Genomic DNA, 72,089 nt, shown 5'->3' with positions numbered 1-72,089 from the left:
CCTTAGTCCTAGCTATTCAATGTTAAATCTATTAAGCACTCAAAGAATCTATCCAAATTTTGTAAAGTCATCATGTCGAAGTTCAAATAATTTTGTTGTCTTTCCTTTTTTCATGCACTTCCAGTTGTTGAATTGATCCTTTTAAAATGAATGTACATGTACTTATTTCAGACTATTTTTATGCCATGTTATTAGTCCATATATTTTATTTTCGATTCCTGCCTTTTACCTGTTTGTTGTAAGAGTCTGATATTTTAAGCTTTTGTTATCTTTTAACTTTTTTATGTATATCTATATTTGTTGTTACACTATTGTATTTCTTCCAGGCCGTATAAGAAATAAAAATCAATGTATCACTGTATCACTAGAATAGACCGAAACGATGTTGAATAGATCTATCTTTTACTTACTAAAAGGCCTAGGGTATTTTCAAAATAAAGGTTATATTTATCAAACTATGTCAGAAAAACACACTGAGATTGATTTTCCTTCATCAATATTTTCTATTTATTTTATCGATTCCAGACAAAACAGATGGCAGTCGGTAGAGCTAATCACCTCTCTTCCCACACCGGTATGATGATTGATAGCGTTGGTACTGTTCAGCAGATTTCACAGCTGATCAAGACTCCACAGAATTCGAGTGCGCGGCAAAATAGACAACAAAATCAGCAAGTAAATAAAAGACAGGTGGTTACGAGGACTCCACCTCCACTTCCACCTCCAAGTAGGCGGCATACCATTAACTTTAGGGAAGCCTTTCAGCAACAAACTCAGCAACAAAACCACCAACAACAGGGGATGGTGAATCTTCCAACTTCACAGATTCCAAATAGACGGCAAACTAGCCCTTTGAAAGCCCTCCGACAAACCAGGCAAGAAAACCAACAACAGCAACAGGGGGTAGTGAATCTTCCAACTTCACAGATTCCAAGTAGACGGCAAAATAGCCCTTTGGAAGCCCTCCAACAAACCGTGCAAGAAAACCAACAACAACAACAGGGGGTAGTGAATCGTCAAACTCCACATGATCGAAGTAGGCGGCGAACCATTAACTTGGGAGGAAGTCTTGTTGCAGCAACAAAACCAACAACAACAGGGGGTATAGTGAATGGTCCAATTTCACAGATACCAAGTAGACGACAAACTAGCCCTTTGGAATCTCTCCGACAAACTATGCCAGAAAACCAACAACAAGAACACAAACAACAACAGCAGGGGGTAGTGAATCGTCGAAGTCAAAATTTTCGAAGTAGGCGGCGAACCATTAACTTAGGGGAAGTCTTGCAGCAACAAACTCAGCAACAAAACCAACAAAAACAACAACAGGGGGGAATGAATCGTCCATCTTCACAGATTGGACGGCAAAATAGCCCTTTAGAAGCCCTCCAACAAACCGTGCAAGAAAACCAACAACAACAACAACAGGGGGTAGTGAATCGTCAAACTCCACATGATCGAAGTAGGCGGCGAACCATTAACTTGGGAGGAAGTCTTGTTGCAGCAACAAAACCAACAACAACAGGGGGTATAGTGAATGGTCCAATTTCACAGATACCAAGTAGACGACAAACTAGCCCTTTGGAATCTCTCCGACAAACCATGCAAGAAAACCAACAGCAACAGCAACAGGGGGTAGTGAATCGTCCAACTTCACAGATTCCAAGTAGGCGGCAAACTAGCACTTTGGAAGCTCTCCGACAAACTATGCCAGAAAACCAACAACAAGAACACAAACAACAACAGCAGGGGGTAGTGAATCGTCGAACTCAAAATGTTCGAAGTAGGCGGCGAACCATTAACTTAGGGGAAGTCTTGCAGCAACAAACTCAGCAACAAAACCAACAAAAACAACAACAGGGGGGAATGAATCGTCCATCTTCACAGATTGGACGGCAAAATAGCCCTTTAGAAGCCCTCCGACAAACTATGCTAGAAAATCAACAACTACAACAACAACAGCAACAGGAGGTAGTCGATCATCCAAGTCCACAAATACAAACTGGACGGCGAATAAGCTTTTGGGAATCCCTCGGACAAACTCAGTAATAAAACCAACAACGTACAGCATCAGGGGATGGCGAATATCATCCAACTCTACGGATTCCAAGTGAGTCACAAACAGGCTCAGGCCTCCAGGAAGTCCTCCAGCCATCTCAGCAAGTAAACTAACAGGAACAGGTAGTCATAGCAGTGAATCCTCCTCCATAGACGCCACGAAGACGGCAAACTGTAGCCTTCAGAAATTCAAGCAAATCAACAGCAACAATTTTTAACAGGTGGTGGTGATCGCGCTCGACTTCACGTGAGTCACATCAGATCCTGCATCAAGCAAATTTAGTAATAATTTAGTAATCGACAACAATAGCGCGAGATGATGATCAAGTCGTCCGACTCCACACTGCGCGATTCCACGTTCTGAACAGGAAAATATTGTTATGCATCAAGACACTCTTGAGAGTTACGATTGATACGATCAACCAAAACTATGGAAAGCCAGCAACGTCAACATAATTATAAAATGCATGATTGTTTTAAATATTTCCTTGAGGTGAATTATATTTACACTTTCATCGTTTTCTTGACAATGTTCCAATTTTTTTTCAATAGGGCTTTTTGCAAATTTCCTTTGGGGAAAAATTATGACACTGATGGATTAGCCCTAGTTGAGGTTGATCTTATTAATTCGTGATCTGATTCGTAAGACGGGCCCCAGGGGGCCGTTTCATAAAGCGGTTCGTAAGTTAAGAGCGACTTTAAGAACGACTGGTGAACCTTTCTTACGTGCTAAACCATCGCCAATGGAGTATACCATTTACCAAAAGAAAGGATCACCAGTCGTTCTCAAAGTCGCTCTTATCTTACGAACAGCTTTATGAAACACCCACCAGGAAGGGGGCTGAGGGGGGGGGGGGCTTTGGATCTGATTTGGATTTATTTACATGGTCAGCCCCCCACACTTTCAAAACCGTTCCGTGGTCCCTGACCACTACAGCCATAAAACAAACAAGCAAAAACATCATTATCTTCGCTGCAAAGGAAAGGGTTGGTGTAGCAAATATAACAACAGCTGGTTTAAAAAGCGCCAAATTAAAAACCGCTGTTCAACGTGTATGTGTGTAAATGAGTTTTTACAGACGTATATTATCAATCAGATATGATTATTTACGTTTGGAATCGACCTTTAAACATCACCCATCCTAAAGACGTGACTAGGACTCGAACCCCGATCATCTGCATCAGTTCCCCTTGTAACTTGGATTAGAGGCGAATTCCAATTAATGCCCAGTTAATATACTAGTTTATTATGACGACGACTTAAACAACGAGTAGATCGGTTTGTGAACGACAGGCACCTAGAAAACCGTTTGACAACTAACAACACCACCTCCACCAACAACAACAATTTGACAAGCCAATTTCAGTCACTACAACATCCTTTTTACAACTTGATGTAATGCACCAATAATATTACTTAAAAGCCGCTTTGCAGGACAACTAAATTTGTAGAGGACTATATAACGACAAGCAGTTACACACTTAGAAAAAACTTTTGCACCGGAATTCATGAAGGTTTTCGCTGTGTACATTTCTAAGACAAAATGGAATTTCCGTTGAAGATCAAGTGTTTGAAACAAATTTACAGGTTTTCAGAAAAGGAAAACCACTCTCCCGGGAAACGAAAAATAAATATATTCACATTGCCTATAGATTGGGCCTGTACATAAACATGATAGATTAGTCCAACTTTTTTGTTCTTAAATGCAGTGGTCATCAGACTGTTATTTTGTGGTTGTTGTTGTTGTTGCTGGGATGGTACTGCTAGAGTTTCAAAAAGATTTTGATACAGTTAATCATGGCATCTTATTAAAAAAAATTACAAATAATGGCCGGGTTTTGACCATGCTACATAAGCATGGTTCAAATCCTAGTTGTCGAATCGACAACAAGTAGTGGCTATCCACGACGTTCGTTCCAATGTTATGCTTATTACGTGTTTTCGACAGGGGATCGTTTTAGGCCCACTTCTATTTTAGAGTTTGATTTGATTTGATTTATTGTTTTCTTCTGCATTCATAACATTCGTATAATACATTTTTCATAACATAATAAACATAATATGCTAGCATTTTTGGCATGAATCATAAATAAAGAGTATTAAAAAGATAATTTCAGACAAAAATGATTAACTATATGATATTCACAATTTGCAGGAGAAGGATTGTCATCATAAGCAGATTGCTTGAAAAAAATGACAATCCCAAACTTATACTAATTGAATTAATTAATACATTTATAAAGCAGAATGGGCATACATTTTCAAATACGAAACATGAATTCATGCAATATTATAGTATGAAGATGAAGATGATAAAGCTGAGGGTGACGGTGATATGATGATGTTGATGATGATGATGATGATGAGGATGATGAAGGCCATGGAGATGATGGTGGTCATGATGAAGATATTGGTAATGACTAAATCGAAGGAGGAATAAATTCACGATAAAAAGGATACGACACAGAAATTTTACTTCAAATATTCTGATAATAACATAGATTTAACGTTTGCCTTAAATGAGTGAAGAGACGAAGATTGTTTTACAGGCTCTGGTAGAGAGTTCCACAAATCTGGACCATGGTGTCTTATGGATCTCTGCGCAATAAGCAATTTAGGGTTGATTAAATGGAAATTTGAAGAGTTACGGGTAGGGTAAGAATGAATAGATGTATTCAGAGTATAAAAATTGTGGAATGAAGGTGGGAGCATGTTATTTACGTACTTAAACATAAGTAGTAAACTTTGAAGAGTATTTATGTCAAATACTGTTAGAGTCTTTAGTTTATGGAATAATTGATTTGTGTGTGATAAATATTGGGAATCAGTACAGATTCGAATTGCTTTTTTCTGTAATAAGTATATTGTATTAATTTTAGTTTTTGCACATGTTGCCCAAACTATGTTGCAATAGGATATATAAGGCAATATTAATGAATTGTAGAGTATGACAAGAGTTGTATGTGGAATTATGTTTTTCATTTTGTAAAGTATACCAACGTTTCTAGAAATACTAGTAGTTATACAACGTACATGTTCATTCCAATTTAAATTTTCATCTATTGTGACACCTAAAAACTTTGTTTCTCTTTTCCTTTTGAGAGGAGTATTGTCTATGTTTATATTGTAAGGAAATTCGTTATCATGTGAGTGTGTATGCTTGAAATATATAAAGTTTGTTTTATCTTTATTGAGTGAAAGCTTATTACACTTAAACCACAAAGATAGTTTTGGTAATTCACGGTTAATTATATCTACTAAAGTTTCTAAGCTATTATGTAAACAAAAAATGTTGGTGTCATCTGCAAATAATACATATGATAATAAAGGTGTTACAGAAGTCAAATCATTGATATATATTAAAAAAGCAAGGGGCCTAGGATTGATCCTTGTGGAACTCCGCATTGTATTAACTGAAAATCAGAAGGAATATTATTGTGAATTACATATTGTTTTCTATTGGACAAATAACTCTTAAATCAAGATAGTGTAATTCCGCGAATTCCAAAATTTTCAAGTTTTTTAAATAATATCTGGTGGTCAAGAGTGTCAAAGGCTTTGCTTAAGTCCATGAATACGCCTATTATATGTTCTTTTTTTGCCATTGCATTTGTAATTTTATCGTATATTTGTATTAACGCCTGATCAGTCGAATGTCCTTTCCTGAATCCATATTGGTTAGAATTTAGAAAATGAAAAGTATCTAGAAACTTATAAAGTCTATTGTAAATAATCTTCTCTAATATTTTGGAAATGCTGGGAAGAATAGAAATAGGCCTGTAATTTGTTATTTCATGCGGATTGTCTTTTTTAAAAACAGGATTTACCTTTGCAATTTTTAGGGAATCAGGACATATTCCGGTGCTAATCGACAGATTAAAAATATGACACAAAGGAGAGGCAATATAGTGTATGATCTGCTTAAGAAGGAAAGTACTAATTCTATCAATTCCCTGTGATTTGCTTGATTTGAGATTTTTTGTTATTTCAATAAATTCCTGAACATTTGTTGGGTTAAAGAATAAAGAAGAGTTAATGGGTGTGGGAAGAAATTTTCCAAAATTTTCATCAGTTCTGTCAAGTTTGTTTGCCAATGAGGGTCCTAAGTTAACAAAAAAGGAATTAAAGGTATCAGCTACATCTTCTGAATGTATCGCAACATCATGAGCTGTGAAATTATCTTTGGGTAATATTTTGGGTTTCTTGCCAATCAAATCATTTATAATCTCCCATGTTGCTTTCATGTTTGATTTGACTATGTAAAGCTTCTCGGAATAAAATAATTTGCGAGAAGCTCGAATTGTATTGGTTAGTCTATTTCTATAAGTTTTGTATTTATTTTTGTTTTGAATAGAAGGGTTCGTTAAAAATGCCTTGTAAAGTTTATTTCGGGTACGTATGGATCTTAAAATTGCTTTAGAAATCCATGGCATTTTTGCCTTCTTTCTTTTTACCAGTGGTATCAGAGGAAAAATTTTCTCGTAAAATGTCTGCAATTTATTGTTAAAATTTGTGTATGCAATGTTTGAATTAGACTCATGGAATACATCCAACCATTCTTCAATAGCAAGATCTCTTTTAAACGATTCAATGTTATTTTGAGATTCTTTTCTATACATTGTCGATTTGAGGATATTTTCTTTTGGAATATCATTATCGCAAAATGAAAAACGGACAAATGATCCGATATATCAGATATTAACAATCCGCTGGTAATATCTCTGTTTAATATATTTGAAAAAATGTTGTCGATAAGTGTTGATGAATGGCTATCAATTCTGGTCGGTTTATCTATATGGGGATAATAGCCAAATGAATGCATTGTGTGTAGGAATAAATCATGTTCATTATTTTGGGATAACAGGTTGATGTTAAAATCACCCATTAAATATATTTGTTTCTCTTCTTTTCTAATAGTATGAAGGCACGTTTCAAGGTCTTCACAAAATAAATTTACTTTATCATGAGGGGGGTCTATAAATCAATCCAATAATTATATTTTTGCTTTTTGGCTTCGTGATTTCTATGAATAAAGTTTCACTCTGTTTTAATGATATTACTTTCCTTACTTTGAATTGTAAATGTTCACTGATGTAAAATGCTACACCTTCTCCTCTTTGATCTTCCCGGTCACGCCTAATGAGATTATAGTTTTCCAAACTGAATATGTTAGGTGAAGTATTGTGAAGCCTGTTCAAACTACGAGCATTAATATGAAGCAAACTGAATTTATGTTCCATGTGTCTAAATCTAGAAGTAAAATCTTCGGTTGAGTAATAGTTATTATCAGATGATATATTGTTTGTATTGAAAATAGAAAAAATGTCCATGTCATTACTCAGGAGGATAATTTGATATTACCAAAAACTTAAGATTATTGGTATGATATGTGATTTGTGTGTAAATTTTCTGTGTCATAACAGCAAGATGGTGGTAGTAATGGTGATGAGATGAAGAGAGGATGAAGTTTAAAAAAACTAATAAAGGATGAATGTGAAATCGAATTTGCTGTTGGTGATGATGATGATGATGATGATGATGATGATGATGATGTTATATCAATAACATATATATCTATATTTGTATAAAAGCTGACTGCTGACTGACTGTTATTGTATGCACATGACAGTGCACTACTGTGTTCAAATTCTAACCCCATTTGTTTTTTGTATGCAAAACTTAGCGAACAGCTGTCTATGTGTCGATAGCTTGTAAGACTGATAATAGATTATCGTTACCGAAAGCATTCTGTATTGTTCAAAAGTAGTTATAAAAACCCATTTTAATTTGAAGTTACATATAATAATGATTAGATAATTTCGAAAAAATAATCTGTAAAGTATTTAGGCAGTGAGCTGGCCTGCTCCGTTTTCGTTTTAATTTTAATTTTTAGTAGAACAAATCGTGTAAAAAAGCGAATGCTCGTCTGAATTACACATTGATACATTACACATTATTATTATTTCTTGGTAGTGAAGCAGTATCGACTGAGTAACTTATGATTAAAATGAATTTAAGTAGCATGTTCTTCATCTGTAGATACTGCGTTTTTCCATGGGGAAACAGAGCATCGCTTCAAATCTACATTTACGTCAATATCTCAAAAAAAAAAAAACAACAACACCATTTGTTGGGGGGGGGGGGGTTCTTATGGGGCCTGAAATAGGCACATAATCTACAATTGATAAAGGATTACTTGAGAAATAAAATATTTTCGAGGGCTTCAAAAGAATAAAATAAAATGCATACTTTCAACTTGTGCAAAATGTAGATACTGCGTTTTGCAGTTCCTGAAAAGTAGCTTTCGCAAAAGAAATTCTGAAGACTGGATGTGTCATGTGAAAAAAAGTGGTTTACTGCCTACTTTTCTGAAAAAAGTGAAAATTGAAAAAATGTCAGATACTGCGTTTTTCCGTAGGGGGCAGTACTTCGGGGCGGGACTTAAATGTGACAACATTTTTATCTATCATGTTTTAAATCTACTTTATACTCCATTTCCTGTCTCTCTCTCTATTTGTTTTTGCTTTTACACAGAATGTTGTTTGTATGCATGTTTGAATTTCTTTCAAATCGAATTAATAAGTACACTAATTTCCACATTTCCCCAGTGCACACTGTTCTTGCCCTTAAATCATTTACTTTTATATACAGGGCCTTCCTTTTGGAATAATTTAGACACCCATATAATTCAGGCGCCCTCATTATATTCTTTTAGATGTAAGCTGAAAATAATTATTTTACAATCGTACGCTAGTGGGTAAGCGCCTTGATCGAGTGACTATAACGTAGAACTCTTTATAATGTATTGATTATTTTCTTTATTTGATTTATCTCGCTTCATTGCGTTAGGAGTTTTTAATCCTTGATTATTTTCTTATGGGAACCTATGTTTACAAGCTATGCTTTTTAATATGTTCCTTATATTTCACGATATTGTATTTCTTTGTAAAATACTAAAATTGTGAATTTTTGTCACCACCTTCTCATATGTTCAAGCTGTATGTTTTTGTGGAATGTGAAACAATAAATCAAATCAAATATTAGAATGCTTCTTGGTGGTGACGACCCTCTATTTTCTATTCTGAATAAATTTGCATTGGCATAGACGTTTTTTTGATTGATTGATTTAATTTATTTCCGTTAAAAACAAATAACAATACATATAAAATGATACATGTGAATTGATAAATAAAAAAAACCCCGAGAGGATGGCCCTATGGCCTCAGCAGCATCAATCACTCTGCTGCTGGTCTACCGAGGGGTCCTTCGTTAGAAGCTCCATCCAACGATATCGGAAAAGAACAGAACTAAACCAGCCCAAAATTCAAAAGTAGAATTCACGGTAGGTTTTTGAGCAGTTTTTTTTAGCAGTATATTTCTCTTCAAAACTTAGTTTAGCGACGGAGGACTGTAGAGCAGAGAGGGTGCTACAGGGCAGGGAGGTTAGAGAAATACCAAACTCTATGATTTTTCAGAAGTAATAAAAGTGAGTATGAAAAGAGGAGAAAAGAAGGAAAAGAGAAGTGAGGAAAAAGAAGAAAGAAAAGCTTACACATAAGGGTCCTTTATTTCCGCGTCATTCATATGGTATTAAAAATCGCATCCTCTTAATTAAACATGCAATTTTATTCAAAATCAACAAAATACAAGCTCTGCTTTTTCTTCTATTAATACATATATATATATATATATATATATATATGTGTGTGTGTGTATCCCGTTTTTTTTATACGCACTGTATATATATATATATATATATATATATATATATATATATGTACAGTGCGTATAAAAAAAACGGTACAGGTTTGAAAAGTCTAAAAAAAATTGTTTCAAATCATTATATCTATATTTTGATGTTAATTCTGAGATCTTATCTTTTATATGCCATTTAAAAAAATAAATTCTGTTCATGCTTGAGCGAACACGGGACGTTTTTGTCGGGGGTTCAAAAAGAGGCTTGCGCCAAAAAGACTTTTGGCTAACCAGCAGACTTCCTCTTAATCTTTTCATTATCTTTGCCATAATGTTCGAATTATGTTGTCAAATTTCAATAACAAATTTATTTATTTACCTGAATTATTTTGTTTTTCATTTTAACTTCTTTTACCTTGGAATTTCCTTCATAAGTAAGAAAAGAAGACGTTTTGTCAACCCAAGTAAGAAGATTTGCATTATCAATTGGGAGAATTTGTAATTATTCAAATCCTTTTAAGTGAAACAAATTATGTTATGATACCTATAAAAGACATGAATCCTATTTTCAAGGTGTTATTGAATCCTTCACCAAGTTTAATTATGTGCTTGACAGGACAAACAGGAAAGGATTCATGTCTTTCAATGGCAATGGTGTATTGAGTCAATTTTGAAGGAGCAAGATATGGCAGATCTGGTAAAATGTGTTAAAAAGTTGTGAAGCGAGCAAGCAAAAGTTTCCACTTTTTTATTAAAATATCAAATTTTGTTATTTTGACATAATAATCAGAAAATGATATCATATTTCATTTGCTATGTTTTCTTTATTTTCCTTTCCACTCTTTTTTTTTTTTTTTTTTTGGGGGGGGGGATCACCCCGAGCCCCCACCCACCAGTATAACACTGTTCAAAGGCACCATAACCTTTGAAGCACGCAATGAAAGGATTTGAAAAAAAAAACACGCTCTCCCATACTTCGGTTTAAAAAAAATTTCTTGCCTAAAGAAGGAATATTCAAAGCTAAAAGAGAACACTGAGCTGTGATCCGAAAACGAAATAAGGTTCGTTGTTCCGAAGGTTTGTTAGTCCGAAAACGAAATAAGGTTCGTTAATCATTTCGTTTTCGAACTAACGAACCTTCGGAATTACGAACCTCATTTCGTTTTCGGATTAACGAACCTTCGGAATTACGAACCTCATTTCGTTTTCGGACTAACGAACATTCGGAATTACGAACCTTCGGAATATCCGAACCTTCGGAATAACGAAGCTTCGGAATTACGAATGTATGCGGATATTTTGGTGCCAAACCATTTAACACTTTCCAAGTGAGAAGAAGTATTTTTAATATATATATATATATATATATACAGCGGCGTAACAGGGGTCGGTGGCCAGGGGGGGGGGGGCATGCAAGAGCCAAAAATTTCACGGTCATATCATGGTATGAACAGGCGTCAGTGGCGTAACTGCGGGGGGGGGGGCACGTGCCCCCCAATCGGCTGACCAAAAAAAAAAAAACGGGGATAAGGAGAAAAAGAGGGAGAAAGGAAGAGAAACGTAGCGGGAAACAAGAAATTATTGTTCATTATAATTATAATAATAATTATGTTATATTGCATAAAAAACGTTTTTCATAACTTTATGAAACATAATTTGCTCAGGGCCTATGTCTTCAATATTCCTGGTGGTCGCATTGTCTGTTAAACGAGATATATAATCCTGCTGTACTAAAACCTCCCGTTTTCAAGTCAATAAACACCAAATATATTTCCTCGCACTTCGAGTTATTATTGTTTTATGTAGTGACATATGCTTCTTTTTGATGACTATAGTGATTGCCCCATTTTAAGTTCTTAATATAAAACATTTCCTGTCCGTGCTTACGTTCGCATTAGTGGATTGGTGATATATGCCTGCTCTTCATGAATTTCTAAAATCAGTCCTTAAAATGTCCCTTTTTCTAAGTTAAATCTGAATAAAAAAAAAATTCAGCTCGCGCTTCGCGCTTGCATCATTCGGTTAGTGAAATACGTACGGTCTTAGAGAATTCCTACAAACAAGCCTTAGAATGCCCCTCTTCATGTCCGAATTTCCTAAATATTCAGCTCGCGCTTCGCGCTCGCAATATTTGATTAGTGAGATGCGTATGATAATCATGATTACGACTACAAAAAGTGCTTCGTGTGTTCAGATGTAATTTTAACAAAATCAGGAGGCGCTTGACACTCGCATTAGATGACTATGGTGAGATATGTATACTCTTAATGGATTCCTTAAAAAAATAGTTCTTAAAATATCCCTGTATGGGGTCAAAATATACAAAAATTTCAGCTCGCGCTTCGCGCTCGCATTTATTGTTTAGCGAGACAGGTACGTATCATGATTACAAAAATTTGCTTATAATGTCCCTTTTTGGGTCTCAATATCAAAAAATTTCAGCTCGTGCTTCGCGCTCGCATTATTTGATCAGTGACATACATATCCGTTTAATGCACTGTACTTAAAGTGTATCTATTAGGTCAGTATATCTAGCAACCGCGCTCACTAAGTGACTCAAAATTTTTGCTGGTGCCCCCCCCCAATGCCGTGACCCACGGTACGCCACTGACAGGCGTAATGGTGTAATGAGGCGACAATTTTGAAAGGGCCAGATATTGCGTACGGGGCAGAATTTATCTTTAAAAAAAAATTGCGAGCGAGCAAATTTTGACATTTTTAATACAAAAATCAAATTTTAACCAGAGAATAATATATTTCACCCTTTTCTCTTTCCATTCCTTTTTTTGTGGTCTGTACGCCACTGTGAACAGGATTCTTTGCCGCAGTAGCGTGAAGAGTAAAAAAAAAAAAAAAAACGAGGCGCGCAGAATGGCGCATGTGCTAAAAAGCTGCTTAATATAAGTCACGAGCGAGCGAAACGAGCGAGAAAAAGAATCACCTTTTCATGAGATCTAATTAACTTTGAGATATGTTTTGTCATTATATTCAGTAAAAAATCATATCCTACACATTTCCTTTCCTTTCCTCCTTGTTTTTTGTTCTTGGTTGTAGAACTTTTGGGGGCCATGGCCCAACCCTACCATACTCATATACGACAGTTCTATGCGGTTGGGGTCCGGGGCGGAGCCCCGGAACTTCTTAATATCAAAGCCATTTAAACCGTGCAAATATCGCGGGTATATACAGAATATAGCTTTTACACAACACATTTATATTTCAACCCAGTTGCGTAATGAATCAAATATTTTGAGGGGGCACAACATAGCAATGTGGGAATATTTGTTAAAAGTTGCCAGCGTGCAAAGCGAGCTGGAAAAAAGATTGCCTATTGAAATTAAATTATAATTATGAGATAATTTTTTTTATTCAGCAAATAACACATTTCACTTTTTCCATTCATTTCATCATACGTTGTCTCCTATAATTTATTATTTTCCTAAAAAATTGAACATTCTCGGCAATGTTTGTGAACCTGAACAATATGCGTATGTAACTAGATAATTACTGCGAGCGGAGCAGAAATTTTCATAATGCGTTCTGGCCTTGTCGAAAAGGGACCTGTTAAGGGCGTTTTGCAGTTAGCCAGTATAAGACGATACATATTTATATATATATAGTGCGAGCGAGAAGCGTGAGCTGAAATTTTTTTGACGTTCCGGCCTAAAAAATTAACGTTCTATGCACTTTTTGTAATCATGAACGGTATAAGTATATAACCAAAAAATTAGAAAAAAAATTGAGATTTCAAACCTAAAAACGTAACTCTCTCTTCATGTTTTGTAAATCATTAAATTTTTTTGGTATAATGCGAGCGCAAAGCATGAGCAGAAAAATTTTGATATTCTGATCTGAAACTGGATATATAGGCTCATATATTGATTTAAATAGAGAACAATTTGCGTATCTGAATAAACATGCGTGCGCGTGTTTCAGATTTTGACCTAGAATCTGGGCATTCTAAATATCTTTTTTCATCATGAAAATCAATGAAGCGAGCGCGAAGCGCGAGCTTAAAATATTTGATATTCCGATCTGAAAAAAGCTCTGTATTTCAAGCACTCTGTAGGAAAATTGTGAGGTGGATATCAATCACAGTTGAAAAAGATCTGATTTTTAATTATTATTACTTTGAGTTTTGACATAGGACAGGGACATTCTAGGAAGATTATGTCACCATATGAAAATGATGACTATCTTCCTATTTCTCTTCCTAAGAGATGAAACTTGTCGATATTCCATTCTGAAAAAGGGTCATTCTGAATAAGATGCACGAGTTAATATATTTTCAACAATCAATGCGAGCGCAAATCGCGAGCCGAAATTTTTGATAAACTGTCATGAAATTGGGATTTTAAGTAGTTTGTTATAGAATTAATATTGGGATATACATATCAAATCACCAATCAAAATGCGAGCGTGCAGGCTGTTACGTTTTGACAATTTGAACTGAATAGGGATATTTGAGAACTTTATGGAATGATACAGGAAAATAATAGGTACCTGCTGACAAATCAAATTTTGCGAGCGCGCAGCGCGAGCAAAAAATGTTAACATTCAGAAAATAAAATAACTTTTTACAGAGCACTTTTTAAAAATAACTTTGTAAATCAAACAAAATAATGAAAGTTCGATTTCCGAGCTGAAATATGTTTTATATATTGACTACAAAATTTGATATTGAAGCTCCTTATTGAGCAAGATATATAAATCACCTAAAAGGCAATGCGAACGCGAAGCGCGAGCGAAAATTTTATAGTGTATAGTGACATGAAATATTTCTAAAATGATTTTCCAAGTCTTCCCCTCATCTTATTTTATTCACTCGCCTTCCTCCTGTTATGTTTCCCCTTTTTTTCTCCTCTCTTTTCCCTTTTTTTTTTCTTTCTTTCCCCCTTTTTCTTTTTTTTTGCTCCGCCAATAGGGGGGGGGGGGGGATCCGCCTATGTAGCTATATATACAGTATATTTAACTTCATATTCAATTAGGGGCAAGGAAATGCAGGCCTATGTACTATTTTGTTAAAAGATTGAATTGCTAAGTGTGTATGTAATCCATTTTGTTTATGTCAACAGAATTAAAATTATTTAAAAAACCATTAAATTTATAAAAAAATACTATAAGAGTATCTAAGCATTGCCTCAATTAACTGGATTAAAGTAAAGAATGTTGAGTAAACTAGGTAGTGCAGTAAATTTAAATGAGCCGAAAGTTTTTCCTTCCTTTAATTCTTTCCTCTTGTTTTGTTAAAAGTTTAAGGGGCGCCGCGTCCAAAGACCTTATAGCTCGGTGTGTGTGTGTGTGTGTGTGTGTGTATTTGAGTTTTGTCAGACGTGTATCAATCAGATATGATTATTTACGTCTGGGACCGACCTTTGACGTCATCATCCTGTCAAATTTGGGATCATCATTGGAACTTTATAATAATCTACTGGATTGCGTTACGGCGAGATGCAGTTTGATACCTGGGGGCCGTTCTGCGTTTCATAAAGATATTCGTAAGTTAAGAGCGACTTTAAGAACGACTGGTGAACCTTTCTTACGCGCTAAATAATCACCAATGAACATTAATGGTGAATATCATTTACCATAAGAAAGGATCACCAGTCGTTCTTAAAGTCACTCTTAACTTACGAACAGCTTTATGAAACACCCACCTGGGCTCGAACCTCGAACCTCTGCATCAATTTGTAACTTTCCCACAGCTTGGATTACAGGCGCACGCCACATGCACAATGCCCATAAGAAGAAGCTAGTCTCATACTCACCGTAGGATTTTAATGTAACGTAGGTAAAAAGGAGAATAGAAAAGATTAATTGGTTTAGTTATCGTTTTCATGTTAGTTTTCAAAATTGAATAGATGATGTTTATGAATCGTTATAAAATCATCAAATTGATCTTGAATAATGAGATAAATCAATGAAAGTGATGATATAAAATCTAAGTAACTAAATTACTAAGTTCGTTTACAGCATGAATAACAGACTATTCTAGCAATATGGCAGCCTCCATGCTAACACGCAGATGTTTCTTTCGCGCAGTTAAATCTGCAAGATTATCATCCCCTACATCGTTTGCGAGCAGCAGATTACAAGATAGTCACCATGAACATTCTCTGATATATAAACGAGCTTTCAGTCAACTTCTGGGGGACAAGACTGTGCGGATCGGATGTGCCTCGGGGTTTTGGGGCGACACTGCAGTTTCAGGTACGGTACGGCAGGCGCAGGCCTTCTTTTCTAATTCTACTCTTGCTCTAACCCAGTCCCAGGGAGCTCCGGCCCGCGAAGCGGCCCGGAGCCCTGGCATGCCTGGGGCCCGTTTTTCAACACATGGACAAGTTAGTCATATCTTTATCCACCAACCACGGAGTTAGTTCCAATCTTACTAAACCTGTTTCTCGAAAGGCTTCCTAACTAGAAAACCTTGATACTATCGGTAAAAAGAGCAGACGAGACGTAGCCTTAACCTTACTTCGGGCCTTAGTACCAAAAATTGGCAAAATAGCATAATTTTCAAAAAGAAAAATTATGACAAAATTGCAAATATTGTGGTGAATTGGGAAATAAATATTTTCAAAATAATACAATAGCACAGGTGAATTATGCATCATACATACTTAGACCATGAAGACTGGAGCTGGAGCATTCAATTGCAGAGAAAATTAAATTATGAATAATTAATTTCATGACTAAAAAAATAACTTGTGGACGTTGAGATGGGTACCCCCCGGGATATCCAATTTTAATGGTTTACGAAAGTAAACCATAACGTTTTTTTTTGTAAAATGATGATAATTATACGGTCTTGTACGATTCCAAACGTCATCAAAATATAGTTTAACGAAATATTTTTAATCATTGATACCGAAACATACGATATTTGACAAATTACTAGACCAAAAGCTTCAGTCTCTGTATTTTGGTTGTTCCGCTGAACTACGTTGGCTCCACTCACCATACATAGACTGAAGGGGATGGGGCCCCGTACCTACAGCCAACGTATAGTGAACTAGCGTTTTATAGATCGCGATTTAAAACTGTTTTTTAAGCAAAATTGAAAGTTTCATGGTTTCCATTATCAGGGAAATATAAATAACTTAAGTAATTGCATACCTTGGGCCGGAGTTATTGAAAAAAATCCTCTGGATGATTGAGAAATCTGTCATCTAAGACATTTTCACCTGACCTGACGGTTTTTCTTGCAAGTTGCCATCTTGAATGACGTCATTATCGTTATTAACTTAATGTCTCGAATCGATATATCGCGATTATAACTAGTACTACTAGTACTAGTATAACTAGTATCGTTTATCTTCGGTATCGTTCGCATATGGAGCAGATCGTATAATATCGAAAGCAATATCGATATCACATTCGTGATTGTTGACGCCCTCTCCGTTCGTTTGTAAATATTTTATAGTTTGGCTGCCATTTTGACCATTTTTATCGTGTTCAACCCAATTAAACATCGGTAAAGTATAATTTTCATGCCTTTTTCATCTATATCGTTTAAAGTATTTAAATATTGGAATATCAAGTTTTAAAAGTTTGTTGTTTATACATCCTTAGATTGTAAATTCGATGTGTAAAATTACATCAAACTTTGGACTGTGAATTGACAAAAGGGAGGGAATGAGAACACATGCGAGCCCACACGTACACCCTACCGTCGGTAAATGGGGATTACAGTAAAATGTCAGAAATTGTTGAATAAATCCCCAGAAACGACGGTTATTCCTGTCTAACAAATTACATGCATGAATTAGAGATAGAATTTATCCAACTGTTAATAGGGGTCTGAAAACAACAAATACGAGTTCAGTTATGGATGGCCTGACGTGGTAGAATCTTTATTGAATAATTATTTTACTATTTCAAAATGAATGGTTTTGTGGCATTTTACCAACAGTTTTTATAGTTTATTTGTATTACAATTATCATTGAATGCATTATCCCACTTGTTTTGTGATGAATTTTTAATCTCTATAATTGATTACGTAAGATTATAATTTTAAAATTTCTAGGGCACTTTTGCATGTCATAGTCTACCCACGTGATGCCACTACGTCATTAAGAAAGAAGTTATGACAGGTTCGGATGTGTCATAAATATTTAGTGAGATTGTTGTACCCGATCTTGGCAAAGAGGGCTTCGTGAAACGGTTGGCGGACAAGTAGCTCACTATCTCCGATTTAGTCAAGAAGTTAGACTTATGACGCTGTTGAGAAACGGGCCCCAGGACTCGTCCGTGTAATACGAGGCAGACAATGAGACATTTACTCTCCAAAATGGGGTAGAATGGGGTCGCAATAGCACTCCAAATAAAAGGAGAAAAAATAAATTATGCACTTACCTCGATTATCATGATTATATGGATGAAATTGAAGGTCTATCAGGACACAGAATCCTGGCCTGACATTGCATAGAGGCACAAACTGGAGTCAAAAAAGGGAAAAGTTTTGTCTCGTTCGTTCTCCTTCTGTCAAAATTGAAATAAAAATGGCCGATCGATACTGAGAACAAACGCGACATAGCAGAGGTCTAACTTTTCCTTTTTTTGAGGGTCCAGTTTGTGCCTCGATGTCAGGATTCTGTTTCCCGATCACTCATTCTATGAACAAGGTTATGATATTATAACCTAGACAGCTGGCAGCCCTCTGTTTCGTGGAGTTTTTTAACATTTTTTTTTTTTTAATTTCTCCTCGTACACAGACGGCTCGCTATCGTGCAGCCACCATTAGGGGTGTAGTAAATTTGCCATGTACATGCAGTACCCTATATGTATTAGTCTGTATTAATCTATGTATTGACATATGTTGATGTATGTTAAGTCTGTGTATGTGCTGTGTGTATGCGAGGAGCGCTCCTGATTGGAGGAGCCTTTATATGCTCCTACGCCTGCTACGTGTGTGCGTTGCACAGCACGTACACAAGCTGGTGCTGAGAGATTGGATCCAGACACCAGAGAGAGAAGACCCCAAGACGCCATCGAGTGTGGACACGCATCCCAGCTGCTCTCCACTCGGCGCCATGGTCTACAAAGTAATTAGAAGTCTAGAAGAAATCTACCGTGTGGCATCGTCTGTGCAAGTGTCAGGTGAGTATAAGTTGTTGTCACTGTCCCGTACCGTCGAAGTAACCCATTTGTGTATTAGTGAGTCGTAACCCATTGTCAGTGTTGTACTTGTCATTAATAACCACTCGCCATCGTAACGTATCGTATCTCGTGCCATCATTAACACACCCTAACACCACAACTTTCATTTTTACAACATTGGCGATTGCGAGTTTTCGGATCGTCCTGTGCGCCTGTCATTTTCATTTTCATCATTTCATGTCCGTTCATACTTCATATTTGCTCATGAAAGTCATTTGTGAGTGATTTTGAAGTGTATAACGAACGGAGAGTGAGTGGGAAGTTTTCCGCTCTCTACCGTTAATTGTAAATTTGCGTGCCGTGATTGCGTGGATTTACATGCATCTCGCACACATCTTGTTTAAGTTTTATCATTTTTCCGTACATGATATCATTTCTTGTTTGATTACAAGTGGATTTTGATATATATTTGCCATATCTAGGAAATTATTTCATGTCCACTACGTTGCATTTTCATTGCAAAGCACGTGGTATTCTCTGTGCACACCAAAGGTGCACACGCCCTTCATTGTTTGTTGCACTTGCATTTCTCATCGCATTCTTCGCGAGTCTCTTCTATTGTTTGGCTCGCGATCAAGAATTTCGTTCCTTGCATATTTTTGCGTCGCTTACCATCTCGTTGCTTTTGTTTGTAAATTCTTTGAAATCTGCTTCTATAGGCTTGGATATTTTTAGTCCGCCATTGTCTTTAAAGATTTCTTCCGAATTCGGAACATTCACACCACTTCCCAAAAAAAAAAGTCGGGTGTGAGTATTTGGTGGATTTATTGGATTGGAAAAGTTAATTTGAACTTGAAATTTTCTCTCGATCCTCAGTTATTATTCCAGATGGTATAAGTTTCCTAGAATTTCATACTCTTGCATATCGGGCAGTGCACCAATATTTTGAGGGCGTAGAGTTGCTGTTCATATATTTCTTTAAAATTTCCAGTATATATTTTCTATCGACATTTGGCAAGCGTTTTTTACAGCCAGTTCTGTACACATTGAGTGGCAGAAAGAGTGTTAGAAGTTATAATACTCCTGGTTGCCGAGTTGAGTAATAGTCTGGATTTACTTCAAATTTTTACCCAGCTCGAAATTACACTTGTGTCGGTGGTACGTTAGAGGTGGGTTTTTCTGAACTTCAGATCTTACCTGTTACTAGAAAATAGGTGGGTTTTCTGAGCTTCGGATCTTACCTGTGACTTGAAATATATACTCTTGATTTTTGTTCTTAATTAATACACATTTTGTGAATTTTCTTCAGTGCATTTCATTCACCACATATGATATTGTGATTGTTTCTTCACTTTCTTGTAATAATAAATTGTCATTGTCTAAATCTAAAAGTTATTTGTTATTCCTTGTGCTCAATTGTTCACCCACTCGGTAGAATTGTGTGAATAGACTTCTATAAATATTTCCAGTGTCAGACCCGTTGGGACTGGAAAAAATAGACGTCTGAATTGTGTGTGAATATAGACTTCTGTATAATAATTCCAGTGTCAGACCCGTTGGGACTGGAAAAAATATAGACGTCTGAAATATTTCTGTGAATAGACTTCTGTCAATACCAGTGTCAGACCCGTTGGGACTGGGAAAGAGAAGTCTGAATACGTTTATCTTCCCTACCAAATAATTAGTAGTTTGGGCTGGTTGGGTGTAGGCTCCATAATTTTTTGAAATTGTGTAGTTTTGCAGAGAAACCGGTAGGCTATTAATTTCTTGATAACTTAGATATATTATTCTCTATGTTCTTCATGTTACATGTTTATATGTCGTCTTGAATTGATTCGAAATTAATTGAATCATCACTATTGGTAAATCTATGTGCTGATTGTGGTTTCCATTGCTTTTGAGATCAAGAAATCAGCAAGTCAAGAAAATAGATAGTAATAAAGATATTGTCTTTATTAACAAATATCATTGGAATATCTTTCAAGATTGTTTTGATCAAATATTGACAATCTACCCTCGATAGTCGATCGCCTCGCTAGCTCGGCGTATAATTGAGTGAGTCATCACTGTCGAGCCGAATCACGTGACTTCTTAATTTTTTCACTTGATCGAGAGATTCTCGTTGTAAACACAACAGTCGATCAGAGTTAGAATTTGCAAAATTCTGATTTTATACGATTATCGTGATTGACCGTTGATTTATTCTAAAGATTAGTTCCAAGCAGGAACTCGTAGAAGTTGATTTTGTAATTTAATCATTCTTAATTATTTAATTTTAGGTCTAACGTCGCGCGGTTTCCTAATCAACCCCAGCGCAACGCACCTCTCTGTCTGGTCCGTAACTCCAGGCAGGGGTAACGTTCACGAGCCGTCTATCGTCTCCGTGAAGGCAAATTCTGAACGAGTTTTCTTTTCGTCAGTTTTTACTGACAATTTGCTGGATTTAGCTGCCAATTGTCTCTTGACTCAATATTTACGTGAATTGAGCTAAGTTCCTTGTTCCCATATTGCCATATTCTCGTTTGTATTTTTTTTTAGCTTTGTCCGGTGACGGTGTCGATCAAGTAGATCTCCACCAGCCAACGGCAATAGCGTGTGCCTATCTCACGTGTAGGTGTTGTGCTGTAGGCAGCACTATCACTACTTTGTCTTTGCATTGTTTGATATCAATTCGACTCTTACTGGGAATTAAAATAATTTATTCGAATTCCTTTAACCTCTTGAATTTGAGCTTATCAGTTGAGTTAGAGCAGTGAATTGGTTTTTTACCTAAAATATATTTCAGATCTTTGTTACACTTCTGATTTTTGTAACGAAAACTAGCTCGAATTTAACCATAAAAATACTTTGGATCACAAGAATCCCATAGTGAGAATTTGATTTCAAATAGTTTAAGGAATTTTTCCCTTGCAGATAATCTTGTTAATCTCTCAGGTGTTTGTAATTTCCTGACCGTGTATACCTGGAGCCAACAAGTGCAATTGTTTTGCTTTGCCTTTTGACTCGGTGTACACTTGTTTGAACGAGGACTTGGAATTTAATTTCACGCCCTTAGTTCTTTGTAGGAATTTTTTCTTGGAGGTTATCCTGGATTGTCTTTCTGTCTGTTTGAAAATCAGGTTTTCTTAGTTGATAATTTTTAACAAGCATTGTTAGATCAGGAATTTTTCTCTTTGGAATAATTCTTGCTTTTAAATTTAAATCCTATATGAGAGATTTAATTTCTATATTTTTAAAAGAAAGATTGTTCTCAAGGGAATTAGGTAAAAAAGTTCTGAATTAAATTTTAATAAGGTTCTTGAAAATACTTATTTTAATTCAATCAACTCTTGATTCTGATTTTAAGTGAAAAGTACAGATACTATTGATCTTTGATATCAGAATAATTGATATCAACATTCTTTGAAATTATTTTTTAATATAGATGCTCTTGTATATTTGGAGCATCATTCTTGCGCTGAAAATTTGCAAATTTATATTCAGGCTCTGGGATTCAATCCTTCAGTGAAATACAAAATTCACTGCTGTCATTTTGCGCAAGTTGATTTCTAAATAGTAGTCATTTTTAGGCTCATTGCCATTCACTTTCATTTTAAGTTGGTAACTTATCCCCATTCTAAAAAAAAAAAAAAAATCGGATGTGGGATAAATGTGTTTGTAAATTGAATTATTGCATTCATCAGGAATAAACGATTATAATTGAATGCTACTCCTGTAATCGTTAGGCTTCAATAAGTTGAATCCTTGTTAGGTTCTTTTTAATAGTCGTAGAGTAAGTAAAACTTATTGACACTTCTGCGATTACTCAGAGTAGTAGCAGTTTGATATTCTATTCTACAAGTGTAGTTTCTGAAACTTGAAGCTGCACTGTAATTTGTAAATATACTTTCACCGAATACATCCATTGCTACAGGAGTGGAGTGTGTACATTTATTATTAATATTCAGACGCTTGTTCTTAGCAGTACAAGTATTGCAGTACTTCACTCTTTCCTTGGCAGTAAGTGTGTTCAGTGACACAAGTATAAACAAACCTAGTTAAGTTCTTTCACTGATCTGCAAGCTTTATTCTGCTAAGTTTAATACACTGTAGATCATTGAATAAATGAAAGTATCATTTAAAATATGTTTAAGAATATGCCTTTGAATCACCAAGGTGATCATCAATAATACTTTCCTGAATTTATCTGGAATTCATAATGATGCAAAGTGAAATCGCCAGAGCAAGACAAGGATTAGTTGAAGACATTATAGACAGTCGTAATACTAGTAGGGGATACTTATATGAGTATTCACTGGCAAATAATCTGTACAAGCTTGGTTATCCAAGAAATTTTGTAGATGAATTTGTTTATGAGAGGTTTGATTGTTCAAGGATACATTATTTATCTGATCTCGATTTAACAGATCTTGTATATAAATGTGCTGATAAATGCCAATATAAATATGCTGAACCCAATACTGGTAGAAAGCCTCAGGCTGATAATTTGAGTACTGATGCATCTTATCATTCTAGGACTGATCATCATGAAGATTGTTCAAGGAATTTTGGTCATATTTCATATGGTTCTTCCAAGGTTGATCAGGATAGATATCATTCACAATATACTGATCACTCTAGATATGCTCCTGGTACTCCCTATACTAGTGAGGATTCCAAACATTTACATTCATCTTATACTCAATGTGAACCCAGATCAAACAGCAGGGTTCAGAGTACAAATAAACATGATTCTTATCCACAATCTTCCTGTCATACTTCTAATGATCATTCCAAAGATGATGCTTATATAGCAATGATGATGCACTGTATGGCTGTTCAAATGAAATTATTGTCAGAAGAACTGAAATCATCTCGGCATTCATCTACTCTAGATTCAAGGCTTCCGTCCTTAGATCGAGGTTGCGATGCCCTGAGATCTTATTCTCGTGGGTGTACTGGTCCGCGAGTGTCCTCGTTGCCCAAGTCCGTGACCTTCGATGGTAGAGGATGTTGGCATATTTTTATACGTAATTTCCAGCTATATTCGGAAGATCGCGGTTGGGATCAAGCCCAACAGCTCAATGAACTTTGCTTTTGTCTTGAGGGAAGTGCAATCAAATATTTTGCATCAGTTATTGTTTCTTCCAAACTAAACGTTCCCTATACAGATATTGTCAAGAAGCTTGAGCAAAGATTTGCTTCCAAAGAATTTCCTGTCGCACAATTGCAATTTGATTTTGCGCAGCAGGCAACAACCGAAACAAAGGGGGAATGGGCCGATCGTGTCCTATCCTACGCTTCACGCGTCTTTGACGGATTGCCTGAGGAGATTGTTGAGAGGCAAATAGTGCAAAAGTTTTGTCAGGGTTCATTAGATCAAGAAGCGGGAAAATACGCTATCCAATCACGTCCTCGGAATCTCGATGATGCCATTTACTTAGTTCGTTGGTTTCAGCATCGGCTAAAATATGCAAGACAAAGGTCTTACGATACTGTCGAGGAGGATCTCAGAAATAACCGTATGGGCATTTCCGGGCATGCCTCTAATGCTCAGCAGTCCTGTCAGGACAGTCTGGAGGACCGAGTGCCCAATCTGGAGAAGAAGGTTGATAATATTCAATCTGCTCCAGGGGCACAGATGAAGTCCTTCCAGTCCTCAGTCCAGGGATCGGTAACTGCTGTCCCAGAGCTGAATAGGCATACACATTCTCCTTCGACAGAAGACACTGAATCCCAGTTGTCTTGTTGTGATGTTTGTTTTGCATGTAACAAATCTGGACACCTTAAGAGGAACTGTCCAGAACGTGTAGCAGTAAAAGATGTAGGTATCTTAAGTGTAGATGATGTAACTGTAAATACCACATGTGGAGACGATGTAACTGTCAATACTACATGTGTAAGTGATGTTACAGCTAATACCATAGGTGTAGATAATGTAAGTTTTGTAACTGTGTCAGAGGACAGTCGAGCCTCTACTGAGGATGCCAAGCATGGGCAGAGTTATCTTGTGCAATTGCTTTGGGGAAGTACCCCTCCTAAGCTGTCCATCCTTGAATTCCTCAGTTCTCTTCTCTGGTGGAACCAGAGATATGTCTGTAGTTTAAGTAATGACCCATTTCTTATACCTTGTCCGTGGCTCCTTCCTCCCTGGCCACCACCCCAATAATGGAGTAGTATCTCCTTGATCAGTTGCTGAAAGTCCTGCAATTGAAATTTCTGTTATACATTGTATTTCTTTTAATAGTCACTGAAGGTGAAGGCACACTTCTTATTTTTCAATAGTTTTTACCTCTTCAGGTGACATATGAAGTAATTGGTGCAAACACTGGTTATGCAATAGATAATTATTTTATCATATTTGTATATATTTTATACTTCATAAAGATATAGATATTTCAACCATAGATCCTTTACCTTGTTTGCAAAGGCTTTATAAACAACCCTGGAAATATTGTCATACAGGATGTTGAAATATTAGTAGTTTTTCTCAAGAGAAAATACTATGTATGTATGTCAAGTCCAGGTTGTTATATTTATTTGCACCAGATCTGGTTGAAGTATCATTACTTTACATGCTTTTAAGAGCTCAAACATATATTACCAATCATATATCATATTTGTAAAGGTCACATTGTACAGGCCTATATATTGGTAACAGAGCTCCAGCCAAATAGGCTTTATTCCATTGTCATTATTTTAATAGTACAATATACAACTTAATATAAAGAACAGACTAAGAGTCAACTTTAAGAATTTATATTGTAAACTAGTGCACTTTGAAGGATTAACACACCTTCTTTCAGTCTTTTAGACTTGCACTAAATAAGAATATATCCTTTGTTTCAACTATCAATACATAGACAAGACTGGGCCAGACTGGCCGGATTACTTACCATTAACTTGTTCTTGTTTCTCAAAGTGTATATTTGCTGGTCTCAAGTGATAAGATATTTGATTTTGCTGGACCAGCAACCCTTTTAAATGAACAAGTTGTTAAGAATAATTATATGTCCTCAGGTCACAATTTTAATGTATTTGAGGTATTTTATTGATGTCATGTATTTAATCAGTTTTAATCATATAGGCATATATTACATTCTTCTGTCAGAGTTCTTCATATCTGTTTTATCTATTGAGATTGCACAATATAGCCAATTCATGGATTTGTCAATATATGTCGCAATCTGATGGAACCGGGAGGAATGTAGTAAATTTGCCATGTACATGCAGTACCCTATATGTATTAGTCTGTATTAATCTATGTATTGACATATGTTGATGTATGTTAAGTCTGTGTATGTGCTGTGTGTATGCGAGGAGCGCTCCTGATTGGAGGAGCCTTTATATGCTCCTACGCCTGCTACGTGTGTGCGTTGCACAGCACGTACACAAGCTGGTGCTGAGAGATTGGATCCAGACACCAGAGAGAGAAGACCCCAAGACGCCATCGAGTGTGGACACGCATCCCAGCTGCTCTCCACTCGGCGCCATGGTCTACAAAGTAATTAGAAGTCTAGAAGAAATCTACCGTGTGGCATCGTCTGTGCAAGTGTCAGGTGAGTATAAGTTGTTGTCACTGTCCCGTACCGTCGAAGTAACCCATTTGTGTATTAGTGAGTCGTAACCCATTGTCAGTGTTGTACTTGTAATTAACCAACCCACTCGCCATCGTAACGTATCGTATCTCGTGCCATCACATCATCTGTAACCCACAACTCATTTTTACAACAGGGGGTTAACAATGTAAAATCCCCTTGACGGGGCTCATCGATTTTTGTCTTTATTTTATAAAAATATATAAAAAGAACTGTACCAAAATAAAGATTATTATTACGTTTTGGCCTGAAATGCACCAAAATGGGAACAAATAAACTTAAAAGGGGAAAAAACAGTGACTTACTTCGGCTGTCGCGCAACTCCCAATTCGCTGGTTGATCCGAATTTAATACATAAACATATGGCCATTGAGTCCCTGTACAGATCGAGCTAGAACTTCGGTCTCTGTATTTGGTGAGTGGAGCCAACGGAGTTCAGCGGACCAACCAACATAACAGAGACCGAAGCTTTTGGTCTAGATATAACCTTGTTCTCTGTTACTACTCAGTCTCTGTATTTTGGTTGTTCTGCTGAACTGCGTCGGCTCTACTCACCAATACATAGACTGAAGAATTGTTGGCCCGTACGTACAATCAACGTATTAGCAGTAACGTTAGATCTAACATTCGGCGGAAATCCGATTTTCAATCGTTTTTTTGTACATAAAATGTCACATTATAAGAAAGAAAATACATCAAATTTACGAAAAAAATATATAAAATTCAGAAATATCGTACCTTAGACCGCAGTTACCGCTAGTTCCAATCAAATGATGCAGGGGTGTAAAAAAAACAATAATATCATATTTTACACTTATATTTTTTTTTACGCCACGGTGAATAGGATTTTTGTTATGATTGTGAGCATCAGGGCGAAGCTCTATATGCTCGAGGGGCCCAGTATGGCTTGTGTGAGAAGTAGCTTAATATAAGTCCTGAGCGACAGAAGCGAGCGAGATAAAAAAAATCACCTTTTCATGAGAATCTAACATGAAGATAGATTTTGACGTGATAATATTCATAAAAATATAATACACTTTTCCTTTGCTTTTCTTTCTTTCTTCCTTTTTGTCTCACCTACATAGCAGAGTGAGACTATAGGCGCCGCTTTTCTTACGGCGGCGGCGTCAACACCAAATCTTAACCGAAGGTTAAGTTTTTGAAATGACAGCAAAACTTAGAAAGTATATGGACCTAGTTCATGAAACTTGGCCATAAGGTTAATCAAGTATTACTGAACATCCTGCCTGAGTTTCAGGTCACATGACCAAAGTCAAAGGTCATTTTAGGTCATTGAACTTTGGCCATTTTAGAGGTAATTATTAGATTGCTGTCATAACTTTCAAAGTTTATAGATGTACATGTAGTGTATAAAATGTGGATATAGGGGTAATCAAGTATCACTGACAAGTTTTAGGTCACGTAATCAAGGTCAAATGTCAATGAACGTACATGTAGTATTGTATCATTATATGAATGGTGTTTTTTGTGAATAATTATTTTATAGTAGTTTTCAAAGTCAGCACTGCTGCTGAATCGCGTGATGCAGGTGAGACTGCCAGAGGCGCTCCACTTGTTATATAAGTCTTTGGTATGACTCGGCCAAGGATCGAATCACCTCCCGTTCGCGAGGTGGGCGCTCTACCACTGAGCCATCATGAATGGTGTATGGTGTTAAACACTTGACAGAGCTTACAACATTGTTTACCATAGGTTCATACACATCGCAATGATTGTTTTGCAGTCTCTCTTACACAAAACTTCTGGCCCCTGTAACAAAAGATTGCAATTAATTATGAAGTTGATGAGTATTGAATGTATTTGTAGTCTATCTCAAATTATGTACAGTATATGACATGGCTCTGGAGTATGAAAGTACACATTCACAATATCAAGAATGAAGTATGAACATGTCAAATTGAGCAAAGTTGCACAAATCAAGTCCACATGTACAAAATACTTCTATACAGCACACAACTATGAAACAGCAGTGATGTGTACAGTACATTTTGTCCTTTAAAAACAAAAGAATATGCTGTTTTGCATCAATTATTCAAACACACTGACACTTCAACACACTTGCTACATAGTATTTTGTTTAATGAATAAAATCTAAATCTAGTATGCCTACATGAAAATTAAATTAAAAAATCTCTAAAATTGTGTTGTGATTTCTAATGAAAATTATTACTTTCTTCATACACTGTAGTTAATTTTTAAAAATGTGTTTGCGTTTGTATTAGAGTGTATAGTTTTCTTGGCTTATTACTATGTGATAAGTGAGTGGATACCTAGCACCAATACAAACAATGAGTTATATGATTTACTGATGATATTACATTGACTTGAAGCAAATGGTTTGTTACCACATACAAGTGTGTCCTTCCACTTACTGGCTAACATTACTGAATGGTTATAATTCTCTTTCCTCATGTTTCCTATCTCATCCTCTATAAGTAATTCTACTGTAAACTTTTTTAGACCACTTTCATTCTCAGTCCAACAGCTGTAAAATCCAATCATGTTTTTCCTGACATGAGTGATGATAAGAGCATGGTGAGGAAAAATGTCCACTCCATCTGGTGAGAAAGAGGTTAATAGTTGCTGCCCTTTTAACGAGACTGACCAGTAAATGTTGTGTGATGTCTTAATTGGACAAGGTAACTCAATCATTTGATCACCGACAAATGAAATGATAGTTTGATATGGTGGAGAGCACAGTTGTGGGCGACATTTGAATGTTTCAATGCCAGTCAGCTCCGCAATAGTTGAGTTGACGTGTAGAGAAGAGTTTTGACAAAATGTTGGTTTGCGTATTTGTCGGAGTGCTCAAATAGTTTTTAAGAGTTGGCAATCACATGACAAATGGTTATTTTGTAAGTAGATAAATATTGGCTTCAAAGAGAATGTTGAGATGGCAAGGTGAATTTTTGTGAGTTGGTTGCCTTGAAGATATAAATATATCAAGTGTGTCTGATGTTGTAAGGAACCTAATTCAAAGAACACAATATTATTATACCTTAAATCCAACAACCGGAATTGCTGATGTTTATCAAATGAATCTTTGGAGACGTTTTGTATTTGATTGTGTGACAAGAAGAGATTGTATGGCCTACTCTTTCTTGGTAGACAGTGTCTAGGGATTGAAGTGATTGTGTTGTTAGAATAATCAATCGCACTCAGAGTAGTTATGAATAACGATGGACAAGAATTTCCAAGATTGTTTGAAGAGAGATTTAATACAAGCAGATTTGAAAATTCCAAAGCAACATCTTGTATAGTTTGTAAAAAACAATGCTTGAAATGCCAAATTTTTATGAAGATCCAAATATCTAACAGTTTGAATATCTTGCAACGCTTGTATGGACATGTTTGAGGCTGGTGGGATATTTGAAAAATACATACCCAATATGCCAGGTAATCCTGAAAATAGTTAACTTGAAATGAATATGAAAAGATTTCCTTTTAAATAAAGGTGTTGTAGCTCCTGAATATTTGAAAACACCCCAGAATGTAGGTGTGACAGACGATTTCGTTCTAGCTTTAACCTGACAACAAACTGAAGACCAATGAAAGCTAAATGAGATATATCAACTATCTGGTTAAATCATCCAATTCTAGAAAGAGGAGTGAAGATGCAAAAATAAATGTAAAATTTTGTATGGTAGCTATTTGATTTTTGTTAAGATAAAGTCCCTTCAAAGTGCTTGAAAAACTAACATGTTTGAAATCTGTCAATTTATTGTTGCATGCAAAGATATTGCTTGCTGAAAGTAAACTTGAATTTGAAGCTCCAATTGCATTGTTATTAATATTTAGATGGAAGGTTGAAGTTGAAAAAACTTGGGTAATTCTATTGTCCGCTGCATTGATATAAATGGGTGTGCTTTGATTACAGGCATGGTTGAGGTTCAAATTAGGTAATAGGTTATGACTGATGTCAAGGTTTTGAAGGGAGTTCAAGCTTTTGGTAAATGTAGGAAGCTCTACTAACAAATTAAATGCTATGTGTAAAGATCGTAGATTTATAAGATTTGAGAAGTCTTTGGGGTCGATTGCCACAAGTCTGTTGTAATTAAGGTTCAGCGTTTGAAGTGAGGTAATGGGCCTCAGAAAACCAAGGTGAGAAATCTTATTTTTGGCAAGATTTAGAGTGGCAAGTCTTTGCAGGAATTCAAAGGATGACTGTTCTATAGTGTGAAGTACGTTGCCAGACAAATTTAGATCTTTAAGTCTTGGCAAAGCTGTGAAATTTGAAAGCAATGACAATCTGTTGTCGTTAACTCTGAGGAGAATGAGCTGAGATGAGCCTAACAAATTTTGATCACTCCACTTTGTTAAGAAATTGTGTGATAGGTGGAAGCTTTGTACGTTTGTCAAGTTTTGAAAGTTTGTAATGTTTGCAATATGGTTCCAGGATAAATTGATGTATCCATACTAAATGTTGATAATCATAAATACCAAACTCCAAAATTGTAATTTTATTGTAAGAGGCAAATATATAAGTTAAATCAGGAAAATTAATGAGGGAAAGAACTTGCAGATTATTATCATCGATGTTGAGAACTGTGAAGTTATAGTGATATTTACCTTGGATTATGTTCATTGCAATCATGTTGTTGTGGGAGAGGAGAAGACTAGTTGGTATATTGAAATAATAATCACCTTTGATTTCAATAATTAAATTATGCTGCAAATTAATCGTTTCTATATCTGGAATATTATTGAATGCTGGTCTATTTATAGATCTTATTTGATTGTGGTCTAATATGATAGACTTGATATGTGGAATATCATGGATGGCAGAGACATCCACGATGTTGTTTCCCTGAAGGTTGATTGTTTCAATCGAAGGTACATGTAGGTGAGTGAATACAGTAGTTGTAATTTCTCTTATTTGGTTGAATGCAAGAGAGTGTCTTAAGGTTCTCCATTGTTTGCAGTCTGTTCAGGTACTCAACATCGTTGTAGGAAATGTCCAGAGATGATACAGTTCTTGGATGTATAAACAATTTTTTGGACAGGTCGGTGATTACATTTCCCTTTAGATCTAGAGCAGATATTTTAACTGGAAATTCCGGTAGATTCTTTAGTTTGTTGAATGCAAGGTGAAGTAATGACAGGTGTGGTCCCGATACGTTGCTGAGTGTCTGATGATTCCAATCCGTCAAAGAATTCCGGATGATAGATATCTCTTGAATATAAGGTAAAGAACCAAGGTATGGTAAACTCAAGAAAGTTTGAGCTGAGGTCTATGTATACCAGATGTTCTGAATCATCAAAGACTTTCTGCTCTATGATGCGGAGATGGTTGTTAGACAGGAGAAGTGCTGCCAACTCATTTTGGCATGAGAATGACTCTTTCTTCAGGGTAGTAATGAAGTTTCTACTTAAGTCAAGCAAACCAATATTGCATGGGAGGTCCTGTGGAATGTCATCCAGATCACACTCTCTGCATGCTATATTGATGACGAAAGCTTTCCGCTCACAATCACAGAGATTTAGGCATCTTGATTGACTTGTATGTAACAAGAACAAAAGATATTTGAGGTTAAGCATCTTCATTGTTTCAATAAGTTATTAGTATCTGAATGTGATGATAACAACACAATGCTGACAATGGCTTCGACCCTTTGTTGAATGACTTTTAAATTGACTTCCCTTTGGAATGTAGAATGTTGTTGTAAAAAAATCAGGAGCAGAACAGAATCACATGCAGACATGCATTCTCATTTGCACTTCATGCATATTACAGATAGTCTATGTTAGTAATTTACATTGAAATGAAGGCAAGAGGCATTTGCATCAATGTCTTTGAATCAATGATACAAACGTTATATCAACTTGATGAGTCCAAACAGTAATATAGAAGCAATCGCATACATTCGTAATTCCGAAGCTTCATTATTCCGAAGGTTCGTTATTCCGAAGGTTGGTATTTCCGAAGGTTCGTTAGTCCGAAAACGAAATGAGGTTCGTAATTCCGAAGGTTCGTTAGTCCGAAAACTAATGATTAACGAGCCTTATTTCGTTTTCGGACTAACTAACCTTCGGAACAACGAACCTTATTTCGTTTTCGGATTATCGAACCTTCGGAATAACGCAACAAATGTTCGGATTAACGAACCCTTTTACGTTTTCGGATTAACGAACATCGAGGTATAGGCAATTTACGTGTTTCGGAATTACGAACCTTCGGAAAAAAGAACCCTCGGAATTACGAAGTGTAACCGAAGCAATTGGCTCAGAGTAGTAAAAGCAAATAGAGAGAGAGAGAGAGAGAGAGAGAGAGCGTAATTGTGAAGCTCACAAACTACCTTGTAAGAGACACAATATACAAAAATCTACAACAGTGTCTGATGAAAAGGCTATCGTTTAATAGTTCAAACGCGTTATCTCCTTTATTTCTCCCATTTTGTAATTTCCTGTTAAGTGCCTCAAGCATCTAATTAGAAGGAAAGTGCGCTTTACAAATTCTATGTATTATCATCATTATTACAAAGATGGAAAATTGCCTCTAAAGATGGTAGTGTAGTGAGACATATTACAAGTATTATTATTGTTATTATTATCATTATTATAATTAATATTGTTATATGCAGGAATAGCCGCTTTTTCAATGGCGGCGGCATCAACAATGAAATCTTATCAACCAAGGTTAAGTTTTTTAAATATCATAACTTAGAAAGTAAAAATATATTTTTGATGTTTTCAAAGTCAGCACCGCTGCGAAATTGAATCATGTAATGCAGGCGAGACTGCCATAGGCATTCCACTTGTTTTTGTTTGGTTGTAGAACTTTTGGGGGCCATGGTCCAAACTCATTCATACTACAGTGCTATGTGGGTGGGGTCCTCTTGATATTAAAGCCACTTTAAAGCCCCGGAACCTCTTGATATTAAAGCCATAGCCCCGGAACCTCTTGATATTACATGTAAAGCCAATTTAGAGCCCCGGAACCTCTTGATATTAAAACCACTTTAAAGCCCCGGAACCTCTTGATATTAAAGCCATTTTAGAGCCCCGGAACCTTTTGATATTAAAGCCATTTTAAAGCCCTGGAACCTCTTGATATTAAAGCCATTTTAAACCTGACAGATGGCCACTAATTTTAATCGAATTGCGTGTATATTTATATAGCTTTCACACAACACACAAATTCAATATGCAGTTGTGAACCGTAATCATCCAAATATTTTGAGGGGGCACGTACACTATAGCAAATGTGGGAAAATTTGTAAAAAGTTGCTAGCGAGCCAGAAAGAAAAATGGCCATTTGAAATGAAATTCTAATTATGTGATAGATTTTTACATCATAGCAAATATCATGTCATAAATATTTTTTTTCATTCATTCCCTGCCTCATTTGTTTTCTTTTATTTCCCCTTGGCTGTGGAACCTCCCCCCAGTACTCCAGTGCTTCAACGCAAAGTTTAATGCAGGAAGGATCCTTACAGGGGCCGTTATAGAGCCCTTTAAAGTTTACAGATGAAGAGCCCCCACTGCACGGGGTCTTGGACAGAGCCCCCGGTAGCTTTGGATTTTGCAAGTTTATGATAGACTTTCATACGACATTATGCTATATACCATCCATCTTTCTTCCCGCTTGTTATTGTCAATCCTCGGCAGCCTGGTAGTGTTATCTTGTCCCTTTACTTTATTTTCCAATTTAGATTTTGGTTCATTTCATTCTACCTTCATTTCCCGCTTTTGTTTGCCTACGGTAATTGTCATCTTTATTCTATTTCCCTGTCTTACTAATCATGCTAATGTATTAGTATATCGGGGAGAATTGTTCTTTCTCACTTGTTCTTCTTTCGTTATCCTTTTCCCGTTTTCCCTTTTTATATTGTCTCACCTGCATAGCAGAGTGAGACTATAGGCGCCGCTTTTCCGACGGCGGCGGCGGCGGCGTCAACACCAAATCTTAACCTGAGGTTAAGTTTTTGAAATTACAGCATAACTTAGAAAGTATATGGACCTAGTTCATGAAACTTGGCCATAAGGTTAATCAAGTATTACTGAACATCCTGCCTGAGTTTCATGTCACATGACCAAGGTCAAAGGTCATTTAGGGTCAATGAACTTAGACCATGTTGGGGGAATCAACATCAAAATCTTAACCTAAGGTTAAGTTTTTGAAATGTCATCATAACTTAGAAAATATATGGACCTAGTTCATGAAACTTATACATAAGGTTAATCAAGTATCACTGAGCATCCTGCATGAGTTTCACGTCACATGACCAAGGTCAAAGGTCATTTAGGGTCAATGAACTTTGGCCGAATTGGGGGTATCTGTTGAATTACCATCATAACTTTGAAAGTTTATGGATCTGATTCATGAAACTTGGACATAATAGTAATCAAGTATTACTGAACATCCTGTGCAAGTTTCAGGTCACATGATCAAGGTCAAAGGTCATTTAGGGTCAATGAACTTTGGCCAAATTGGGGTATTTGTTGAATTACAGCCATAAATTTGAAAGTGTGTTGGTCTAGTTCATAAAACTTGGACATAATAGTAATCAAGTATTACTGAACATCCTGTGCGAGTTTCAGGTCACATGATCAAGGTCAAAGGTCATGTAAGGTCAAAGAACTTTGGCCACGTTGGGGGTATTTGTTGAATTGCCATCATATCTCTATAAGTGTATTGGTCTAGTTCATAAAACGTGGAAATAAGAGTAACCAAGTATCACTGAACATCTTGTGCGAGTTATAGTAGTTTTCAAAATCAGCACTGCTGCTATATTGAATCGCGTGATGCAGGTGAGACGGCCAGAGGCATTCCACTTGTTTTTCTTAGTTTTTACCCTTTCCTTTTCCCCTTTCCCTTTCTTTTTCCCCATTCCTTTTCCCCCTTTCCTCTTTTTTTCCCTTTCCTCTTTTTTCCCTTTCCTCTTTTTTCCCCTTTCCTTTCCCTTTCTTTCTCCCCTTTTTGTTCTTTTTCCCTTTTTTAAATTTTCCCGGTGAATTCCGCCAGGGGGGCAGCTTGCCCCCCTTCTGTTATGCCACTGAAATGATGATCAAAACATAGTCATCTTCGATCCTTTCGTTGGTCAACGTAAGTTGCCATCTTGGATGACGTCATCATCCTTACAGACGTATTTACCAGTCGCTATATATTGCGATTTGTGCCGCTGCTTTGCGCTTGTAGATGTGCGTGCGTTCGGAACTTGCCGCTTGCATTGATTGGCCAGGATATCGACAATTCTAATCGGAAAGCCTTGATAAAAGCACAACTTGTTGAACGTAGAGGGCAGCAACATACGGCTGCCATTTTAACCTCTCTCCGGCAGAAAAATAAAAAAAATAAGGAATAAATCATTGGTAATGTATATTTTAGATATTTTCTTGGAATATGTATAGTATCAAATGAAAGATGAGAGTCTAACGGAAATAGTAGGCCTTTGTTGAAGGTGATATAATGTCAATTAGAATAAAAAAAAAAAAAAAATCTAGACAAAACCTGGTCGCCCGAATTGGTGGACCTGATTACACATGCAGGCTCGCACTAACACACTACCGTCGGTAAATGGGGATGATAGTAAAATGTCAGAAGTTGTTAAATAAATCCCCAGAAGCGACGGTTATTCCTGTCTAGGCAATGTTTGGCTTATTTTCTATTTTTCTTTGGGGCAAATGCTTGATTTTTTGACAGTTTCCATTACAGCTATTCATCATATAACTTGGCTCTTAAGTAAATTTGATTCTTTGAATTCTTTTTTTATTTTTTCTCAATTAAAAATAGAGATTTAAAATGACAATTGTCTTGCCATTTTACTTTCCACCAATAGAGGGCGTACAAAAAAATATGCCCAAATTCAAGTTTTTGAGCGCTCTGGTGAATACAAAAATTACTCCCAAGTTACTAATGAAAAATAAAGTGCAACTGAATGGAAATTAGTATTTTTGGTCACAAAAGTGATATTTTAATGATTTTTTAAATTGTGTGCTGTGTACAGCATTGGCATACCATAGTCCTACCATGGAGGACTGACTCTCTCAAACGCTTTGCCCCATGCGCGGCACCGCTAATCCCCTCACAGCAGGGTGGTCCATCACGGCACTTTCACACTTACAGGCGCATGCCGCCCGTAAATCAGCCATATGCAATTTAAAACGCCGTCATTCAGACCCAATGGGTAATATTAATATAAATAAAATTTACAGATCATAATCAACGAAATATCATAAAAGTTAGGTCTAGATCCATCTCTTCAAGTGCGTCAATCCTAGTATTTTTCCGAAACGGCCCGGAGCTGAGGCCCGTACTTTGTGAATGAGCTGAGCGCGCGAGCTCAGAGCTCAAGCGTCACACTCACCTTCTACTTACACAAATAGGAGTACGTGGGGCACCGGAAGATACTCGACGATGCATCAATCGACGTAGAAATGCCCCGCAGATTCGTCGTTATATTTTCAAGGCCATTGTAACCACGCAAATGATCTTTGCATAAAAATTAAGCTCAAAGTATGCTTTTTCACGTTATTATTTCTAAAACATGTACGAGCAGGGAAAGATTTAACTACGGAAGAAAGACAGACATACCTAAAATGACAACTTTCTAGTTTGTAATTTTGTTGAGTCGAATGAGATTGTAACGTATTTGGTATGTATGCAAAGGGGATCATCTCAGAAGTTCAACCATACATAAAAGACGTACATCAGGAATCCGTACGAAGAGATATGGATGTTGGAAGTACAGCAAGTCGTGTTTCGATTTTGAAAAAAAATTGAGCTCGAAGAGAAGTTATGTGGGAGAACGTCGTTTACGGACGCTTCTTCTTCCCCTTCTCCTTTCACCTTAGATTCTTCTTTGGCCACTTCTCCTTTCACCTTAGATTCTTCTTTGGCCACTTCTTCCCCTTCTCCTTTCACCTTAGATTCTTCTTTGGCCACTTCTTCTTCCCCTTCTCCTTTCTCCTTAGATTCTTCTTTGGCCACTTCTTCCCCTTCTCCTTTCACCTTAGATTCTTCTTTGGCCACTTCTTCTTCCCCTTCTCCTTTCACCTTAGATTCTTCTTTGGCCGCTTCTTCTTCCCCTTCTCCTTTCTCCTTAGATTCTTCTTTGGCCGCTTCTTCCCCTTCTCCTTTCACCTTAGATTCTTCTTTGGCCACTTCTCCTTTCTCCTTAGATTCTTCTTTGGCCACTTCTTCTTCCCCTTCTCCTTTCACCTTAGATTCTTCTTTGGCCACTTCTCCTTTCACCTTAGATTCTTCTTTGGCCACTTCTTCCCCTTCTCCTTTCACCTTAGATTCTTCTTTGGCCACTTCTTCTTCCCCTTCTCCTTTCTCCTTAGATTCTTCTTTGGCCACTTCTTCCCCTTCTCCTTTCACCTTAGATTCTTCTTTGGCCACTTCTTCTTCCCCTTCTCCTTTCACCTTAGATTCTTCTTTGGCCGCTTCTTCTTCCCCTTCTCCTTTCTCCTTAGATTCTTCTTTGGCCGCTTCTTCCCCTTCTCCTTTCACCTTAGATTCTTCTTTGGCCACTTCTCCTTTCACCTTAGATTCTTCTTTGGCCACTTCTTCCCCTTCTCCTTTCACCTTAGATTCTTCTTTGGCCACTTCTTCTTCCCCTTCTCCTTTCACCTTAGATTCTTCTTTGGCCACTTCTTCTTCCCCTTCTCCTTTCACCTTAGATTCTTCTTTGGCCGCTTCTTCTTCCCCTTCTCCTTTCACCTTAGATTCTTCTTTGGCCACTTCTTCTTCCCCTTCTCCTTTCTCCTTAGATTCTTCTTTGGCAACTTCTCCTTTCTCCTTAGATTCTTCTTTGGCAACTTCTCCTTTCACCTTAGATTCTTCTTTGGCCACTTCTTCTTCCCCTTCTCCTTAGATTTTTCTTTGGCCACTTCTTCTTCCCCTTCTCCTTTCACCTTAGATTCTTCTTTGGCCACTTCTCCTTTCTCCTTAGATTCTTCTTTGGCCGCTTCTTCTTCCCCTTCTCCTTTCTCCTTAGATTCTTCTTTGGCCGCTTCTTCTTCCCCTTCTCCTTTCTCCTTAGATTCTTCTTTGGCCGCTTCTTCCCCTTCTCCTTTCACCTTAGATTCTTCTTTGGCCACTTCTCCTTTCTCCTTAGATTCGTCTTTTGCTGCTTCATCTCCTATCTTCTTCTCCCCTTCTCCTTAGATTCTTCTTTGGCCACTTCTTCTTCCCCTTCTCCTTTCACCTTAGATTCTTCTTTGGCCGCTTCTTCTTCCCCTTCTCCTTTCTCCTTAGATTCTTCTTTGGCCGCTTCTTCCCCTTCTCCTTTCACCTTAGATTCTTCTTTGGCCACTTCTCCTTTCTCCTTAGATTCTTCTTTGGCCACTTCTTCTTCCCCTTCTCCTTTCTCCTTAGATTCTTCTTTGGCAACTTCTCCTTTCACCTTAGATTCTTCTTTGGCCACTTCTTCTTCCCCTTCTCCTTAGATTTTTCTTTGGCCACTTCTTCTTCCCCTTCTCCTTTCACCTTAGATTCTTCTTTGGCCACTTCTCCTTTCACCTTAGATTCTTCTTTGGCCACTTCTTCTTCCCCTTCTCCTTAGATTCTTCTTTGGCCGCTTCTTCTTCCCCTTCTCCTTTCACCTTAGATTCTTCTTTGGCCACTTCTCCTTTCTCCTTAGATTCTTCTTTGGCCGCTTCTTCTTCCCCTTCTCCTCCTTAGATTCGTCTTTTGCTGCTTCATCTCCTATCTTCTTTTCCCCTTCTCCTTAGATTCTTCTTTGGCTGCTTCTTTTCCCCTTTTCCTTTCTCCTTAGATTCTTCCTTGGCCACTTCTTCTTCCCCTTCTCCTTTCTCCTTAGATTCTTCTTTGGCCGCTTCTTCTCCCCTTCTCCTTTCTCCTTAGATTCTTCTTTGGCCGCTTCTTCTTCCCCTTCTCCTTTCTCCTTAGATTCCTCTTGGCTGCTTCTTATTCCCCTTCTCCTTTCTCCTTAGATTCTTCTTTGGCCGCTTCTTCTTCCCCTTCTCCTTTCTCCTTAGATTATTCTTTGGCCGCTTCTTCTCCCCTTCTCCTTTCTCCTTAGATTCATCTTTGGGTTCTTCTCCCCTTCTCTTTTCTCCTTAGATTCTTCTTTGGCCGTTTCTCTCCTTCTCCTTTCTCCTTAGATTATTCTTTGGCCGCTTCTCCCTTTTCCTTAGATTCTTCTTTGGCTGCTTCTTATTCTCCTTTCTCCTTAGATTCTTCTTTGGCCGCTTCTTCTCATTTCTCCTTAGATTCTTCCTTGGCCACTTCTTCTTCCCCTTCTCCTTTCTCCTTAGATTCTTCTTTGGCTGCTTCTTATTCTCCTTTCTCCTTAGATTCTTCTTTGGCCGCTTCTTCTCATTTCTCCTTAGATTCTTCCTTGGCCACTTCTTCTTCCCCTTCTCCTTTCTCCTTAGATTCTTCTTTGGCTGCTTCTTATTCTCCTTTCTCCTTAGATTCTTCTTTGGCCGCTTCTTCTCATTTCTCCTTAGATTCTTCCTTGGCCACTTCTTCTTCCCCTTCTCCTTTCTCCTTAGATTCTTCTTTGGCCGCTTCTTCCCCTTCTCCTTTCACCTTAGATTCTTCTTTGGCCGCTTCTTCTTCCCCTTCTCCTTTCTCCTTAGATTCTTCTTTGGCCGCTTCTTCTTCCCTTCTCCTTTCTCATTAGATTCTTCTTTGGCCGCTTCTTCTTCCCCTTCTCCTTTCTCCTTATATTATTCTTTGGCCGCTTCTTCTCCCCTTCTCCTTTCTCCTTAGATTCATCTTTGGGTTCTTCTCCCCTTCTCTTTTCTCCTTAGATTCTTCTTTGGCCGCTTCTTCTTCCCCTTCTCCTTTCTCCTTATATTATTCTTTGGCCGCTTCTTCTTCCCTTCTCCTTTCTCCTTAGATTCTTCCTTGGCCACTTCTTCTTCCCCTTCTCCTTTCTCCTTAGATTCTTCTTTGGCTGCTTCTTATTCTCCTTTCTCCTTAGATTCTTCTTTGGCCGCTTCTTCTCATTTCTCCTTAGATTCTTCCTTGGCCACTTCTTCTTCCCCTTCTCCTTTCTCCTTAGATTCTTCTTTGGCCGCTTCTTCTCCCCTTCTCCTTTCTCCTTAGATTCTTCTTTGGCCGCTTCTTCTTCCCTTCTCCTTTCTCATTAGATTCTTCTTTGGCCGCTTCTTCTTCCCCTTCTCCTTTCTCCTTATATTATTCTTTGGCCGCTTCTTCTCCCCTTCTCCTTTCTCCTTAGATTCATCTTTGGGTTCTTCTCCCCTTCTCTTTTCTCCTTAGATTCTTCTTTGGCCGCTTCTTCTTCCCCTTCTCCTTTCTCCTTATATTATTCTTTGGCCGCTTCTTCTTCCCTTCTTCTTTCTCCTTAGATTCTTCCTTGGCCACTTCTTCTTCCCCTTCTCCTTTCTCCTTAGATTCTTCTTTGGCTGCTTCTTATTCTCCTTTCTCCTTAGATTCTTCTTTGGCCGCTTCTTCTCATTTCTCCTTAGATTCTTCCTTGGCCACTTCTTCTTCCCCTTCTCCTTTCTCCTTAGATTCTTCTTTGGCCGCTTCTTCTTCCCCTTCTCCTTTCACCTTAGATTCTTCTTTGGCCGCTTCTTCTTCCCCTTCTCCTTTCTCCTTAGATTCTTCTTTGGCCGCTTCTTCTCATTTCTCCTTAGATTCTTCTTTGGCCGCTTCTTCTCCCCTTCTCCTTTCTCCTTAGATTCTTCTTTGGCCGCTTCTTCTTCCCCTTCTCCTTTCTCCTTAGATTCTTCTTTGGCCGCTTCTTCTTCCCCTTCTCCTTTCACCTTAGATTCTTCTTTGGCCGCTTCTTCTTCCCCTTCTCCTTTCACCTTAGATTCTTCTTTGGCCACTTCTCCTTTCTCCTTAGATTCTTCTTTGGCCGCTTCTTCTCCCCTTCTCCTTTCTCCTTAGATTCTTCTTTGGCCGCTTCTTCTTCCCCTTCTCCTTTCTCCTTAGATTCTTCTTTGGCTGCTTCTTCTCCCCTTCTCCTTTCTCCTTAGATTCATCTTTGGCTTCTTCTCCCCTTCTCTTTTCTCCTTAGATTCTTCTTTGGCCGCTTCTCCCCTTCTCCTTTCACCTTAGATTATTCTTTGGCCGCTTCTCCCTTTTCCTTAGATTCTTCTTTGGCTGCTTCTTTCCCCTTCTCCTTTCTCCTTAGATTCTTCTTTGGCCACTTCTTCTCCTTTCTCCTTTCTCCTTAGATTCTTCTTTGGCCACTTCTTCTCCTTTCTCCTTAGATTCTCCTTTGGCTGCTTTTTCTTCCCCTTCTCAATACCTTTCTCCTTAGATTCTTCTTTATGATAACTGACTACATGTATCACTTTGAGTCAGAAATTCAAGTCTGATCTCTCTTGTTTGGGTCCCATTGCATGAATGTTACAATTATGTTAACTTTGCCATCCAATGGTAACTTTAATAGATTCCTCAATTTTGATCGGCTGTTGAGCGTCATTACCATTATGATGGTAGTTACCATAAGATGGCAAAATTACCACAGTAGTAACTTTTATGCAAGGAGCCCCTGGTAGATACCTTGAATGAGAAAGTTAAACGTGTGGTCAGATTGAAAAAAAATTGTTAGTTGTCGACTGTTTGTATTTTCAATTTTGTTTTTCTTTATTTTTTTCTTGATTCTTTAATTTCAGCACCTCAGTTGGTTCACCATGGCAAGATTGATTATCTTGTATTTGATTACCTGTCAGAGATTACCATGTCTCTTCTGGCTGCTGCCAGGAGGAAAAACCCAGTGAGTATCCCCAAATGATCAGGTTATCACATGGCTCAACATCCATCCATTTAAATGCCAAACTACAGTGTTGATGGTACCTCACAAAAGAAATGATGCACAGGTTTTAGTGGGTCTGTAGGAACTGTGTGCCCAAGGTAACATTGGCGTGGTCTAGACCATAATGCCAAAGTTGACACTGCACTCATTTCCCACAGATCAATAATAAAAATTAAAAAATCTGTGCATCATCTGTTTTATACTGTTGATTGGGGGGGGGGGTAAGTGAAAAGACCTATATGATTGTACGGGATACTTTTCATGATAATTTTCATCTGTCTGTTGTAAAGTTTCACTGGAGGCATGAAATTTGCTAAAGTTTAATGCAGACGTGGGGCCAGTTTCATAAAGAGTTAAAACTATGGTAACTTTGCCATTATGGCAACTACCATGAAAACCTTGATTCTGATTGGCTGCTGAGCCCTGGTACCATGGTAGTTGCCATTAGTAGTAATGACAAAGTTACAATAGTTTTATGAAACGGACCCCAGGGCCCCATCTTACAAACATTTATAATTGATCCAATCAACCACGACTATGGAAAGCCAGCAACGTCAACACCTAACACACGTTCAAAACTATTTCTAGATATATGATGTATATTCATACATTCATAGTTTTCTTGAAAATTCAGTGTGCTTCTCTTTCTTTACAAAGGACATTGTGCAAATTTCCTGAAGAAAAAATCATGACGTTGATGGAGTTCCATATACTCGAGGTTGATCGGATCAATAGTAACTCTTTGTTAGACGGGACCCAGTTTTGATCCTTGACTAGATCAGCGTCTATGTAACTAGATGATACGCTAGCCTATGAATGTATGCCATTGCCATGCTCAACTGCTCAGAATTTCAGATACAGCATTGCCTTGGCATGTAGGGTAGCTAGCCTCGAACTTCCAGTGGCTGTAGCATCGCTATGCCTAGGATATATTTGTCATTCTGTTAGTGTCAGGCTTGTGCAATAATGCCATCTTTTGAGTAACTCATATGTATACCCTGCTCAAGAGTATGACAGTGATAAATGCCCCAAAACATTCTTTAAAGAATGCTTTGTACTTTGTAAAGTTCCAGCATTATTAAAATTCATCCAGCTCAGTTTTACATGTAGCACAATAAAAATGTCTATGTTTAGCATGGTCATCAGTTACATGTGCGTGGCCATTGAAAAGACCCTACATGTGTACTTGCACAAAAGAATGTTTACAATGGCTTTTGTAATATTGATCGGTAGTGTTTTGATGCAGACCAGTAAAAATGTACGCCAGGGAAACATTACACGGGGGCTGGGGGCAATTTAGCCCCCGAAATGCTGAAAAGAGTCCTGGAAACTAAGAAAGGGGGCATGGAGATCCATTCTTTTCTAGTAGTATAGTATAGTATTTATTCAAACCAAATCAAACACAAACATTGGTACAAACTACAAAGTATAACATCATAGAACTCAGAACGATAGGTTTGGGACCCCAGTGAAGCACAGCTTGTTGACGGGGCCCCTTTCTGTGATATTGCTCAACCAATCTCTAACGTTGTTCATCTGCTTTCATTGAAGGATATGGGATACGCACCAGACTTTGTGCAGGTGATCATCAAGCATTTGCTGCGCGATATCAAGAAGAAAGGCATCAAGGTCATCAGCAATGCTGGCGGTATCAACCCTCATGCCTGTGCCAAGGCTATCAGGGAACTAGCAAAGGATGCGGATATTGATATCAAGGTCGCCGTCGTCTCCGGAGACAACCTCATGGTCGATGTAAGTTCACAAATCTTGTCCATTATTTTGTCACTACACGTGAGCTGTATTAACTATTTGGCTGCTGATATATCTGTTATTCCTCTAAGTTTTGACAGTTCAAGAAGGTATTTGAATGTGTAGATTCATGTTTAGCAAGACTGTCACACTTTGGCAGTTTGCAAATGGAGGAATTGAAAGTAAAATGTCCCTCCTCAAAAAGATACAGTTGCCTGTCAGAACATTGTGAAAGGCACACAAAAGGGTTACCACTTCCAAAAAACTAGACATTTGCCTTCAAAAAGTATCTGACCTGAAAATAACAATGAAATAAAGTGGCCTTGCACCATTTACACTGACAGTTCCCTAGGCTTACATGATGTGATTCTAATACATTACCATGCAGTTCAAAATATGGACCTTAGTTATCTCACTGGCAGGGTTGCCAAGTGTTACAACAAATATTATTTGTGTCAAAAGTATGACAGGAATATGAAAGTATGAATTGGGGCAGGAAAGAAGAATAAATTGGGAAGGGGGCAATGGGGAGTTTCCATATGAATGCACATAATAAAAATCCAGAATACTTTTATATACTTTTCACACTGCACATATTTTCCTTAACCCCAGGAAATTGGTGGGGCTAAGGGGGGGGGGGTCTTAGCCCCACCAATTTCCCGGGGTCAAGCTTAGCCCACTTCGGTTTCACATTACGTTTTAGCAAAGTGGGCTAGCTTGGTATATAGTACGGTACAAAAAAGCAGGGTTAGCCGGCTTATTGTGGTGCTAGCACCACAATTGCGGTGCTAAGAGATGCAGTGTGAAACAAAACCAGGCTAAGGAAAAGTGGGGATAAGCATTAGCCAATCACAGAAATTGAAATTGCACATACTCACGCTCTGTATGGCAAAATCATCAATATTCATGAACTGTGTGATAGTCTGGGGTTATGGTGTTAACCCCGGCTATTAAAGCAAACCCAGTTAAGAAAGACAGTGTGAAACTGAAAAAAAGATAGTATGGGGTTAAGGATAGTACCTATGGGGTTCAGGAAATGCAGTGCGAAAAGCATATCAGAATTACACTGGTATAATGTACATGTAGCCTGGAGAGAAAAATTGTGCATTTATTCTGCTCGAGAATGGTTGATTGATAATGGAAACTATACATATAAATAATGGTCAAGTGAGAAAATACTGATTTTGATGGAAAAACATTAATCTTGGAAGTACAGAATGCTTATTTGCTCTACCATGGAAATATTGAGGGGACTAATGCATAATACAGTCAAACAATACAGTCAAAATGTTTTATCGCTTTTTCACTTGCAAAGTCAATGCACTGCCGATATGACGGTTTGACTGACCGCACATTTGCATATTAAGTGCACGCAGCTGTTGTTTGCTTTGCCACAGTACATGTTACCTATGGGATTTGCGCATTTTATCAGCAATTTGTATGACATCGCCGTGAAAATCCCGCATACATGTATCTCAGAAACTAAAATAAATTGCTGCCTGTATAGAATAGGATTTGTACTTTCATTTTCTGCAAAAAACGCAAAATCAATTTTTTGACCAAATTTGACTGATAAGACGGTTTGGATGAATGCCAACGAAATGTACCCTGTTACCTTGGGAGTGCCCAAATGTGTGGTGTAACCCAATAGGTTCAGGGCAGACATACACCGTACGTCACAGTGCCAGTGAAAACTGTAACAATTAACTACTGTAGGTACGGTACATGTATGTCCACGCAATGTTATCGCCAGCAAAATAAGTTGCTACATTGCAGCTAGCTATGCAAGTGAGAGACACAAATGTGGGAAAACGTTCAACCACAATCAATGAAGACAGTGACATGATATGTATCTCCATGTACTTGAAATTCTTAGTTTTCCCAAATACTGGCTGGTATTCAGTACTCAGAAGAACACAGTTATCATGAGGTTAGTTTTGTAAGTTTTGAGCAGTTTTGTAAGTTTTCATTTCATGAAGAGTTTATGGCCCATAAAGTACATGAGTGTGATTATTAATTTTAAATTTCATATTGCAGAAAAAGTCGGTGTATGCCACAGACCCCAAAGATCTTGATTCTGGAAGTCCTTTGCCTGAATCGCTTGTTACAATGAATGCATATTTGGGGTGAGTAGTCAAATCATTGACACAAGTTTTCTTCTTTCTCTTTCTTCTCATCTTTAAAAAAAAAAATTACCATCAATGATTTTCTGAAAAAATTGATGCACCATCTGCATTAATTTTATAAGTTTATTTTCATTATATTGATTTGTAACTGCACATATAGTCTTTAAGATGTTATTAAATGGTAATGTCAATAATCCTCACGATTAGAATGGAGAACTTAGATTGACAGCACCATCCCCTCTGAAAAAGTAATTGAAATTTATATATGAACATAAATCGGTCCTGAGTTATCAAGATAAGAGGGATAAACAAACACTAACAGTTCAATTTTGAATGACAGAAAGAAATAACAGGCTCTTTCTCCCTGGATATCAATTGATAATACTCATTTTTACCCTAAATAATATGTTTGTTTGCCGTAACAAAAGACACCATATAACATGATACTGTAGCTCCTTGATCTATCTTCAAATGAAGATGGATGGTTTGTTACTGTTAGGCATAATTTTCCTCTGCTTACGATATTGCTCTACCATGCCATTCACCACTTGTTATCATACGTATTTGTTTGTTAATAATTGATGGATGATAGAGTCAGTCGGCACATTTGTTTTCCTTTTATTTTTTATTTTTATTTATTTTATTAATTTTTTTTTTTTTTTTTTTTGGGGGGGTCGCGTTTGAATAAACAAGGGTCAGTCAGGTTATAGCAAACAAAGTTGTTGTTTTTTCGTCTTGGTAATCTGGATTTATTTGTTTTTATTTATTTATTTTTCTTTACAGAGCAACACCCATAGCGAGGGCATTGGACTTGGGTGCTGATATAGTAGTGACTGGTCGGTGTGTGGACAGTGCTGTAGTACTTGGACCACTCATGCACACAGTAAGTATTCAATGAGACTTGAGTTGATGACCTTGTTGAATGGAAAGGGGTCTAATCATAACCATTCCTTGTGTTTCAGATTATAAGACACAGTCATCAGTTAGTCTAACTGTTTGTCTTTCTAGTCTGCAGGAACAGACCCTTGGTTTTCGCAATTTCCATAGTGCATGATGCAGAGTCTGAAATAGTGAGACTAGATTCACTATTCACTGTGGCTTGCTTATCTTTGACACAGAGAGATTGGTGTCTAGTCTTCACTCTATACATGGTTTAATTGGTTAAAGTGTCTAATGTGAGTCTGTGCTTTCAGAATACTGTTTGTCTATGTGTCTACTTGCTTTTTTTAATTAAGTATTAAGTTATGCTAGTAAAAATGAAATTTTAGGAGTAATTTTAGTACTCTACAGTGCGTATCAAAAAAAGTTTACACTTTGAAAAAGACCTGGGAATTAAAAAATATACAACATGTGGGTAATTTTTTCACATATAATCTTGGGTTTGGGTCCCATCTATCCAATGAAAATAAAAGTTTTGACAGAATGTTACACTTGAGTGAGCACTGTCCATTTTTGTAAAGCTCGCAGAAATCTGTTTGCGCAGAAATGCTCGTTTTCACGCTGTGTCTAGGGGAAAGGGCGAAATCAAACTTACCCTGCGAAACATTTCTCATACATTTCTCTTGCACTTTTTAGTCAATTGAAATAAAACGGATACATTCAAGCATTTTGTAACAATTTTGCCACCCAAATTGAAATTTCAAGACTTAGTAAGCACAACCTTTACCCTTTTTGTGCCAGCTGGATCTGAGGACATAACTGAATCTGAACAAAAGTTAATATCAGACATCTCCAGCATTTTTTCACTAAGTTTTTATCATTTAAAGTGGGTTTACGTTTCTTTTTTCATTTAATACTTGTTTCTCCACACTTTTCCTAAGCTTGACAATGATAAACAAAATGAAATTCAAGCCTTAGCCATTTCATGTAAATTACAGCTCAGTGTAAAACAAATATCGTCACGATGGCCTCGGTGTGTGGGGGAGTGGGGTGGGGCGCAATGCACTCTTCGAAGTATTTTGGGCAAGGAAACAAGTTGAAAAAGGTAAAAGATATCTTCAAATCAATTTTATTAGCTAAATTCCACGTGTTCTTTATGATGAAGGTCTACTTTTACTCGCACAACTATTTCAAAGTTCTGCGCAAATCATTTTTCACTAACTTTCCAAAAGTAAGTGGTGCTCACTCAAGCGGAAATATTTTCCTAAAGTTATATCGTCTATTGCTTAAATGGATCTGTACCAATGTTAAACTGTGGAAAAATCTTCAGGATATTACAAATGTATAACTTTATAGGAGTTTTTCTCAGAGTAAACTTTTTTTTGATACACACTGTATATGAAAGTTGGAACTGTCTGATTTCTTTTAATGATTAATTTGACTATTGATTTGAAGCTGTTAATGATTGTTTTGTCTGTTCATGAATGCCCATTTTTAGTGTTCACCATTTTGATTGCTTTTGTTTGTCATTCAAGTGAAGTCTGTCAGTTTTGCCTTTTGTTTGTCCTCTTTAAAAAATGTATAGTCAATTATTATATAAACCTTTGGTCTCCTATATGTTAGTCGATCCATTCATTGGTTTGTCAATTTGTTTCTAGTTTGGCTGGTCACCTGAGGATTACAACACCTTGGCTGCGGGCAGTCTAGCTGGTCATCTGGTTGAGTGTGGGGCTCAGGCCACTGGAGGTATCTTCACCGATTGGCATCTGGTACCTGATTGGTGAGCTTGAATTAAGTGCCCCTTAAAAAAAATACGAAAATCCTACTGCCCCCATATTTCTGTGGTATAGGACAATGGCTGGATCTCTTCCTTCTCCAAATATTTTATTCGGACTGGGGTAAGTTGAGCCTACCAACATGGGGCAAGTTGAGCCATGGTAATTCTTATGGTATAAAAAAATAAAAAAAAACCTAAAAAGCCATCGATATGCAGGCAGAAAGGAACAGATTTACATCACTGTTCTTTTCCTTTTAGAGGATGTGAGTATTTATAGAGAATTAGCAAGTGAAAAGACTTTAAATAAAAAAATTGACATGCCGGTTCTTCCCCCATACATTTTGTACATAGTTCTTGTGGCTCAACTTACCCCAGAAGGTGGCTCAACTTACCCCAAAGATGGGGCAAGTTGAGCCATTTTACATCTCTTTTTTTCAAAGGTGACAATGCCTTTCAGTTTGAGGGTAGAAAGCTATATATAGGTGAAAAATATTTCAGAAGAATTAAATTTTAACACTTCAGGCCTAACGTTTAGCCCATCTCCAAGAACCAAAGTGAGAATTTTATATTGGAACAAAGTGAAATGATCACTTTAACAATACATTTGTATCCACCTTGTTTATTTCAGTAATATTGGCAGAATACTGTGATTATTTTGTAGATGGACACTAATTTCCTTGTTTTGAGCAAGAATTGTAAGTTATTTGATGTGTTACAAAGGTTTATTTTGGTTTTTGTCTCACCTGCATAGCAGAGTGAGACTATAGGCGCCGCTTTTCCGACGACGGCGGCGGCGACGGCGGCGTCAACACCAAATCTTAACCTGAGGTTAAGTTTTTGAAATGACAGCATAACTTAGAAAGTATATGGACCTAGTTCATGAAACTTGGCCATAAGGTTAATCAAGTATTACTGAACATCCTGCCTGAGTTTCATGTCACATGACCAAGGTCAAAGGTCATTTAGGGTCAATGAACTTAGACCATGTTGGGGGAATCAACATCAAAATCTTAACCTAAGGTTAAGTTTTTGAAATGTCATCATAACTTAGAAAATATATGGACCTAGTTCATGAAACTTATACATAAGGTTAATCAAGTATCACTGAACATCCTGCATGAGTTTCACATCACATGACCAAGGTCAAAGGTCATTTAGGGTCAATGAACTTTGGCCGAATTGGGGGTATCTGTTGAATTACCATCATAACTTTGAAAGTTTATGGATCTGATTCATGAAACTTGGACATAATAGTAATCAAGTATTACTGAACATCCTGTGCAAGTTTCAGGTCACATGATCAAGGTCAAAGGTCATTTAGGGTCAATGAACTTTGGCCAAATTGGGGTATTTGTTGAATTACAGCCATAAATTTGAAAGTGTGTTGGTCTAGTTCATAAAACTTGGACATAATAGTAATCAAGTATCACTGAACATCCATCACTGAACATCCTGTGCGAGTTTCAGGTCACATGATCAAGGTCAAAGGTCATGTAAGGTCAAAGAACTTTGGCCACGTTGGGGGTATTTGTTGAATTGCCATCATATCTCTATAAGTGTATTGGTCTAGTTCATAAAACGTGGAAATAAGAGTAACCAAGTATCACTGAACATCTTGTGCGAGTTATAGTAGTTTTCAAAATCAGCACTGCTGCTATATTGAATCGCGTGATGCAGGTGAGACGGCCAGAGGCATTCCACTTGTTGTTTCTTTAACATTGTATCTTCTTTAGGGACAATATTGGTTTCCCAGTTGTCCAAGTTGCCCCCGATGGCAAGTTTGTCCTCACCAAGCCCCCCAAGACCGGGGGTCTGGTCAACAAAGCAACGGTCGGTGAGCAATTGGTCTATGAGATTGGAGATCCCAGGGCGTACATGCTTCCTGATGTGACCTGTGACTTCAGCCAGGTCAACTTAACAGAGGTCAAAGGTCAGTTTGTATCACTTTGTACTTTCATATTAGGGTTATTGCTATAGAGATATGAATGTGGAGAGAGAAAAATCAATAGAGAACTGTTAATTTGACATTGTAACTGTCATCAAAATTGTCTCGTCCTGATGTTCTTTTGGAAAGTAAGTGAAATGGCAAAAGGAACTCTCCTAAATATCCTATCTTTAAACAAAACCACAATAGAAATAGAGAGTATATTATTATTAAAGATGTATACTGTAATTTTACATTTTCTGTAAAAAAAGATGTTTGGGAAATTTAAACTCGCCTTATCAAACCCATTGACTATTGAATTCTGATTTTCCTATATAGATTCCACCTTTGCTCGAATCTCCTTCGAGCATGAGATGAAAGATAAAAATGGATATCCACACAATTTAAAAGTTGATTATTGACTATTGCATGTTCATAGTAGTGTGTATGTTTCCTTATCACGCTCACAGTGGCTAGAAATCTAAACGGAGTAAAGTTCAAGTGTAGTTTGTCTTCAAGAGTTACCTATGAGATCAATCTATGTACAACTCACTCCAAGATCCTAATCAAATGATAAGCTTGATATTTTTCCGCAGTAGCAGGGAATAAATTTCCTGGTATCGCATGATGAAGAAAATCATGACAATACATACTGTACATATGTGATATCAGGGGGGAAGCTTAAGAAAATGCCCTTCCTGATACCACTATTTCACGATTACTCCATCAACAATATAAAAGAAAACACAGAAATAGAGACAATAAATCATAAGATTACCTTGGATCTCCTTTTATTACGCAAAGCGCCCTCTTGCGCAAACAAAAACGCACATGTACATGACATACTTCCCCCCCTTAAAAGAAGAAAGTTATAGCAATTTAACTTTCTTTCATTTAAAGGAGCACGTTGAAATAACATAACATTATAACACTCACAAGAATGAGGAATATGACAAAAAGATATCCATTTAAATTTCAAGTGTATAGTGAAGATGTACATGTAGCATCATGAAACCTTTACAAGAAAAGATGGAGGAATTCCAATATCACATGAAAAAAAATACAACAACGTGACTTATAAACTCGGCAAGACTTTTTGTCTTTTATATACATATATATATATATATATATATCAAACCTTTCCATAGCAACATTAACTATTTAATCATAAAAATTAAAATTATGCCCTTAAATGCAAGAACTTTGATCCAGCTTCAAGTACACAAATAAAGGAATAACTTGGTTGTTGTTCCAATTATTTTTTTTTTAATGACGGCTACACATTTTTTTTTTGTGTAGCAATTCTTTAGATAAGCTGAAAGCCTTTCTCTTACACATGTACATCCAGAAATGCTTATCAAATTTGAGAATTCAAATTATTCTGTAAATAACTAGAGCACAACCTCATCTTAGGTGTAGATAGATCTTCTATTAGTAATCAATCTCAGATATTGATTTAATCCAATGAGTACTGAATACTGTGAATCAGGGGCGGATGCAGGATTTTCCAAAGGGGGGGGGGGGGGGGTGTGGAGCCGTGATATGTGCAAACGCCGGGATATGTGCAAACAACGGTATATGTGCAAAATTTCGCCGGGATTTGTGCAAACAACGGAATTTGTGCAAACGCCACGCCGGGAAATGTGCAAATCTGTCAAAATTTATCAACGGCATCTGTTCAAACGTGACGACGGGATATGTGCAAATGAACAATTTTCACAGGAAAAGTGCAAACCTCCGGGATATGTGCAAATGATTGTTTTTATCCATATTAAGGATATTTCTCATAAAATGTTTCATAACATTACTGTTAAAATGAGAAACATGCCTGCATAAGGGAGAAGCTACAGCTAGTGTCATCGGCAATGAAACGCTTTTCAGAGAGGCAGGGGGGGGGGGGACCAGGCTTAGTGGACATTTGCTCTGGCGACAATTGCTCCGATGGAAATTCTAAACATTAAGCGAAACATAAAAGTTAACCTCCAAAACTAAATAAACCCTAATCGTAATCTTGACAATATTCTGAACCAAAAACTCTATCACAATCCTAACACTAATCCTATGCCTTCTGAGATATTAATTGTCGCAATTTTCGCAGGAGTATATGTCGTGTCACTTTAAAGGGACATTTAGTACTGTTTCGAACACTGCATGGGGCAATTATTAAAGGGGGTGGGAGAGGCAAGCATGATTTCCACTGATACACACATTGAACTTGATCTGTTGATTTCATTTCCAGATTTCATCAGAAGTTGTCGAATTTCTTAAAAATTTAATTATAAACCCAAAATGTCTTGATTACTATGCCATTTGATATTAATTTTTTTATAAATCTATGAACATTCAAAGAAGACATTGTTTCCTATCTCTTTTAACACACCCAAAGTGTGTAATATCAGCCACATGTGTAAAAACACTGTACCCACTAACGTATATAAAAATATTTCCCACACAATCATGTCATACTAGCGCACTTTACCAACAAGCGGCATTAATTTTGAACAATGTACCCACAAATGGGATGCACTTTACTCTCTAAATGAAATATTTTTAGGTTGCAATTCATACACCTCGATTTTACAACGAATGTTCCATATGATATGAATGCAGGGGCTGCGATCCGGGGGGGGGGGGGGGCAGGGGGTTCACAATGCCCCCACTTTTTGAAGCACTAAACAGTTTTCCCTTTTAACCCAAGAACTTTGCCCCTTTCATCTTAGAAGGACCTGTTTTATGTGTTAAAGTGTGCCCCTTTACCTTTTTATAAATATAAGTGCCCATTCTCGTATCAGATAAGTTTCCATTCCTTAAAACCGCTCTTTTCATGCCCTGTCATTGCCCGTTTTCCTTATTTCGCGTTCTTATCCCTTCTAAAAGTGCATATTTAAATAATAAAAATCCTTTTAAAATGTTCCTCTTGCCCCTTTAACCCTATCTAGGCCGGGGGGGCCTCGGAGGCCCCCCTCCCCCCTCAACGAGTCGCGCGATATTTTCGTCGCGCAAAATTTTTTGACCACGCTGCTCGCTGACTTTTTACTTTCAAGTCTTTCGCACCTTTTGAGACCAATTTTGCGTCACCCGGGTACGCGGTTCCGAAGTTACGCAATGTTACATAAGTGCATGTCAGACCAAAAATTGCTCAAAAACGTGATTTCGTGTACAAAGTCAATGTAAATTGTGTTTTCAACCAAAAATCATAAATGTATGATTATTTTTAGTTTTGCACGCCTAAATGTATGTATTTTATGCTGTTTATGATCTTAGAAGAGTCCCCAACAAATTTCATTGAAAAAACAATGAAAAACAAAAGGTCCAAAAAACAAAGAAATACATATAAGAAATTGCAAAAAAACAATATCATACATAAGAAATTGATCTGATATCACAATTTATTTACGGAGTTAGAGGAAAAAGTATGATTTTGCATACTAATTACGCATAAATTAGCATAATTACGTAATAACGATTTGCATGAAATAAATTACTATACAATTTTGTAGATTATATCCCAGACAACATGCGTGCCAATTTTCGGTGCGATCGCGTGGTCGACGGCCGAGATCTCAAGGGGGGGGGCCTGGGAGGCCCCCTCCCCCGGCCATATGAATTCCAAAAATACCCCGACCTAGATAGGGTTAAGTTGCCCCTTTTCAGAGTGAAATTCTTCTTCTGTAGTGTGTACATTTTCACCTTTGATCAAGTGCCCCATATGAATATTCTGATAAATGCCCCTTCTCTTCTGGTTTGTTCAAATGTCCAATTTGCTAATATAAGGTATATGTATTTGCAATTAGCGTCCTTTCTTTTATGCAGGGGCATCTTGAGCAGAGGGAGAGGGGGGGCACTTGCCCCCTTAAGAAATGGACCTCGTTCCATGGACCCCAAAAGTTTGCAATACCAAGAAAAAGAAAAGAAGAAAAGGAAAGAAAAGTGGTGAAATATGATAGTGTTCTCTATGTCAAAATCTATCACAAATGTTTTTTTTTTCATTAAAAGTTTCAAAATTTTGCTCGCTCGCTCGCAGCTTTAAAGAAATTTTGCCCCACACGCCGTGTTTGCCTCACTCAATCATTTTGCTCATTACCCTACTAGGGTACATTATGCTATTTTGTTTTTCAAATTTTTTTTTGTTTCAAGTGCCCTTTTCAAAAGAGGAAGTGCCCTTTTTCGCTGTGCCCTCCCCTCCCCTATCAATTTTGGTCTGCCGACCCATGCTGGTAGTCTCCTTTTCCAGACCCAATGCGACCTTACCCTACAAGATGAAGGTTATTAGTCTACTTTTTAATACTCAGTCTTGGCCATATATTCTTCCAAACAACAGGATTAACGCTATACCTGGACTAGCTAAGCGTAGTCTTTACTCAAAACCCGGTGGTTAAAAAAAAATTTTGCATTACAAATTGTAATTTTGCTTCTCAAAAGGGGGGGGCGCATGTGCCGGCTGCGCGCACAACCCCCCCCCCCCCCAGTTCCGCCAATGCTGTGGATCCCTATGACATTGTGAGGGGATATGGTTTAGTAGTGGAGCTTACTGGTCAAATTGTGAAATGCAAGTACTGTGTGTATGATGTATCCATGACAATAATTTGTATTAAATCAAACTGAAATATCAGGTTGAAAGAAATTAAAAAGAATTGTATTTATACAGCTTGATGCTGTAGTTTCTACTTTCTACTGGCACTGTACAACTTCACCGGGGAATGGAAAGAGATATTTACAAACTAAAACATTTTACACTTACTAATTTGAAATTAGGTGGGGTAAAAATATTGAAATTTAATATGTAGGATGATAAGGGTCTGAAGTAATAGAAGGTACAGTGTTTATTGACAATAAATGATAAATACTATCAAAGTTTACTTTCAGGGGGACCCAAAATGAAATATATGAATCATGATCAACGACTACATGTAGATTCACAGATAGATCTAATGGGACTTGAAGGAAAAATGGTGCTGTTATATTATTTCTCGTTAGCATGTTTTATAACTCTTCTAGAATTCATAACTCTTTTGAAGAAACCCAAATTGATGAAAAAAGGCCACAAAGCATGCAAACACTCAAACATGTGTAAGAATTATCCAATATGGCTCTCGGCATTTAGGTTTTACACTCTAAGAAAACTGATATTCATTTGCAAAAGTTTGTGCTTTATCATCCAGTGTTCTTTCTTTAAGTACTGACCTACCCATGTGTGTATATAATACCTTCTTTGTGAAAGGGTTAAATTGTAGAGATAGTGGTTTACTTATGTTCCTCTGTCCTCAGAATAATCCTTCCATAATACAGTGTAACTCAATAAGGAATGGATTTTGCTTAATTCACACACCCAAAATCTCCTCTTTTCCAATGCTAGATGAAAGTGGAGATGGCGTCCTAGTGACTGGTGTAAAAGGCTACAACCCCAGCGATAGTTACAAGGTCAGCGCAACGTACCTAGATGGATACAGGGCCACTGCTGTATCAACAGTTGCCGGCCGGAATGCTGTTGCCAAGGGGAGACGAACAGCAGAAAGTCAAATCAAAAGGTACAGATATTTGGGACTAAAAACAAATTAAAACTTATAACTTAACTTTACAGATACAAAAACTTCATTGGGGGAGGGAGGTCTAGTTGTTACGTTGTAAAGTAAAAAGGTCCAGATATATGGACAAATATGTAAATTTATAAATTCACTATAAAGATACAATAACTATTTTGGGGTGAGGCAGGGAGATATGGACCTTAATTTGTAAATTAATAGGTGTAGATGTTGTAATAAATATGTTAATTTATAAATCTTATACCCTGTAAATCTTTGGAATAAAGAAGTAAATTCATCAAAACCCCCCCCCCCAAAAAAAAAGAAACCACCAAGATCTTTTCAATGAAGCAAAAAAGGGTTTTATAATGAACTCCAATCACGGTTTATCGATTGCAAGGTACCAGGGTTCAAGTCCCAAACTTGCACTGATCTCTGTTGACAAGACATTGATTTTTATTGACACTCTCTTCTCAGGTGTGTGATTTTTATTTTCCAAGATGCTTCTTGTATTAAATGTATTTGCTTGGCATTGTTGGTTGCCTATATGCTCTCCTGGGAATGTGCGTTGGTATATGTATGCTTCGTGGTAAAGTGGTTCTGACTCTCGCCTTTCAAACAGAGGGCCGTGGGTTCGAATCCTAGCCATGGCGTGTTTTCCTTCAAGAAATTTATCCACACTGTGCTGCACTCGACCCAGGTGAGGTGAATGGGTACCCGGTAGGATTAATTCCTTGCAATGCATGCACTGAGCGCCAGTGATGGTAGCTCGAGCTAAAGCCGGGGTAATAATAGCAAGCACTTTGTATCCTCTGGCAAAAAGCGCTATATAAATCTAGCTGTTATTATTATCATTTTCATTATTATTATTATTAATCTTATTATTATTGCAATTGTGAGTTGTATGACTTCAAGACATATTAGTGACATTGCTGTTGAAATTTTAAGTGAAGATCATAAGTTTGTTAAGTTTTTTTTCCACGTGGCGTATATAAAAGATGTCAATGACGTCATTTACAGTAGGAAATTACAAAACATAATAATAATAATAGGAATTTATATAGCGCCATCTACATGTATCTAGAAATATTCTATTCCTAGGTGCGTTGTAATTATATTACCCCAGCTTTAGCTCGAGCAGCCTTTCAGCGCTCATGCACCTGGGTTGAGTGCAGCACAATGTGGATGAATTTCTTGCTGAAGGAAATTACGCCATGGCTGGGATTCAAACCCACGACCCTCTGTTTCAAAGTCAGAAGACTAATCCACTGGGCCACAATGCTCCATCAGAATACAAAGCATGGTACAAAATAAATCTGCACAAAATTTTGACCGTAATTACATGAGACAATCATCATCAATCCAAAGTTTTGAATTCAGTCTCGTCCCCATGAATGGGGGTAGCTGGTTCCTCCTCACACTTGCAGCAATGGCCCTCACCCCCTGCCTCCACTTTGCCCAATTCACTGCATCCTGGTTCTATAAAAAAATACGTGGGGGGAACAACAAAGGCTTCTCCCAGAGCAATATGGTTAAAAAATAGATGTAAACAACAAAACAGTCATAAATTTGTACATAAACATGGAACCTACCCCCCCCTTCCTTAAGCAGGGATTCTAAGTGGTGTTTGTGGTACATTTCATTAAAAAAAAATATGCTGTATATTCTATGATTAGATAAGTGTTGTCATATTTGTTTCATGTTTCATTCCAGGATTAGAAGAATATTCAAGATGTTTGGAATGGAAGACTTTACAAGAGTCCGCATACAGGTAAATATTTTTTTTTCAAAGACACCATAAGGTGCATAAGGTGCATAAGGTAATAAGACGATAAGACGATGAATCACAATTTACTTCCTAGCTTTCATAGAATTGATTAACCCAATGAAATTTTTGTCAAACAGTTTTTAATATGCTTTCATGATTTTCTGTTTTGGTTTGTTTTATTTTCTTTCTAACCCAATTATAATTGAAAGTCAATGTGATAGGGACTTTGAAAAGTTATTGTATCTGTATCAAGTTTATTATTATTATCATGATTAAATCAATCTGATAAAGTCTTCTATTGTATGAAAAAATCTCCCAAATATTGTACTCACACCAACTAAATTCTTTTGTACATTATTTACCATACTTCTCACAAATTCTACTCAGAACATTATTGAAGTCTCATTATTCTCGATATAGATTCTGTATATTGGTAATGATACAATATATATGTTTATTTATAATTCTTCTTATACCTAAACTTGACAGATGCTTGGTTCAGAGGAAACGTATGGAGCTAATGCTAGAGACCTGAACCCAAGAGAAGCTGCTATCTGGTTAGCAGTAGAACACCCGCAGAAAGAAGCCTTAGGCATCTTTGCTATGGAGCTTGCTCCAGCCGGTACAGGCATGGGTAAGCAAAAGACATAGTTGAAATTGAAGAGATTTTTTTATAAGTATTTATAATACTGTGCCCTGGGAGTGATTTTTTACAGGGGGTGCTGATGTAAATTTGACAAAAAAAATGTCACATCTAAATGAAGTTGATATGCGACCCAAGAAATTTGACATGCAAAAAAAAAGAAAGAAAAGTTTCACGAAAAATGTAGGTCATTTTGGTTATATTTATCCATTTTACCATACCTACCAGAATTCCAGGGGGTGCTGCCAATGGAGAATAATACACGCAGCACCCCCCAGGAAAATATTGAGGGCACCCCCAGCACCCCCTTTTCCCATGGCCATGTTAATAACTACATGTACTTATGACTAAGGTAACTTACCCAATGGTTGAAATTATATAAATTTTGTATGAAAAGAGGCTGAAGAGCCAATTCTAGAAAGCCGAAAGCCTTTGACACATAAATGGTATCCTCAAATTAACTTTGGCAACTGCACATAGGGTTCAGAATCCTATAGACTTTATGTGGCATTGGGTGTTCTAATAATTGTGGCCACCACTGTAATATGTTGTATTACTTTGTTATCTTCTTCTCTCTATATCTTCTCTCTATCTTTCTCCTCCCACTTTCTCTCTTTCTTTCTCTTCCTCTATCTATCTCTCTTTTTCTTTGTCTCGCTCTCTCTGCTGTCCCCTGCCTCTCTCTTTAATTCTGTCCTCAACCTCCCTTCTCTATCTCTCTATTCATCATCTCTGATATCCTAGCTCCTGGTTTGACTGGCCTGATTGGTGGACGACCAAAAGCGTAAGTTTTATCATATTAAAAAAAAAAAAGATAATTATGTGATCATGTGTAGGTCATATACATACATGTATATCTGAATAAATGCAATTTATTTCAACTGCAATGTAATTGACAAAAGTACTCAATTCACATATTTAGAGCAATGATGATTTAGTTTATTTTATTCTTTTCAATTCAGTTTAGATTATTTCAAAATCATTATATATAGATATGTATATGTCTATAAACTTGAGACAATCAAGTTATTGTCTGATTATGAAATTGGACACTAAAATGAAAAATAAATAAAAATGGTTAAACATAGTTCGCTAATGCCCTACAAATGTTTTTTTTTCTTTTAGTCATTCATGTGCAGCTTATATTCAGTGAAATATATATTCTAGTTGCTAAAATATGTCTGCAACGTAAGCCAGTAAAGCGAGAAATGTGAACATTTAATAAGCCAGTTCGTAGTTCCACTCTGCGCAAGATCAGAGGAAGGTCATTGGTACTAAAGTGATATGGTGGTTTAAAATTTAATGAGATAAGCACCAACTTTGATGTCTTGATTATTCATATATTCTTTTGATTTGTGTTTTTGATTTACATCCACAAAAAAAACCCAATGCATCCACAAACGACTATTATTTCACTGTTTGCCAATTACATTGTACAACATGCTATAATATGCATTCAAATTAGAAATGCAACAAATACCTTCATTGAGTGTTCATTGATGTGCTATTCTAGTCACTTGGTCTATTCAATTTCTTCATCCTGCTATGTAAAGCATGCTTACGTAATATCTTGCTTTGAAATCTGCCTATCATAATGAAAGAAATGAAAGGTCATTTGACCAAAATTGTCCATGAAGTAACTATGAACTGGTCTATTCTCAATGATCAGTGAACCAACATGGTGAAGTATGTAACCTCACCATTTAATGATTTAATCATTGTTTCTCTTTGAAATCCGTCCATTTCTATCACAGATCACCGATCTTGAAGCTTCATTCATTCCTCTACCCCAAAGACAAGGTTCCAGTAAGTATAACCTTCATCAAGGGGGTGTGTCAAGAAAGTAGTCGGCACTGACTAATTATTCAGTTCTGACAGTTACCATAGTAACAGTAAGAGACCAGGGGGGTGTTTCACAAAGATATAAGTATGACTTCGAATTACACTTAAATGCTGATACGTACACGATATGCAACATGCAATCTTATTGATATATACGCAGTAGTGCGCATCCTCTAAGCATGACCTGGGGCCCGTTGCAGAAAGAGTTGCAATCAAACCCAACGCAAAAAATCTTGCACAACTTGATTTTCAGCCAATAAAGTACCCGTATTCGGGATTTGTGCTTGATATTTTGACTTGCGTTTAAACGCAACTCTTTCTGCAACAGGCCCCTGACCAATACGCTCATGCCTTTTATAACGCGCGCAACAAGGCACTTAAGTGCTACTCTAAGTCATACTTAAATTTTTGTGAATCACTCCCAGTGCTCGTCATCCAAACAAAATCAAGGATTTCATTGAAATTAGCAGAGATGGGGGCAGGGGAGCAGTCTCTGCAACTTTCCTGTGTCATATTTATTCATAACTTTATTTCCAGCATCTATGTACTTTTTCTATCGCCCCAAGGGTCTAACAATTACATTGATCAAACATTCAGAGAGTTCCTTTTCAAGTTTCACCAATTTTCTTACAATCTTTCCCATATTTTGTAATAAATAGGCTCTCATGTATCTTTCTGTAGCCATCGCTTTCTATTAAAACTAACTTCATGTGAGGGTGGACTTTCTATAGAAAGTAAAAGTGATATATAAACACCCTATCAATTGGCAATAAAAAAATCTTTTGAAAAGGTTAGATTTCCATGACAGCAATAGTTTCACTCCTCTTTGCTTGAACTCTGCAGGTAAAAGTTGACGTAGATGGTACAGAAGAAGAGTTCACTGTGTTGTCCAATCAAGGAACAGAAGCAGGAAGCTCCTCCGACCTGGAGCCCGCCCCCGTTGGTGACCTTGAGACAGGTGAACATACGTTTGATGTTGGTCAACTGGCGTACACTCGCAGCGGAGACAAAGCCAATTCTGCCAATATTGGTGAGTGTTAGAGAGTAATGTGCCATTTAAATTTGGTCTGAGTATACTTTACCCGAACGGTATGAACCCTGTAGCCTTTTGAGGTCAAAGGTCAATGATTAGTTATCAACTTGAATGTTATTGGTTATTAGTTCCTCCATGGAATTACTGGAGGTATTGGATCCAATACAATGGGCAATGATTTCAAATGAATTTACACAATTATTTGTGATGCAAAGAATTCCTGTTCCGTTAACGATTACTTTTTGCGTCATTATTTATTATTATACACTAAAAATTGAGTAATTTCCACATTGCTTTTTTCCCCAAATACCAATTATATCCTCTGCATCCCGTGCATCAATCTGTTTCATTTTCATGAGTCATAAGTTTGTACTGCTTGTTTGCATGTTTGGCACTACTGACCAGTGTGGGAGAGCCGTTCACAGGAACAAGTTTTCTCTTGGTGATTGCTGACCACCAGAAACCACCAGGACTGAAAAATGAGAAGAATGCTGGTTATAATTTTGAATGAAAAAGAGGGAATGTTTAATGTATGTATTTCAATATCACACAGTTAATACTGCTTCTACATGTACATGTATATATAATTGTGTAACACACATGAGACTGCCTGGCTTTGAGTGTCACGGTTCACGATGAATTTTATGAAATGTATGGGCATTGTGGTCTTGTGGTTAAGACACCTGTCTTTCAATCTGAGGGATGTGGGTTCAATTCCCAGCCATGACGTGTTTTCCTTTAGCAAGAAATATACTCTCAATGTGCTGCACTCAACCCAGGTGAGGTAAATGTGTACCGGCAGGAAGTAATACCTCAAAAAAAAGCTGTGAGCACTGGAATAGGTAGACTAGCTTAGCCGGGGTAATATCAGAGCGCATTGAGCACCTAACAAGGTGGATATGTGTACTATATAAATCCTATATTATTTTTTTATCATTATTATTAAATCATCACATCTCACCTGGTTTACAGTCCTTTAAAGAACTTCACTTTTGATATATCTCAAAATATTACGCTCTCTCTCTTTTGTCACTTTTTCGCCTCTCTATTTCATCTTCAACTTTCCTTTATTCCACTACCCAACAGTCCTATCAGGACTAACGACATAATGAACCATTGGGCTCTTTTATTCATATAGTCTCATAATTGTGATACCCTTGTGTTATCGTTGGAGACAAAATGACTGTCTTATTCCTTGTCTTTATCACCCTACAAATTAATTATTCCATTTGAGTCTCAAAATTGTTTACTTTTTTCCTTTTTTGTAGGTGTGATTGCCAGACATCCATCTTACTTGCCTTACCTGAAGAAAGCGCTCACATCTCAAGCTGTTCAGGAGTACTTCCAGCATGTCTTTGAACCAACAGAAGAAGGAGAAGAATTGGTCACCAGGCAAGCAAGAATTTCATTATTTTCTTTTTCATTCTTGTACATGTACCTTAACACAGGTGCTGCTAGACACTAACTGGCCTTCGATTGCAATTTTTATTTGGAATTCATAGATCAATCTTGACTACAGCAAAGTCAGTTTACTGAAGTATAAGTGTAAATTTGACTGCGAACAGTCAAGAATCCATATAGTCTTCTCTTTCAAGAAGTATATATTTTTTTCATGATTGTAATTCCATTCGCTTTAATTCTGCCTTCGATTTGTTTTTTCCCGAATTTATTTAAAATCTATTATTTGACTTTTTGTGTCACTGATGATGAATATGTACTTTCTGTAAGAATTCTAATATGCATTTAGTTCAATTAGGACTTTAAGTTTCTTGAAATATAATTAAATATTCATATTAATGTATACAGGATAATTGGAGGGGAGTTTGATTACAGTTTACACCACTTTCTAAATTCATGCATTGCATCTTCATTAAAAAAAAGGTGGTCTTTCTTTACTGTTAATGATGATTTAATCAAAGCTTCGGTGACAAGTTCATGACATCTTCCTAGCAAGATATAACATCAGATGAAATAGAGAAACACATTAATTCAATTTCAATTTATTTATTCAACCATCATCAGGTACAAACAATTGCACAAATACATACCAATCTTGATAATCATATACAAGTACAAACAGAATATATAGCAAAAAAAATAGAATGATGGTTTGGTGACCCCGGAGAAAGCAGAGCTTATAAAAAGGGGCCACCAAGTTAAAATATAGAATAAATAATGATAATTACACTAAGTACACCGATGCAACAACAGGGGGAAAAAAACGGGAGGGGGACTTAAAAAAGGGAGTAGGGACTTTTGCGGTTTTGCAAAAATCCAGTGAAGAAACACAGTACTGAGTACTCCCACCTATGCCATATGATATGAATTTCATAAATTGCCATGTAAAGTGATGTCTGGTAATTAATTATAATGGTTTTCATAGGAATGTTTGAGAAAATGTCTCTAAATGAAAAGAAAAGAAATCAATTTTAATTTTCTGAGAAAATGTGTGGTCCTGAATGTGATTGTCTAAAAATGTATATTTTGCTTTTTGTAACATGATCAAATAACTTCTGTAAATTGATTTTTTTTGTGTGCTTAACATGTAGTCTCATAAACTGACCAAAATGTTTGTTTTTGACAGGTATGAGCTACCTGGCTTGGATGCACTTAACTTTGTGCTCAAGAAGTCTCTGGGAGGTGGAGGTGTTACATCCTTAAGGAGTGATCCCCAGGTAAGTATTAAAGGTCAAGTCCACCTCAGAAAAATGTTGATATGAATCAATAGAGAAAATCAGACAAGCATAATGCTGAAAATTTTTTCATAATCGGATGTAAACTAAGAAAGTTATGACATTTTTAAGTTTTGCTTATTTTTCACAAAATAGTTGTATATGCAATTTTGTCACATGCAAATGAGAGAATCCATGATGTCCCTCACTCACTTTTTCTTTTGTTTTTTATCGTTTGAATTATACCATATTTCAATTTTTACAGATTTGACAATAGGGACCAACTTGACTGTACCATAAAATGTTAAACAGGGGTAATTCCACATGTTCAAGGCAAAATAAAACTTTGTTTCACAGGACAATGAGGAGAAAATTAGAATATTTCATATTTCTTATAATAAAATGTAAAAAGAAATAGTGAGTGAGTGATGTCATCAGTTTCCTCGACCGGGATGTGCATGTAACTATTTTGTGAAATTAAGCGAAAATTTAAAATGTATGACTAAAAATACTGCTTTAGTGCCAGCACTCACAAGATATTTTACATGTGATTTTATTGATGACTACGCAGTAGCGCGCATCACTTGATCATGATCTGACCACTTTTTATTTGAAGGTTTGTATTGTAATGATATGGAGTTATGTCAGGCAAGCACACAGTGTTAACACTCCCTTGGTCATTGTATTTGAAATCACTCAAGTGTATGTACCAACTATTGTAATGCAGGGATGCCAGTGAATGTACTAGTGCTTGAATTCCACACTCAGTCCTATAACTGTACATAGGCACACATGTACTTGGGTTAAGGTGATACAACAGTTCCAACTAGAGTATTGACATGGTGGCAGCGGTGGGATGAAATGAGATAAGTACGTCATGAAGCCTAAGAATTGTTGCAATTCAGCCTTGTTGCTTGGAATTGACGTTGCTGTGATGTCAGCAACCTTCTGGGGATCCAGTTGAATACCATTCTTAAAGTAGACGTTCCCAAAGAAGTTGATGCTTGTCTGTCTAATGTGACACTTACTCGAGTTCAAGGAAAGACCACGTTCTGCAGCTACTCTCATGAAGTTGAGAAGATTGTGGTCATTTTCCTCAATTATGCGTCCGAATACAACAATGTCATCTGCTATACAGACTGTTCCCTGGCAACCTTCGATAACCCTATCCATCTCTAGCTGGAATATGTCTTGGCTCACACTAAGACCAAAGGGTAAGCGACAGAAGGCGTAGCGTCCAAACGGCGTTTGGAATGTAGTGAGTCTCTGGCTTTCTTCATCTAGCTTGACGGACCAGTAGCCACATTTTGCATCTAATTTGGAGAAATACTACATGTTGTGGAATCTGTGGTTCAATTCCTCCAAGGTCTGTTGTTTGTAGTGAGGTCTGATTAGGGCCTTGTTCAGTCTGCGTGGATCTAAGCATACACGAATGCTTCCATCCTTCTTTGTGACGTATGTGAGTGATTTCCCCATTCGGTTGGTTCGGTGATTGACTTGATTTCTAACATATCCTCTTCTATTGATGCACCTTTTTGTGTGCATTCATCAATGTGTTAAGCAAAAATATGCACTTCTGATCATTATGAACAATTATAAATCTGAACATGCATTTAAATGAATGAATGAAAGTACAGTTGTAGTAAAAATGTTTACATGTACTTTTAAGAAATTACTGCATTTAGATCAATATCACATTCCTGTATGTCAGTACAGGAAATGTAAAAGCTGCTTTCGTTATCTCATAAAAGACACCTCTTACTTTCATCTATTTCTTTTTTGTCTTTCAATACCATCTCTTTCTTTCAACTATCCAACAGTCATTTCCAACACCAAATGCATTGGTGAAGCGTAAGACTCTTCTACATGATATGACTTATTGCAACCAGGAATTCAAGCGTGATTTTGAATCAAACCCTAGTCTCAGAAACACCCTCAGAAGTGATAGCATAACCATAATCGATATAAAACTGATTTTAGAATCTCATATTTTTCAAACTTTTTGATGAAATCAACCATGGGAGAGATGATCTAATACTCCAATCAATTTTCAGGCAAATTGTTATTAAAGTCATTCAGATGGTAGGATACATGTATATCCTGAGAAAGTAATTTTACTGCCATTGCTTTTTTATTTATCTATTTTTTCATTTAGGGTAAAGCATATGGACAGATGCTCCTTGACTTCAAGATAGAGAACGTGCCGGACCTCATCTCACGGGCAAAAGAGTGAACGAGACTGATGACGGAAATGTTTAAAGAGAAAATACGATTGTTGGAAAGACAGAGATAATTATTTTGAACTATAGAAATGAATTATCAATCTCTTGCAATGATTCGTAGGACAGAATATTGTATTAAATTGGTCCTCTGCAAAGGATTGCTTTTCAACTGCCCTAAAATAGCAGCTGAAATGGTCTGTCCGAACATTTGTAGTAGTCCCATGCGTGGTGACTCTCAACAGAATGGAGCCAGTTCATTTTTTATCATGTGGGGATTCTAGTGCCTTACCGCCAACTCTGCTTTTTGGGTATAACCTCTCTTAATAATTGCGTTGAGGCAGTTTCTTATCTACTAAAAATCACAATTTGAATTGCTACATTTTCTTTAAACTATTGTGCCTCATGTGTACTTGGCTGTATTTAAAGGTATGCCTATTATGTTTTGTATGACTATGCAGTTGCAGATTAGAGAACTCTGTAGGACCAGTCATTCTGTCATTTCTCATTAAAGTAATCCTCTTTTGATTGAGTGTACATGTCGGTCCAATAACCATAGTATCAATCAAGTTTGCCAATCGAAGTTATAACCTATTCAAGTAGGTCCATCGTTTTATACCGCTTTCATCAAAACTGATTATTTAAGTCAATAATTCTGTACGTTTAGGATTAAATCTTCTTAATTCTAAGTCTAGTGAAAGTAGAAAAATATAACAAAGAACAAGGAGTTCCTTTCAATAATAACTGTGAGTTTAAGTAATCTGTGCATTCCAAATGAAGAACTTTGCGGGATCTGTATAATATTGCATTTAAAGGAATATGACAGAAAATAAGAGTTTTGACCAATGTTCAAATTATAATATATTTGGTGTTACACTTTGTAAGTGCATAAGAATCAATGTGACCAATATTAGAGGCATGTTCTGTAGTTACTGGATGATTACATTTATTATCATGGTTATTCTATTTAATGGCGATAATGTGCAAGTGTGTGATAAGGTAATTCCAGTATTCAGTATGGCACTTGTTCAACAAGTCTTTGACTTTCTCCCATTATTAAGTTTTTTTTTAATTTGTCCTCTAGAATAAAGTTATAATGTAGTGTTTTTATGTTCTGTAAAATGATTGAATCATTTTTTTCTTTACTAGTATTCCATTCCTGTTGATAAATCATTATTATCAATTATATTCATTTGGTCATGCTTTCAAAGTGCATGTGTGTATATGTTTGTTAAGGACTTGAGATTGTATCATAAAGTAAAGACTTAAAGGAAAATGAAACTTTTGGAACAAGATGGCTGGTGTGAAAACAGAAAAATAAAAAATTCAGATCAATGAAAGTTTGAGAAGAATTGAATGAATCATAAGAAAGTTATGAGCACTTGAAGTTTAGATCATTATTGTAATGTAGTTCCCATTGGCAATGCGACAAAGATGTGTGATGTCACATGTGAACAACTTTCCCATTGCTTTTGTATATATTTCACTAAAAATGTCTTTTTTGTTACATCTATCAATAGATCTTGATTTTTTTTCTATACGAGGGCTTATAATGCATATTTTCAAAGAAGATATTATGGATAAAGACTTTTTATGACCATTTTGGGGGTATTTTATAGTTCATCAAAGGGGAAGTTGTTCACATGTGCTCATAATTTGTCATTATTTGTCCGATTTTTCTCGAACTCTTTGATCTTATTCTTTTATTTTTCTCTTTCCACTCAAGCCCACTTGTTCCAAGGGTTTCATTACTTCCCCTTTAACTAAAATTCTGTTTACAAAAATATAGATGTTATCTTGTGTAAAAGTTTGTTAAACGTTATCTTTCATCATGCTTGTCTGATTGCTTGCTTGCTTACTACCCAGGGGAGTGTTTCATAAGGCAACTTGCCAGTGATTGTCAATTTGCTCTCAGCCAATCAGATGCAATCTTTTCAGTAGCTTATAACAATTATAGGTGAAAATCCTTGACTGTTTGTTTTCATGAAATACTTCCCAGATTTCCTTTTCATCTGTGAAAGAATATCTTATCCCATTACTTATAATAATATAGGATTTGTATAGCGCACATATCCACCTTGGTAGGTGCTCAAGGTTCTCCTATATTACCCCGGCTAAGCTAGTCTACCGATTCTGGTGTGCCCAGCTTTTTGAGGAATTACTTCCTGCCGGTACCCATTTACCTCACCTGGGTCGAGTGCAGCACAGTGTGGATAAATTTCTTGCTGAAGGAAATCACACCATGGCTAGGATTCGAACCCACGGCAAGAGTCAGAACCACTTGACCACGACGCGCCCACATTATTAAGGGTGATAATTCAAATGTTTGTCATAATATGAATTATGAAAAAAAAATTCAAGTCATTACTCTATGCAGGTAATTTTGTAACGGTTTGAAAATGATATTAATAATCAGCACTTGGCATGATGTTCTAATCTCAGGGATATTTCTTGTCTATTTAATTATGCTGAAGAAATGCATAATGAAATTAAAAAATGCTTATGGTTTGTGTTGAATAACTGACTTCATCAAATTAAATTAGATCAAATCAAGAATGATGAAGATTTGTTTTAGTACACTGACCTAGCAGCATACACATCTCATTGCATAAACCCTTGAGAAATTTCATTTGTTCTTATGGATGCCAAGTTATTAAGTGTTTAAAACTGTTATTTGAATAAAACAAACACCATGTTGCTTGTTTGATGAAATTATGACAATTTGGGGTTATTTTTTTAAATGAAAGCATGCATATTAGAAAATCTATTATTATAAAATGTGTATAAGTGGTAGTTATGGTCATTCATTGTAAATTGTATTTGTTAAAATTGTCAAAGTATAACTTTTATATCGGTGATCGTGGTTGTCATTCACCTATCATTGGATTCTTTTAAATTGAAATGTTAAGACTTTATAAATAATACAAGAGAAAAGGAAAATGAATGATTTGTCTGTATTATTACTTATCATTTCAATGCATTGAGTGTATTATCTCTTTTATTTGTATCAAATAATTTGAAAGAGGGAGTGAGAGAGAGAGAGAGAGAGGGGGGGGGGGGGACAAAGAGAGAGTTGAAGGGGGTTGCAGGTGATTATGCAGCATACTATAAAGAATAAATGCTGCTTTAAAACAATTTGTTATGCAGAATATTAGATAAGATACATTGACTGTGTCGTTGTATATACAGAAAGGGAAAGGATCTTCATGGTTGATTCTGACAAAGCTCGAATTTGGGATTATCTACATGTATATGGTCAGATTGTGATGAAAAATATAGTTGTTATGGTGCATCTACGATATAGTGCTGATGTGCACATCCACAGATATTCAGACCTTTAGTATACCAGTCAAACTCCCAAATTTTGAATGATACAATATTCTGTTTATTACTTTTTTTTAGATGTTGACTGGGTAATAAATAGAATTTGCCTAAATCTCCATGTTCATTGAATTCCTATATAAAAGAGTATTGAATAGGTTTTGCTAGTACTGATTAATTGCTAACCTTTGTGTTACGGTACCCTGGAGCCTGAATCAAAGGGGTTAAGACCAGGTAAATTTGCCATTATGGCAACTACCATGGTAACAGAACTCCTTACCCAATCACAATCAAGGTTTTCTTAGAAGTTACAATAATGGTAAATTTATTTGAGTTGCGAGTTCTGAAATGTACAGCCCCTGACTCATTCTCACACAAAATGCTTTTTCTGAAAAATATGTCCTTGATTTCCACCACATGTGTATACTGTATGCAATGGAGAAGGGGGGGGGGGGGGTTAAGAGCTGTACTATGCCGAGATACTCCTGTACTCCACATGGGAGGAAAAACAAAGGGATACAGAGCTTGGTGGAAGTCTCGAAGACTCAAGATTTGAAGAGCTGAGATACTATCCTACAACTCTCTTAAACATATAGTTACAGCCTGAAAACTTCCCCTGGAAAACATTCAAATATGGCTCCCAGAGTTATAATTTATGAAAAATATAAGAATATATAATTTTGAATATATATATATTTTTCATCATGATGATAATAACCATCTTCTTGTTGTGGCCTGCCCCTATTCCTTACTGACAACGAAGGAATATCATGAATTTACTATAGCTGACTAATGTAAGAATATAATTAAAATGTTACATATATCATGACTGTGAAACATTTTTATACATACCGTAACCTTTACTAGTAATCTATTTTTAGAACAATTTCATCATCAACGATACGTACCGATATCCGATATCGATACGTTATACCGGTAATCGCAAGATATACAATTAGAATATGGCCACCGCAATGGACGTCGATCCCCCATCTACAAGCTCTTCTTCGAGCAGTGCTAAAAGCGAGAAGAGAAGATTTGAAGTGAAGAAGGTATGTTACATTTGTACATCATTTGTACATCAGTATTCTTTTAGAATAAATGCATGGGAATTCAAATTTTAAGGTTTTATTTCTTGTGTCTCTTTCTAGTCAGTTCGATCGCTGCCTGGTCTTTTAATTGTACATACAGCGGCCAGCCGGCCAGTGCATCCATGCGATCCCGATGCCAGCCCCACGGGAGACGATGACTGAAAACGGTGCCCATGGCCATGCCATGGCATGCGCTGCGCCTATCAGTATCATTACGGTAGAGGATGTCGGTCACGTTATTAAAATCACATTTTTGTGCTTTCCAATTCCAATGGGCATTATCGTGGTTTATGTCACCAGTCCATTCACTGCCGTTTATTTCGTCAGCGGTGGTGACATCTTTCCACTCCCATTGGCATTGACTTTGTAGTATGATGGGGTGTCCAAACTTCGCGCACTTTTCAAAAATATTCATCAGGCTTAAATTTTTTCACAAAATATTCATAATTTATACAAAACCAATTCAAGAAATAGTTACCACATTGACGGCAAGATCGTAAACTATAAAATCATGGACGAAAATTTAAAGTAGGTCAAGGGGATTCGCCGGTATCGCGATCTCAAAAATCTATTCCGATCGGCGAATGCGCGCTGTGCTGGAAAACCGTTCAGAAAAAGTGTGACCTAACTTCGCGGACCAAAGTTTTTGTGGACATTTAAACAAAAACTCAAGCTCAAAAAGTGAAATATTTATATCAGATTGATGGCAAAATGTTATAGAATCGGTTAGTACCACATTTAACTCACATTTTTGATGATTTCTGCTTGCAAAATGGTGATATCGTGATGCTTGTTGAGAATATCAGATTTCTTCAAAACGGGCGCTAACGGTGACAAATTTGCCGATCTTTTGCCAATATTTTCATGAATACTGAACTCATCCTAAAGAAATTTACACCAAAGGGTAATTTTAGGTCGCTTTTCACGTTGATGATGTCAGATTTTAAGGATATTGGCTAGTTTTTTAGATAATGACCGTCCGCGAAGTATGGACACGCGCGAAGTTTGGACTCACTGCCATACACAACGAGCGCACACACACCGACACACACGAGATGAGAGGTGACAAATTTCACGATAAGGCCTTCCAATGAATATTTCCCCGTTTTTGTCTTTTTTTAAACTGTGTCTCAAATGTGTGCCTGATGAGTAGCCAGAGGCACTCATTCAATGAACAAGGTCTTGTCTTACAATTGAGAAAAAGAGTCTAATAATAATATACTAGGCCTAGGCCCTACTACTTAATGATTAATACTAATATGCATCCGGAATTTGACATGGCATTTATTGGCAAACTTATTTCACAATCACCACAACACCCACCAATCAAACACCATGCTCATTGTTATAATATAATACAAGGC

General features: G+C 36.9%; 1 protein-coding gene across 1 annotated transcript; it reads left to right on the top strand.

Moving 5' to 3' along the window:
* The first annotated feature begins 40,321 nt into the window (after positions 1-40,321).
* LOC129261416 (uncharacterized) lies at positions 40,322-69,257 on the top strand. Its single transcript, XM_064100396.1, has 15 exons — positions 40,322-42,120; positions 43,711-43,911; positions 45,946-46,034; positions 46,818-46,917; positions 48,572-48,693; positions 50,424-50,620; positions 55,971-56,142; positions 57,850-57,907; positions 58,394-58,538; positions 59,292-59,331; positions 60,302-60,353; positions 61,233-61,419; positions 62,691-62,814; positions 64,007-64,097; positions 66,250-69,257. Exons 1-15 carry the CDS (start codon positions 42,085-42,087, stop codon positions 66,325-66,327), a joined length of 1,692 nt encoding a protein of 563 aa, XP_063956466.1. The 5' UTR covers positions 40,322-42,084; the 3' UTR covers positions 66,328-69,257.
* The last annotated feature ends 2,832 nt before the right edge of the window (positions 69,258-72,089 follow it).

This window comes from Lytechinus pictus, chromosome 5, assembly GCF_037042905.1.
Source record: "Lytechinus pictus isolate F3 Inbred chromosome 5, Lp3.0, whole genome shotgun sequence".
Lineage (NCBI taxonomy): Eukaryota > Metazoa > Echinodermata > Echinoidea > Temnopleuroida > Toxopneustidae > Lytechinus > Lytechinus pictus.
Note: the sequence above shows the minus strand (reverse complement) of the source record. Positions and strands in the feature narration are given on the sequence as shown.

What these genes read in the sequence shown, in the direction of transcription:
- LOC129261416 (XM_064100396.1), top strand. Translation starts at nt 42,085, where the DNA reads ATGTCTCTTCTGGCTGCTGCCAGGAGGAAAAACCCA. An exon ending in TGGCATCTGGTACCTGATTG is followed by an intron (nt 48,694 to 50,423) that starts GTGAGCTTGAAT and finishes TATCTTCTTTAG; the next exon opens with GGACAATATTGGTTTCCCAG. An exon ending in AGCCAATTCTGCCAATATTG is followed by an intron (nt 61,420 to 62,690) that starts GTGAGTGTTAGA and finishes CCTTTTTTGTAG; the next exon opens with GTGTGATTGCCAGACATCCA.